The sequence below is a fragment of the Equus caballus genome, chromosome 22 (assembly GCF_041296265.1).
Source record: "Equus caballus isolate H_3958 breed thoroughbred chromosome 22, TB-T2T, whole genome shotgun sequence".
In the NCBI taxonomy this organism is placed as follows: Eukaryota; Metazoa; Chordata; class Mammalia; order Perissodactyla; family Equidae; genus Equus; species Equus caballus.
Window position 1 is genome coordinate 23268274 of NC_091705.1, and position 72089 is coordinate 23340362.

Below are 72089 nucleotides of genomic sequence, written 5' to 3' on the forward strand. Positions count from 1 at the left end.
ACTTTCCTGTAGTCACACAGCTAGTGAGGAGTAGAGCCTGAATAGGAAATGTATCTGCCTGGCTGTTTATACATTTAAGAGATATTCTTTCTTTTTGTAAGTATAGGCATAAAATATATAGGTGAGTGGCTAGGGATGTAAATGGGGATGTGTATGCACTGTGAATTCCAGTCTGGAGATTTTAGATCTAATCCTATGGATGATGAAAATATTAGCATCTCTCTGAGATGGCCATGTTGGGTTTTTTTTTTTACTTAGAAAGACCACTTTAACAAATATATGCAAAATTGATTGATCAGGAAGAGACTAGAGATTGAGGGTAAAAAGAAAATACTTTGGGCCTGGTCATTACAAAGACCTGAATTATGGATGATAGATTGTTAACATAAATAAAAGGAAAGAGGGAATCCATAGGAAAAGTGTAGAGTAACAATGCTATCCATTATTGTGCACTTATAATCTACTGAGTTATATAATTAGTCATCTACATGTAATATCACATTTTACTCTGCTATGGATGTTTTATCCCCATTTTATTTTATTCTATCTTTTATTTTTAATTTCTACATGCAAAGGGTTGAATTAACCATGCTTCACATGTCATAGAATATTATTTTAACTAGTCCAGCTAACTTCTTCTCTTATAATAATTACTTCTTTATTCTCACTTTACCTCTACTACACTTCAATCTCTTTGCTCACTACAAAAAAAAAAAAAAATCTCTCTAACGCATTTAATGTGCAGATTTTTGTTTGTATGTGTTCTTGTGGAATAGCATTTTTAGTTTATATTCATGTATTTTTTTCTTTTCAAAAGACATTTGGTATATAGGAGGGATGACATCAGGAAGATGGAAGAATAGGGAGCGAGCACTGGACCCTCCTTCCCCCTAAAGATACATCAATTTCAACAACAAAACACAGACCAATTCCCTTTGTGAGAAATCCATAAACTAGTTTAGAAACTCCTGCATCCCACGAAAGCATGAAACCAGTCACATTGAAGCTGGTAGGAAAATTCAAGATACCCTCTCACCAAAAGTCTTACCACTGGCACAGTACCACACAATCAAGAGGAAACCCCCAATTCCCAGATTTTCTCTGGGGAGGGAAGGAAAGGACTGGACCATGCGTCCAATGTTCTGATTTTTGGGGGGACTACCCAAGGCACTGGCTTCTGTCTTATGTGTTTTGGAGCACTGACAGGCTCCAGAATACTCTAGACACCTGGAGGCCATTGAGAACAAAGACATGATTTGAACTAGCAAGCTAGCACTAGCCACAGCACCACAGCCGGCTCATCACAGAGTGAGCAAGCCAGAAACACCAGCTCTCAGCTTCTCCCTTGGAAAGGAAAGAGTTGGATCACATGTAGAATGTTCCAAAATTTTCGGGGGCTACCCAAGGGCCTGGCTTCTGTCTTCCCTGCCTTGGAGTACTGATGGGACCCAGTATAATCCAGACAACTGGGGACCATAAAGAACATAGATGGTAGCTTTGTAGCACAAAAGTTTGAGGGGTACACAGAATCTCTGGGCAGGCTGAGAAGGGTTCTTTGTAAGAAGCTAGTTCACGAAGACCAGGAGAGATGGCTGTTTTGTTAATGCACAGATACCAAAACAAAGAGTCAAAGAAAGTGAAGAAACAAGGAAATATTTTCCAAACAAAGAAACAAGAAAAATATTCAGAAATTGACTTCAATTAACTGGAAATACATGATTTGTCTCAGAGACAATTCAAAATAACCATCATGAAGATGCTCAGTGAGGTTAGGGAAAAAATGCAAAGTGAGAATTTCAACAAAGGAATAGATAATATTAAAGCACCAAAAAAAAAAAAAAAAAAAAAGAATCATGGAGCTAAGGAATACAAGAGCTGAACTGAAAAATTTACTAGGGGGGTTCAAGATCAAACTATATCAAACAGAAGAAAGGAGCAGTTAACTCTAAGACAGGTCATTGGAAATTATGCCATCAAAGGAGCAAAAAAGAAGAAAGAATTAAAAAGAATGAAGAAAAGCCTATGGGGCACCATCCACAGAACTACTTTATGTATTACGGGAGTCCCAGAAAGAGAAGAGTGAGAGAAAGGGACAAAAGCTTATTCAAGAGAATAATTGCTGAAAGACTCTCAAACTCTGAGAAAGGAAATGGGCATCCATGTCCAGAAAGCCAAACGGAGCCCAAATAAGATAAACTCAAAGAAAACGAGGCTGAGACACATACCCAAATTGTCAAAAATCAAAGACAAAGAAAAATTTTAAAGCAGCAAGCGAAAAGTGACTCATCACGTACAAGGGAACACCTATAAGACCTATAAGCCCATCATTGGATTTCTCAACAGAAAGATTATAGGTCAGAAGGGAGTGGGATAATATATTCAATGTACTGAAAGAAAAAAACTGCCAACCAAGCATACTTTCCCTAGAAAAATTGTCCTTCAAAAATGAAGGAAAAATAAAAAACTTTTCCAGCCAGACAAAAGTTGAGGGAGTTCGTTGCCCTTAGATCTATCTTACAAGAAATACAAAACAGAGTTTGTCAAGTTGAAATAAAAGGATGCTAAACAGGAAAACAAAAGCATATGAAAGTTAAAAGGCACCTCCACCAGAGGCATAGACAGGATTCTGCCAAACTTAAAATTATGGTTGTCCTCTTGTCATGCTGGGATCCTCATGCCAGAAGAGTAGCCAGTAAAGAAAGATATTTCTATAGTGATACAGGTAAGTGACTATTATAATCTTGAGGAGTGGCATTGCTGCTACGTAAAAGGATGGAGGTATGGGTCTGGAATTTAAAGAATTCCAGGAGAGATGCTTCCTACTCCCATAACTGGTGATAATAATAAACAAACAATTTCAACAATATCCTGACAAAAGCAAGGAAACCAAGGGCTCAGACTCTTCAAGGATCATGGTCTGGAACCTAGGTCAGCAGAAGTGTTGGTGAGAATAACTAGAAAGGATGTGAGAGGAAATAGATGATAAGTATCAGTTATGACCTTGGGACCAGCTGCCACAGAGCGGACTACTGCTTGTTCTCATAACCATATATTTTACTTCATTTCAGAGACTGTGACCTGCCACAAACTTGAAGCATCAGTAACAAGGTAGACTTAAACTAGGCCAGGAGTGAACTTGGACAGTGCAAGGGGTGGACTATTGCTTATGCCCAGCAGGTGTTTTGTATGCCCTGTCCCATTCCCCATAAACCTATGGGAGTTTGTCTGCAGACTGTTCTCAGTAGGCAGATGCCTCTCCACCTCAAGCACTTGTCTGTCTCTGTTGTACTCTGCTTAGTGACCTTCTCTGGAATCATGAGAGTTTGATGACCTGTGTGTAGCTATTACCTGGAAATGTGGGGTATTAACCCTAAGGACAATAAAGGGACATTTAACCTTTATTTATTTATTTATTTAACCTCTAACCCTAGGGACAATTAACCCTCAGACAATAAAGAATGTGAATGAATAAATGCCTCAAACTACTCCTCTCCCATTATGACAATTTTGAGTCATTTCCTTGTGGTTTCTCAGAGGGTCCTCTGTGGGATTAAGCCCCACGTGTCCTCAATGACTCTGAATCATGAGTTTATTTTCATGTATGAAGACAACTGAGCCTCAAATTTTGTAATACTAAAGAAGGAGGTAATATATAGTATTATGGATATGTAGTATTATGTGCTTTTGCAAGTTATCAAAAATTATCTATGTGTAATATGTTGTTTCTTCTTATCCTCAGAAAATCTATTATAAAACTTACTTGCGTCTTATAACTAAGGGCGCTTGAGAATTGAGGAAATACAGTAATAGGTATTCAATACATGCTGATTTCAGATCAATTTCCACATTAGTTCTCCTCCTACTGATCTGATCATTTCCTTCTTGTTCTATCTCTAAGTTTTTCTGCCTTTTTTCTACTTTGTAACTTAAGGCCTTCATGCTTCCTCTCATACTCTCCATGGGGATAATTCCAAATCACGGTATCTCAAAATGTTTTGAAATCTCAGAATCATGCAGAATGTTTCCTTCCTTTATTCCTCTATAATTCAAGAGTTAATTTGCCCCATTAATTGCTTTTGCAGCTGTCTCTCATATATGTCCCTCTCTTGTCTACTCTGTCAAAGCTTAGGTAAGGCCCAGACAAGCCCATGAGTACAAACTGGAATGTTCATATTTATATCTGGAATTAAAATTGGGATTTAAAAAAACCACAGGAGGAAGGTGAATTCTGTCAGTAATAAATCAAAAGGCATGGAGAAAAGGAAGATATGAAAAGAAACAGTTGTGCATTTATGTATTTACTATTTTATCTAGCAATTGGAATTCTAGGAAACATTCCTACAAGGAAATTTGTCCCAACATACAAAGATACATGTATAGGAATGTTCTTTGCTGAGTTTAGGTGATACTGAAAATTTGAAAATGAATCAAATAGCTGGTAACTTGGGCTATGAAATAGCAGTTTTGGTTTATTCCTACAATGGTATAATATCCAGCCGTTATAAATAATAAAGAAAATACACATATTTCTCAGGGAAGGATATCTTCCATACATTAAATTAAAAATTCAACTTGATGAGCAACATTTGTGGTATATTTCACCTTTTTTTGTAAAAAATATAGTCTAAACACAGTTGATTCTCATTTGTGGTAGTTATGTTCTAAAAGTCACCACAAACACTGAATTAGCAAATACTGAAGCAGCTCCTAGGGGAAATATAGGATTAGGTTACTTCAAGCTTCTGATCACCACATTTTTGTCAACTGATCAATACATAACTTTGTTTTGTTATGCTTCTGTTAAGAACACCTTGTTTGATATACATTGTTGATTCATTAATATTGAAGTCATAGCCAACAGCATTATATCTCATGTCTGAACAAAATTTATCCAACATTTATTTTACCTGTAAGGCACATCACAGCCTTCTTGCACTTAGGAATACTAGAAAGAACTTCAGTACTATGTTTGTGAACCATTTAGAATAATAATCACCAATAAAAAGCACAAAAATGTGAAAAGTGTGGCAGTAATTATGCTGTGAAAAGGGCAATTTACAGTATGAGGACTGAAACAAGAAGTTAGAGTGTTGTCTTGTTTAACCTCAACTTGGAACATGTGCGTCCAGTGACTCAAATTCTTCACTGTTCTGTACACGTCCAAGAATGACCATGAAAGTGCCATGAGTACTGGTTTTGAGATCACAAGTAAATTTAGCAAGGAGGTGAATTCCCAAATACAGAATCCACAAATAATGAAGATCAACTACATACTACTTATAGGAGTTAATGTGAGGAGAATATATTCTGGAAAGAATCACTGACTGGGAAAAGAGGATGGCACATTTCTGGAAGACTGCTCAGGCTCTAATAATCAGTAATTTAAGAATTCTGAGCATGACTTTGCGCAGGTTCTTGTTTAAAAAAATTATCAGAAAAATCTAAGACTGTCATGGCTGGAAGGGTACAGAAAAGTGTGTTCTCTCCCCCACATGAGAGTTCTGTAGATATTTTCTAATTTGTTTACCACATCCTAGTAGATAAGAAAAACAGGCCTCATCTGAAGGTATAACAGGACTTAGCATTCAGGAAATTCTGGAGGTCAGGCTACAGCATTCTTTACTCAAGTGCTGGCACAGACTGGAAAGAAGTGAAGCATGGCAGGCTTTGGACAGATAACTGCCAGAGCTTCCATGGATGGGATCTCATTCAAGTTTCCCTTTTTCTGTCCTGTGAGTTCTGACTAGATGGGCTTACCTGGAGCAGAACTACATGGAGCATGACCAAGAGCTGGAATTCTGTCGTCCCTAAGAAGGAGAGGGCAGTGGATCCAGGAGGCAATAACACTATGTCTGGTATTGGTCTGGCGTGGAGACAGGAAGATGCATTGTCATCAATGTACCAGAGAGTTATAAATTCTATCCATTCATAACACCAGTCTATTTGCCAGTGACATTGAGTATACAGTGTTACAAACCCCAATACAGGAACTGCAAGGGAATGCAAAAAAAGAGAAGAGAAGGCACAAACATCATCAAAGTATGATGTTATGGAAAGGACCCACACTCCTGGAAGCCTTCCCTGGCTTTCTCTCAATTTGTTACTTTCAGTTTACCAGGCATCTCACCCAGTAGACTGAGTTCCTCAAGGAGAAGGACAACCTCTTTTTCCTTGTTACATGTTATATATAAAAAATATAATGTATAAATATAAATGTGATATTGTGATATATCTGTGACCCAGATATATGTGTGAGATATATCCCATAACTTATAATGAGTGTACCACAAAGGATTTTTTAAATGCTAAATGACTAAACTAATGGTCAGTACAATGTCTAATATAAAAAGAATTGTTAAAATCAAAATCTTTTTTCCCCTAGTCTTATTGAGATATTAATGACATATAACACGTGTAAGTTTAAGGTACACAACGTGACGATTTGATACATGTACACATTATGAAAAGATTTTGTCCCTCTTCTCACGTAATTACTTTTTTTGTGTGATGATAACATTTAAGAACTACTTTATTAACACCTTTCAAGTATATAATACAGTATTGTTAATTATAGTCACCATGTTGTACATTAGTCTCCCAGAACTTATTTATTCATCTTAGAGCTGGAAGTTTATATCCTTTGATCGACATCTTCCCATTTCTCCCACCTCCAACTCCCTGGCAACCACCATTCTACTCTCTCTTTCTTTGAGTTCAATGATTTTAGATTTCACATATAAGTGAGAACATATAGTATTTGTCTTGCTCTGTCTGAATTGTTTCCCTTAGTATAAAGCCCTCAAGGTCCGTCTATGTTGTCACAAAAGGCAGGATTTCCTTCTTTTTTATGGCTGAAAAATAGTCCATTGCATGTATATACCACATCTACTTTATCCATTCATCCCCTGATGGACACTTAGGTTGTTTCTGTATCTTGGCTATTGTGAATAATGCTGCAATGAACATGGGGGTGCAGACATCTCTTTGATAATTTATTTTCATTTTCTTCAGAGGTATACCCAGAAGCGGAATTGTTGGATCATATGGTAGCTCTATTTTTAACTTTTTGAGGAACTGCCATACTGTTTTCCATAAGGGCTGGACCAGTTCACATTCCCGCCAACAGTGCGCAGAGTTCCCTTTTCTCCACGTCTTCACACTTGTTAGGTCTTGTCCTCTTGATGATAACCATTTGAAAAGGTGTGAGGTGACATCTCATTGTGGTTTTGATTTGAATTTCTCTGATGATTAATGTTGTCAAGCATCTTTTCATTTTAAAATCTTCTTTGGGAAAGTGTCTAATTTATTCTTCTATTTTTTAATTAGATCAATTTTCTTGCCATTGAGTTGCATGTGTTCTTTATATATTTTGGATATTAACTCTTTATCTGATATATGGTTTGCAAAAATTCTCTCCCATTCTGTAGGCTGTCTTTTCATTTTGTCGATTGTTTCTTTTGCTGTGTAGAAGCTTTTAAGTTTGATGTAGTCCCACTTGTTAATTTTTGCTTTTGTTTGTGCTTTTGGTGTTATATCCAAAAATCATTGCCATGACTAATTCGAGGAGGTTCTTCTCTATGTTTTCTTCTAGGAGTTTCATGGCATTAGGTCTTATGTTTAGGTCTTTGATCCATTTTGAGTTAATTTTTGTGAGTGGTGTAAGATAGGGGTGGAATTTCATTCTTCTGCATGTGTTTATCCAGCTTTCCCAACACCATTTGTTGAGAGACTATCCTTTCCCCAATGGGTGTTCTTGGCTCCCTTGTCAAATATTAGTTGACTGTATATGCAGAGTTTTAATTCTGGGCTCTTGATTCTGTTCCATTGGTCTATGTGTCTACTTTTATGCCAGTACCATACTATTTTGATTGCTATAGCTTTGCAGTATAGTTGGAAATCAGGATGTGTGATGCCTCTGGACTGTTCTTCCTTCTCAGAATTGCTTTGGCTATTTGGGATCTTTCGTGGTGCGATACAAATTTTAGGATTGTTTTTTCTATTTCTGTGAAGAATGCCACTGGCATTTTGATAGGGATTGCATTGAATCTATAGATGGTTTTGGGTAGTATGGACATTTTAGCGATATTAATTCTTCCAATCCATGAGCACGGGATATCTTTCCATTTGTTTATATCTTCTTTGATTTCTTTCATCAAAGACTTGTAGTTTTCATTGTACAGATATTTTACTTCTTTGGTTAAATTTATTCCTAGATATTTTATTGTTTTGGTGCTATTGTGAATAAGATAATTTTCTTTATTTCTTTTTCAGATGTTTCACTATTAGTGTATAGAAATGCAACTGATTTCTGTATGTTGATTTTTATATCCTGGAACTTTACCTTATTTTTTTATTAATTCCAACCTTTTTTGGCTGAATCTTTGGAAATTTCTATATACAAACTAATATCATCTGCAAATAACAACAATTTTACTTCTTCCTTTCTGATTTGGATGATTTTTATTCCTTGTCTTATCTAATTTCTCTGGCTAGAACTTCCAGTTCTATACTAAATAAGAGTTGTGAGAGTGGGCATCCCTTTTTTGTTCCTGATCTTGGAAGGAAAGCCTTCAGTTTTTCACCATCGAATATGTTCTCCCTGGGTTTGTTGTATATGGCATTTATTATGTTGAGATATGGTTTTTTTAATAACCAGTCTGTTGAGAGTTTTTTCTCATGAAAGGATGTTGTATTTTGTCAAATGCTTTTTCTGCATCTATTGCAATGATTATGTGATTTTTATCTTTCATTCTATTAATGTGATGTATTACATTTATTGATTTGCATATATTGAACCACCCTTGAATCCCAGAGATAAATCCCACTTGATTATGGTGAATGATTCTTTTAATGTGCTGCTGAATTCAGTTTGCTAGTATTTTGTTGAGAAGTTTTGCCTCTATATTCATCAGAGATATTGGTCTATAGTTTTCCTTTCTTGTGGTGTCCTTACCTGGTTTTGCTATCAGGGTAATGCTGGCCTTGTAAAATGAGTTTGGAAGTGTTGTCTCCTCTTCAATTTTTTAGAAGCTTGAGAATGATTGGCATTAATTCTTCTTTAAGTGTTTGGTAGAATTTGCCAGTATGGCTGTCTGTTTTTTTCTGTTGGGAGGTTTCTGATTATTGAGTCAACCTCTTTATTCATTATTTCTCTATGCAGATTTTCTGTTTCTTCCTGATTCAGTCTTGGTAGGTTGTGTGTTTGTAGGAATTTATCCATTTCTTCTAGGTTATCTAATTTGTTGGCATATAATTGTTCATAGTTGTCTTTTATGATCCTATGTATTTCTGTAGTATCACTTGTAATATCTCTGCTTTCATTTATAGTTTTATTTATTTGAGTCTTCGCTCTTTTTTTTCTTTGTTAGTCTAGCTAAAAATTTTTCTTTTTTGTTTTTGTTTTTGGAAAAACCAGCTCTTGGTTTCGTTAATCCTGTCTGTTGTTTCTGTGGCCTCTATTTCATTTATCTCTGCTCTGATGTTTAATATTTTCTTCCTTTTACTAACTTTATGCTTAGTTTGTTCTTGTTTTTCTGGTTCCTTGAAGTGTAAAGTTAGGTTGTTCATTTGAGATCTTTCTCACTTCTTAATGTATGCATTTATTACTATAAACTTTCCTTCCAGAACCGTTTTTCCAGCATTCCATAGGATTTGTGTTTCCATTTCATTTGTTTCAAGACTTTTAAAAATTTCTCTTGTGATTTCTTCTTTGATCCTTTGGTTGTTCAGACGTGTGTTGTTTAGTTTCCACATGTTTGTAGTTTTTCCAGATTTATTCTTGTTTTTGATTTCTGGTTTCATACCATTATGGTCAGAAAAGACAGTTGGTATGGTTTCAATCTTCTTGAAATTGCTAACACTTGTTTTATGTCCTATTATATGATCTCTCCTGGAGAATGTTCCACGTGCACTTACAAAGAATGTGCATTCTGCTGTTGTTGGATGCAAAGTTCTACGTATGTTTGTTGAATCCATTTGGTCTAAAGTATGCTTCAAGTCCAATATTTCCTTGTTGATTTTCTGTCTGGATGATCTGTCCCTTGCTGATAGTAGGGTATTGAAGTCCCTTACTATTATATTGTCTATTTTTCTCTTCAGATCTGTTAGAATTTGCTTAATATATTTAGGTGCTCCAATGTTGGGTGCATATATATTTACAATAGTTCTATCTTCTTGATGTATTGACCCCTTTATCATTACATAATGATCTTTTTGTCTCTTGATACTATTTTTGGCTTAAAGTCTTATTTTGTCCGATATAAATATAGCTATTTTCACTTTCTTTTGATTTCTACCTGCATGGCATATCTTCTTCCATCTGTTCACTTTGAGTCTTTAGAGCTGAAGTGAGTCTCTTGTAGGCAACATATAGTTGGGTCTTGTTTTCTCATCCATTTAACCACTATGTACCTTTTGATTGGTGAACTTACATTTAGAGTCATTATTGATATGCAAGGACTTACTACTGCCGTCTATTGATTGCTTTCTGGTTTTTGGGTTTTTTTGTTTTGTTTTGTATTTCCATTGTTTCTTTTCCTCTCTACTTCTGCCTACTTTGAAAACTGGTTGTTTTCCGTGGTGGTATGCTCTGTCCCCTCCCTCTCTTTTTTATGTTTCAAGAAGCTACTCTAGATTTTTGCTTTGTGGTTACCATGACGCTTACACAAAACATCTCATAGATAAAACTGTCCATTTTATGCTGATAGCAACTTATCTTTGTTTGCCTATAAAGACTCCACTCTTTTACTTCTCCTTTTATATTTTTTAAAAGATTTTATTTTTCTTATTATTTTTCCTTCTTCTCCCCAAAGCCCCCCAATACATAGTTGTATATTCTAGTTGTGGATCCTTCTAGTTGTGGCATGTGGGACGCCACCTCAGCATGGCTTGATGAGTGGTGCCATGTCCTTGCCCAGGATCCGAACCAGTGAAACCCTGGATTGCCAAAGTGGAGTGCACAAACTTAACCAATCAGCCACAGGGCCGGCCCCCCTTTTATATTGTTGATGTCACAATTTCCCTCTTTTTGTGTTGTGTATTCATTAACAAATTATAGTAACTATAGTTATTTTAATACGCTTTTCCCTTAACCTTTATATTATAGTTAAGTAGTTAATACACCATTTTAATACAGAGTTACAGTTTTCTAATTTTGAGTGTCTATTCTTCACTTTTCCAGCATGTGTGTACTTTTAGATGTCTTGATGTCCATTATTCATGTCTTTTCAGTTCAGCTTGAAGAACTCCTTTCAGCATTTGTTGCAAGGCAAGTCTAGTGGTGGTGAACTCCCTCAGCTTTTGTTTGTGTGGGAAAGCTTTTATTTCTCCTTCACTTTCAACAATTCCAATAGCTCTTGTAGGCTTTTCAACTTTTAAAAATCTTAGTTCCCAATCCTCTCTTAACTGTATTATTTGCATATTCTTATCCTCCAAGTCATTTTTTCTTTGTTCCATATTGTCTGCCCTAATGCCCATGCTCTCTATTGCATTCTCTGTCTCATTCATTGAATTTTTCAGCTCCAGAACTTTTGTCTGGGTCTCTTTTATAATTTCAATCTCTTTGGTAGAGGACTTCTTCTGTTTAGTATTTTTTTTATTTTATTGAGGTCATGATAGTTTATAACATTGTGAAATTTCAGTTGTACGTTATTATTTGTCAGTCACTATATATATGTGCCCCTTTACCCCTTGTGCCTACCCCTAAACCCTCTTCCCCTCTGGTAACCACTAATCTGTTCTCTTTGTCCATGTGTTTGTTTATCTTCCATATATAAGTGAAATCATGCAGTATTTGTCTTTCTCTGTCTGGTTTACTCTGCTTAACGTCATACCCTCAAGGTCCATCCACGGTGTTGCAAATGGGTAGATTTCACCTTTTTTATGACGCAATAGAATTCCATTGTATATATATACCACATCTTCTTTATCCAATCATCCATTGATGGGCACTTGGGTTGTTTCCACTTCTTGGCTACTGTGAATAATGCTGCAATAAACGTAGGGATGCATAAGCCTCTTCGGATCATTGATTTTAAGTTGTTTGGATAAGTACCCAGTAGTGGGATGGCTGACTCATATGGTATTTCTATTTTTAATTTTTTGAGAAATATCCATGCTGTTTTCCATAGTGGCTGCACTGGTTTGGGTTCCCTCCAGCAGTGTATGAGGGTTCTCCTTTCTTCACATCCTCTCCAAGATTTGTTGTTTTTTACCTTGGTGATTATAGTCATTCTAACAAGTGTGAGGTGATATCTCATTGTAGTCTTGATTTGCATTTCCCTGATGATTAGTGATGATGAGCATTTTTTCATGTGCCTGTTGGCCATCTGAATATTTTCTTTGGAAAAACATCTGTTCATTTCCTTTGCCTGTTTTTTGATCAGGTTGTTTTTTTTGTTGTTGAGTTTTATGAGTTCTTTACATATTTTGGAAATTAACCCCTTGTCAGATATATGATTTGCAAATATTTTCTCCCAATTGGTGGGTTATCTTTTCATTTTGCTCATCATTTCCATTGCCTTGCAGAAGCACTTTAGTCTGATGAAGTCCCATTTGTTTATTTTTTCTTTTGTTTCCTTTGCCTGAGTAGAAATGGTATTGGAAAAGATCTTTCTAAGACTGATGTCAAAGAGTATACTGCCTATATTTTCTTCTAGAAGTTTTATGGTTTCACGTCTTACCTTCAAGTCTTTAATCCATTTTGAGTTAATTTTTTGTGTGTAGTGAAAGGTAATGGTCTACTTTCATTCTTTTGCATGCGGCTGTTCAGTTTTCCCAACACCATTTATTGAACAGATTTTCCTTTCTCAATTGTATGGCCTTGGCTCCTTTGTCGAGGATTAGCTATCTGCAGATATGTGGTTTTATTTCTGGGCTTTTGATTCTGCAAGTACACATTGATCTGTGTGACTGGTTTTGTGCCAGTACTGTGCTGTTCTTATTACCCTAGCTTTGTAGTATATTTTGAAGTCAGAGACTGTGATACCTCCAGCTTTCTTCTTTTTTCTCTGGATTGCTTTGGCTATTCGGGGTCTTTTGTTGTTCCATATAAATATTAGGATTCTTTGTTCTATTTCTGTGAAGAATGTCATTGGGATTATGATTGGAATTGCAATGAATCTGTAGATTGCTTTAGGTAGTGTGGACATTTTAACTATGTTTGTTCTTCTGACCCATAAGCATAGAATATCTAGTTGATTATTTCTAATAGTTTTCTGATGGACTCTTTAGGGTTTCCTGTATATAGAATCATGTCATCTGCAAACAGTGAGAGTTTCACTTCTTCCTTTCCAATTTGGATTCCTTTTATTTCTTTTTCTTGCCCAATTGCTCTGGCCAAAATTTCCAGTACTACGTTGAATAAGAGTGGCAAGAATGGGCACCCTTGTCTTGTTCCTATTCTCACAGGGATGGCTTTCAGTTTTTCATCATTAAGTATGATGTTGGCTGTAGGTTTGTCATATATGACCTTTATTATTTTGAGGTACTTTCCTTCTATATCCGTTTTATTGAGAGCTTTTATCATAAATGGATGTTGGATCTTGTCAAATGTTTATTCAGCATCTATTGAGATGATCATGTGATTCTTATTCCTCATTTTGTTAATCTGTTGTATCACATTGATTGATTTGTGGGTGTTGAACCACCCCTGCATCCCTGGAATAAATCCTACTTGATCATGGGGTATGATCCTTTTAATGCATTGTTGTATTCAGTTTACCAATATTTTGTTGAAGATTTTTGCAACTATGTTCATCAACAATATTGGCCTGTAATTTTCCTTCTTTGTGTTGTCCTTGCTGGTTTTGGTATCAGGTAATGTTGTCCTGATAGAATGAGTTAGGGAGCATCCTATCTTCTTCAATTTTTCAGAATAGTTTGAGAAGGATAGGTATTAAATCTTCTTTGAATGTTTGCTAGAATTCTCCAGAGACGCCATCTGGTCCTGGACTTTTGGTTTTGGAGAGGTTTTTAATTACTGTTTCAATCTCCTTACTTGCGATTGGTCTACTCAGATTCTCTATTTCTTCTTGATTCAATTTTGGGAGGTTGTATGAGTCTAAGAATTTATCCATTTCTTGTAGGTTATCCAATTTGTGGGCATATAGTTTTTCATAGTATTCTCTTACAGTACTTTGTATTTCTGATATCTGTTGTAATTTCTCCTTTTTCATTTCTAATTTTATTTATTTGAAACTTCTTTTTTTCTAGGCTAGTCTGGCTAAGAGTTTGTCAATTTTGTTTGTCTTCTCAAAGAATCAGCTCTTAGTTTCATTAGTCCTTTCTACTTTTTTAAAGTCTCTATTTCATTTATTTCTGTTCTGATTTTTATTATTTCCCTCATTCTGCTGACTTTGTTGCCCCTTTATTCTTACCTTTCCCTTCCAGAAGATATCACACTAATGTGTTACATTGATGTAACATGATTGGCACAATCATACATGATTGTATAATACGTAATTGATACAATCATGCTGATTGGACTTGCTGAGCAAGAAGTAGCAACTGCTCTAGACTTATTGGTAAGACATTTGTGTGTCAGAGAGTGGGAAATAAATCCAAGCACAATTCAAAGCTCTTCTACCTCAGTGAAATTTCTAGGGGCCCAATGGTGTGGGGCATACCCAAAAGTCCCTTCTAAGGTGAAGGATAAGTTGTTGCCTCTTGTCTCTCCTGCAACCAAGAAAGAAGCACAATGCCTAGTGTGTCTCTGTGGATTTTGGAGGCAAGAAATTCCTTATTTTGGTGTGTTGCTTTGGCTCATTTACTGAAGACTCACAAAGAGGCTTAGTTTTGAGGGGAGCCCAGAATAGGATAATGCTCTGTAACGTGTCTAGGCTATTGTGCAAGCTGCTCTGCCATGTGGGCCATCTGATCCATCAGATACAATGGTGCTTGAAGTATCAGTGGCAGATGGGAATACTTTTGGAGGCTTTGATGGGCCCCAATAGGTTAATCACCATGCAACCTTTTAGGATTCTGGACAAAAGCCCTGCCATCATCTGCTTCTACTGACTAGAATACATAGTTTAGAGGAACCTGGGGCTTTAGAATTCTCAGACTCTTCCCTCCAAGTGTCCCATCCCAGATCAGAGGGTCCAGCATTTTCCCTATCAAGGTCTTGGCTTTGACATAAGATGCCCATGGAGCCTGTACATTTAGTCTCCTTTCCACCCTTCCAGCTTTATAATTAGATCCTAAACCTTAATCTCAGCACAATGTCTGTAGCTGCAGAAGGGTCTCCCTTACATCTGCCAGAGAAGTCTTCTGGCTTTCAGAACATGTCTTAGCTTGGTCATTAGTTGCCTTGAGCCTATCATTTTCTCTTTTCAAAACTATCATTTCTATTAGCAACTCCACACCACAATCCTTTTAATTATCATTGCCTCATGCTAGGCTGGAGTAGCAGCCACTTTATCTTGTAATGCATTATTGTTATTATTATTTTTAAAGATTGGCCCTGAGTTAACATCTGATGCAAATCTATTTTTCTTCTTCTTCTTCTCCACAAAGCCCCCCAGTACATAGTTGTGTATTCTAGTTGTAGATCCCTGTAGTTCTGCTTGTGGGATACTGCCTCAGCGTGGCTTGATGAGTGGTGCTAGGTCCACACCAAGGATCCAAACTGGCGAAACCATGGGCCACTGAAGCAGAGCATGCAAACTTAACCGCTGGGCCATGGGGCCAGCTCCTTGCAATGCATTATTGTCCACCCACTTTTCATCCCATTTAAACAGGGGGAAGTTTTAGTAATAGTGATGCCGCTACCCACCAGGGGTTATTTCCCACCCTGTTTATCACTAACAACAGGATCCTTATTCCTTTCAGACAGGTGGAACATCCAACTTCAAATACAATCCAAAACTGTTTTCCAGGACCACTACTGATATTAATCGTCTTACCCTGGATTCCCATGAACACTGGTTCTTAAAATTTGACTGGTGAACCAGTAGCATCAGCATTACCTAGGAACTTGTTAGCGATACCAATTCTTGGGCTCTATCCCAGACCTACTGAACCAGAAATTCTGCAAATGGGCCCAGCAATCTGGGCTCTAACAAATTTGAAAACCACTGCCCCAGAAAGCAGAGTCTAAGGCAAAGCTCGTGTGCTAACGCTTCATTTGGGATGATAAACCCAGGGCAGAGATGGACACTAGGAAAGATGCATTACCAAGCTTTCCATAGCTTCAGGAGAAAACATAATCGGTTGCTTCACCAATCAGAACAGTTTATCAGGGAGATAAGGAGAGAAGAACATAACTGCTGGCTTCTTCTCTCCTTGGGCAAAATTTGCCTCAAGGGCATTAACTCCTCTACTCTTCCAAGTTTTATCAAACAGCCCCTCTCCAGAAATGGTGGCACTTCTCCAGAAATGGTGAAAGCAGTCAGAGGCCCGATGGATTTGCTCAGATCAGGCTTATGTACTGAAGCTGCTGCAGTTCCCACCACGCTGGCATGATGCAGGCATCATGCAGGAGCCCAATCCTTATTCCAGCTGGTGAATGTAGTTGAGGTCACGGCAGTGGTGATCTGGGCTGTCCTGTGAGCAAATGGCCAAAGGCCTGAGAAGTAGCTGAGGTCAAGGGGATCTAGAGAGGCATATAAAAATAGATCCATTTAACTTGGCTCAGTTACATGCCAAAAATAATGTAGCGAAATGTAATATACTCAGGAATGTGACTTACAGCTTAATTTTTACTCAGTTATCCATCAGCTTAACTATGATGCCTTGTATTTTCTGTGTGCCTGCAAAAAATTATATCTTTTGGAACAATCTCATTCTTGGATATCCTTTTATCATTTAAAAAGTATATAAGACATCATTAAAAGATTAAAGTAGAAAGTTTTATTTCCTGGCAATTATGTATAGGATCATATTCCCAAACTGCTATTTAGAACCTCTATAGGTGACCTTGACCACTTTAACAATTTCAAGATTCACAATACAATTTCAAGGCTTATTAAAATACCGTAGTGTTGGTTATATTTTTTAACTTCATTAAGCATGTAACTTACAACTTGTTCCAATGTGAGGTAATAAACAAGGTCCTATTAAAATTGATGGTAGAGTGGGAATGCAAACTGTTGCAGCCACTATGGAAAACAGTATGCAGATTTCTCAAAAAATTAAAACCAGAAATACCTTATGACTCAGCCATCCCACTACTGGGTATCTATGCAACGAATTTGAAATCAGCAATTCAAAGAGACCCATGCACCCCTATGTTCATCGCAGCATTATTTACAATAGCCAAGACATGGAAGCAACCTAAGTGCCTATCAACTGATGATTAGATAAAGAAGATATGGTATATATATATATATATATATACAATGGAATACTACTCAACCATAAAAAAGGATAAAATCATCCCATTGACAACAACATGGATGGACCTTGAGTGTATTATGGTAAGTGAAATAAGCCAGATAGAGAAAGATGAACTCTGTATGACTCCGCTCATAGGTGGAAGTTAACATATAGACAAAGAGAACTGATTGGTGGTTACCAGGGGAAAGGTGGGGTGGGGGGAGGGCTCAAAGGGAGAAGTGGTGCACCTGCAACATGACTAACAATAATGTACAACTGAAATTTCACAAGGTTGTAAACTATCATAATCTTAATAAAAAGTTAAAAAAAATTGATGGTAGAATACATGCAAATTTCACAAGTATTAAAATGTGCAAGAAAATATGTGTCCGAGATACAAGGAAATAGGTATATACCAAGCCTTGTACTAGATGTCTTACATACATAATCATATTTACTGCCCAGAGTTGTTAGTAAGTTTACAGTTCCTTTTTCACATTTATTATTAAATTTATTAGGATGATTGAATCATTGATAACTTGAAATCACTGTGGTTTTCCTTTCACTTTTCAGGCTGTAGAGACAGAAAACCAGCTAAAACAGTTATGAAAGCTGCAGAAAATACTGAAAATTTGGTTAATAAAAGAAAATAACATGTGAAAAAGGGAAAATTTTCTAGCAAGGGAGGTCATAGTTTGCTCTAAACAACCCTATTATCTCCCAGGAAAATCCACCAGCCAGCCTCTGTGCATCCTCTCATCCAACAGATAACTCCTACAAGAAATTGTAAATTAAAGTGATCTAACACATTCATGTGAACATTCTTATAAATGGAAATGGAACACCAGGAATCTAGAGTCAACCAGGTGATAAGATAGGATTTCTGTGTCCTTCACTGGGATGCCTAGAATCTCCTCCAAGGGTCATTTAAAGTACATGGATTAGGATAACTAATACTAGTTGCCACAAAAAAAAACAAAAAACAAAAAAACTCCAAAATCTCATTGGTTCAAGAAAATAAAAGTTCTTTTCTTGCTCACATCATACTCCATTGCTGGTCAGCTGACTTTCCTGGAAGACTCAGGATGGTGATTCCAGGTGGTGACTCAGGTGTCTTGATCCTTCCCATTTTGTGGCTGTGCCATCCTTAAGTACTTTACTTCCAGTTGCACAATAATGGCTTTGGGAAAGCTAATGAGTCACAAGAGCTTTCAGGAGGAAGGTCTTAAAGTGGCATATCTTATTTTCGTCCATATTCCATTGGAAGAACTAGTGACGTGGCCCCTAGCTAACTAACCGTAAGGAACGCTGGAACGTGTATTCTTCCTAGGAACCCAGGAAGGAAAAATGGAATTTAAGTTTATCTAGCCATTTTTGCCTCAGTCTACAAAATTTGCATTTCACTCTTCCTCCCATGTGTGGAAAATTGCCCCTCCCCAGGTGGGACAAGCCAGTCTTCTCCAGTCACCACCTCCAGCTCAAAAATCCAGGATCTCGAGGCAATCAGTCTTCACAATTACTTTTTCTTAGTCCATCTCCTCACAATGACTTCCTCTTACTCCAGTGACCTATAAACCAAAAGACAAGATCTCTGTTCCTTCCACTGATACACACACTCTATTTAAAATGATGACAAGACAACTACAACAAAGACTACAAAAAAAGAGAAGACTAGAAGACACACAGAATTCAGTGGTCCATGGCATACCAAATTCTGAATCTAAGTAGCTCAGGCATGGCAGATGCCACGACCGTGAGAATGGGGAAATTTTATTTAAGAGGTGCAGGTTCTCTGGGAAAAAATCTTTGTTGTCATTGTTCTCTATGGACCCTGGTTCCACATTTTGGAAGGCTTCACCTCATCCAGTGTTCTTCCTGGCCAAATCTAAAGCTAGGGAGCATACCTCCCTTTGAGGTGGCACTGCCTTTAAAGCCTGCCTCCTGCTCCAGGTGGGTTGACTCTAAGTTGTTCTAATTCTCAGAAAGTCAAAGAATTTTCAGTAAAGTCTTGTGGTTTCTTGGCAGTGCAAGTCTAATCACTGGTATGAGGAGAGAAACGACTTAAGTCACTTATATTAGTATTTATAGTCATTTATGTTAGTGTAACTCACTTCCAGCCTTGGCAATTAAAGGCCTTACATGCTCTTCTCTTTATTAAACTCGGAAAACCTAGAAGCCAAATCTTGAGATGGGATTCCACTGGGAGTCATTAAAAGATCCTAAATAAATGGATAAATAGTCCACGATCAAGAATATTAGGGCATAATTTTGTAAAGATATTACTTCTTCCCAAATTGGTCTGCTAATTTGATGTAACATCAATCAAAATCCCAACAGAGTCAATGTAATGCCAACCAAAAGCCCAGTATATTTTTATAAAATTTTTAAAAAGTGAATAAAAACTATATAGAGGATAAAAAGTCAAGAATTGCCAGGAAACTTCTGAAGAGAAATAATCAGGATGGTGACTTAACCCACCATGTATTATAACTATTTATATGACTGTGGCCGTTAAGATAGAGAAACATTGATGCAGGGATCAACATAATGGAGCAATGGAGCAAAATAGGGACCCCAGAAATAGACCATGTGTATAAGGAATATTGATATATGAAGGACATAGGTGAGAAATCAGTGGGAAAAAGAGAGACTAGTCAATTAGTGGAGCTGTAAAGCTCGGTCAAACCTATCAGGAAAATGCAATTACATTCCTGCCTCATGATATGCCCCAGATAAAAAATTTAGTAAGAAAAGTAAATTTTTTAAGAATTGTAGGTGATGAGGGCCTGGCCCCATGGTGGGGTGGTTGAAGTTCCACATGCTCTGCCTCGGCAGCCAGGGTTTGCAGGCTTGAATCTCCACTCCACTCCACACGCACCTACTCCACTGACCGGCTGTGCTGTGGTGGTGTCCCACACACACAAAAATAGTGGAAACTTGGCGTGGATGTTAGCTCAGCAACATCTTCCTCAGCAAAGAAAAGAAATTGTAGGTGATGAAAGCAAAGCTGAAAATTGTTAATTTCTTTCATTTATCCACAAATATTTACTGAATACCATCTGCGTTACAGACCCTCTGGGAACATCTGGAGCTACAAAGACAAACAAGCAAACTAAAATATTTTTAAAACTTAGATTAATATCATTCTGACCTTGTTGTAGGAAAGAATTTCTTTTGAAAAACACATAAAATGCCACCATTAAATAGAAGACTGGTAAACTTGACTACATTAACAACAGAGTGGTCCCATTCAGTGGGGAGACGCTTATCTGAGGCCCAAATACCGTGTCAATTATTGATCTGTAGCTTGGTTATATCAGGCCAAAATTAAATTTTTCTTTATGATTTTACAACTCTACTAGAAAAAATGTATTATTAGTCTAAAAACAGTTTACTTTATACAATTTTGTGTCATACTAAGACATTTGCTATTACTCTGTGTTTCTTGCAAAAAAACTCCAAACCACAAACAAAAATTCCACACATTTCATACTTTCATCATACGTGCCTTTATTATGAGAAAGTATAAAGCATAATATAAACTTGTAAAGTTAAAAACATGATACATGCAAATATAAAATGAGCAAATGTCAATGATTTCATTCAACTCATAAAAATGAAGAAACCAGTTAGATGTTAAGATTAGTTCACAGGAATAACGATGAATATAATCAGTCAAAAGAACTCTGAAATAAATTTGCAAATAGATCTAAACCTATCTAATATCCTAAAGGGCAAGAAACTGTAACATTTCCCACCAAACAGAAAATCAAGTGCATCCAGTTGCGTCAACTGCATCTTGTCCCTTTGATTGTTATGTATGGGAACGGTTCACATGACTCTCAAAAAAACAATTTTTGCAATGACATCAGTTTTCTGTAAGTTAACCTCTACCGGTACAAAGTTTTAAAATAGCCTAGTCAATGGGAAGTTGTTCAAAAATACACACCCCTAATGGAATTATAATCCCAGGAGGATCTGTTAGGTTATTTCCAGCACTTTTTCACTTATTTCCAAATATTGAATAATTTTTCTTAACAATTTTTTGATAGAATATCTTCTGAACATAATTTTATTTCAAAAAACTTATAACACATGTGTAATGCTCCAAAATGCTTTTGTTTGGGGTGACGTTTCGTTTTGTCTTTGAACGAAATAAACCCTTTTCTCTATGAAATAGAGATTACTTTGGATGTTGACACGGAATTGCTCGTTACACGTATTTAGTACTAGCATCTATTCGATGCCTCCTTCTAGATTCAGTTTTGACGTTAATATATGATCAATTCCTTTCCTCCTTCACCCTTTATAATCCTAAACAAACTCTGAGCAGAGAGTTCTCTCTCTTGATCTATTATGTTTTGGACAGCAGGAGAGTTAATTTCCATAAACTACAGTAAACCTAGTGAAAGGTCTTTGGTGTATTTAATCTAAAGGAACAACATCTACTTACCATTATTTCTAGGGTATATTCCTTTAAAGAACTAAGAAGTTATAAGAATGCTTTGGGGGCTTAATCTTATATCGAGGCAATTTAATAGAGTTTCTGGAATCTTGTTGCAGAAAATCTGGAGCCACGTAGAAACTCTGGTAATAGGTTGGTTTTTAAGTCTGAAAACAAGTACAAATGTTTTGGGGACTTGGGTGGTTTTTTTTGTTGTTGTTGTTTGTGTGTATCTGAAAAGGCTATTAAGGGTCTTTTTTTTCCCGCTTTGAGGTTCATTAATGATGTTTTTCAACCTCTCATATACATATCTGTAAAGGAAAGGACTTAGAGTATTTTTCCCCGTGGGAAAAATTCACCCTGAGCTAACATCTGTTGCCAATCTTCCTCTTTTTATTTTTTCCTTCCCAAAGCCCCAGAGTATGGATGTATATTCTAGTTGTAAGTCCTTCTGTTTCTTCTCCAAGAGCTGCCATCACAGACGGCATGGCTACTGACAGATGAGTGGTGTGATTCTGAGACCCGGAACCGAACCCTGGCCACCGAAGTGACGAGAGCACCGAACTTTAACCTCTAGGTCATCAGGGCTGTCTCGAGAATTTAGAATTTTGATCTCTTTTAGTAAGCCTCTTTTTTCCACGAATATCATGACTACTTTCTGACCAAAATTGGAGATTTCCAAATCTCTCTCTTAGATATTTTGGAACATCCTGCACTCAGAATAAAGCAGAAAAAAACCCACTAGTTTGGAGGTAATCTCTGGTCACCAATTCCGATTATACTAAGTGATACTATTGTCATTTAAAATTAGCTAAACAAGACGGGAATTTCTCCTTGATCATTTGACTGAGGACCTCACAGAATGGAGTCTAAACAACAACAGACTTGATTTTTCTCAGGTATAGGCAGTGAGGGTTAACAGACTGGCAAAAACTACAGTCAAACACAGTTTATAGTCCCTACCTGAAAGACAAAGCATTTCTGAGCTCAAGGATGGAGTCGTGGACTCTCCAGGCCACAGAAGGGAATATGAAGGAGGATCTGAAAGTCAGGCCATGTGTGAATTGAGTCCACATCCTGTACGCCACCTCCACTCTTCTTAGGATCTTACACACTATGCCAAATTGTTGCACAAGCATGACCAGACTCAACTATTTAAAATAAGTGTATACCATTTATTAGAACTGTTTTTCAGGAAGGAAGGAAGAGAATGTCCATCAGCCAGGAACGGGGAATCGCTTCATCCTTGCTGCTTAACACATCAAAATTACAGGCTTTCTTTTATAACTTAATTTACCTAAAAATCCCTATAAGATTTGTGTTGATGAGCAGTGGAGAAAGTGAAACTCAAGAAGGAAAAATGAGAGAAACTGATGCTATGCTGTGGAGAATGAAGTGGGTCTAATAAAATAGCAAATTTTGATGACATTACTTGATGGGAGTACTATTAACAATCAAAATAAAGATAGACAAATGCACATTGGAAAAAAAAAAAATCACATTAGTTGTTGAGAGGAGCAAAGGGGACTATGACATAGAAGGTCCCTCTAAAGGAGTCAAAATGTACATTCAAGCGAATAAAACATTAATGGTTTCTTAAGTAGTTAAGATTTTTCACTTTAAGAACAGTGAATCCTCTACTTTTGATTATGTAAAGGCTAATTTCATCATTAAATTGAGATCATTTTGAGAGTTGGATGTAAAACACATTTTATTGGTTTGGACGTGGTGACTCAAGATGAATTGGGGAGGTCAAGAATGACTCCCAAGTTTCTGAACTGGGCAACAGAACAAATTGTAGATGTCAGTGACTGAAAAGGGAAGACAAAGGAAAAGCCAGGCAAACAGATTTGGGATTCAGTTTAGGATATTTTGAGTCCTAGATGGCTGAGAAATCCAAGAAGACATAAATACGTAACTCAATATGTGAGTCTGGAACTGAGATGTTGTCTGGGTTGAATATATAAATACAGAACTTTCCCAAGATCACATAGCTTCTGAGCAGTAATGGGGAACAGAGAACAAATCCTCCTGACTCCATATTCATGTTTCCTTCTCTAAGACATGGAGAAACCAGAGAAATGGAAATCTGTGCTTTAAATCCAGAATTCTACAGCCATACAACCATTTTCCATCTACAAGTACTGCTGAAGTAAAAAGTCTAGAAATATTATATTCCAATTACAATGCTGAACCCAGGACCAACAATTTCTTTCAGATACTAAAATTTGTGTCTGACCATGCTACTTATGCCACAAAGTTTCTGCGCCCTTCCTTTAAACCTGGCTTCTTCCAAGCCCCTATCTATCCCCTGTCTGACAAACATATCTGAATGTCAGTGAGTCTCAAAGATACAAACATCGTTAAATTTTCCCGTCAGATTTCTGAGTCCCATAAAAATTAAAATCTAGCTGCATAAATTGGTCATTTAGTGCATGGCCTTTCATCCATTGGTTTGGGCTGGGATTTCATTTGTCTAATAACGAAAAATGCAGGTAATGTGTCTCTAGTGAAAAAGAGAGAAAGACAAAATAGGGAAGGTGACAAAGAAACACCTTGGGGCAGATGGCAGAAGAAGAAACACCCAAAATGACCAAGAAGATCCAGAGACCAGAAGCCAAGGCAAACAAGGGTTTCAAGGAAAGACTGAGAGCAGCGCAGTGAAATGGTAGCTAGAAGGAAAGTAAATGGTAAAACTCAAAGAATGCTCAAGTTTTTCAACAAGGAAGGCATTTGTGAGCAAATCCAGGACCATTTCACTGAAATGATAAGCACAAAAGCCATATTTCTCTTAGGTGAGATGAAATTAGGAATCTGGAACTTAGAGAACTTAGTTGGGAACACTAGTTCTAGAATTTGGGATCCAAAGAGGAGGAGCGATGAGACATTAGCCAAAGAAGAGGAGTATACGTAACACAACAAAAATTCCATTGTATGTCAAATATTAGTTGGAGCTAAGTTTGGAGTGAGAAAGCAATATTCCTCAATACTCAGGAAGGAAAGGATGTTAAAGGTTATCAAGTACAATGTCCAACTTCTGTTCCAAATCCCTCTCTAACACCATAACCACCATCACCTCTGTCCTGCATCCAGAAATGGTCCTCCAGCCTCAAAACTGGAAGAATGCCCAGGGACAAGCCCGTATATTCCACTTTCCAAAAGCTCTACTGCTTAGAAAATTTTGTCCTAATTTATCCAAAAATTCCTACACTCAATTCCATCCATCCATCTGTCTGGTTCTGGTTCTTTCTGAGGACACCACATCGTACAAACAGACCAGCATAGTTCTCTGGACATCAAAGGCAACCCTATTGTCTCTGTCCCGATCCTACAATGTTTACTCGGAGGACTCAGTGATCTCCTCTACATGTTGCCTGGATCATCCAGACTCAATCCAGTTGTCACCTTCCCTCTGCGGCCTCCAGAATGTATCACAACCCTCTTTGTGGTACCAAAGCTGAGCAGAAATGTGATCTCCTCCCTTCCTTGGTACCCTCAACATCTACTGAGCTGCCCTTGCACCCTTATTTGCTTTTTTGGTGAGTGTCCTTTCCTATACTCTGTGGCTCCCCAGCTCCCAGCCTAACCTTCCCCTGTCCGGTGATGACTGGTCATAGATGAAAGACACACACATGAGAGGGAATGTATTTTTATGGAGAAGGTGTTCCAGAATGGGGAGGAATTACTCCAGGAGAGAGTAAGGTTGGTGATATTCAAGTTTCAGGGTAGCTTGAAGTGTTTGTAACTGACTAGTTGGAGGCAGAGTTGTAATCCTCCTTCGCGTGGTTAGAACTGGCTGTTTTTGCAGGAAATTTCAGGCAGCACTTTTGTTCATTTAGGCAGGTAAAGTATTGAATTTCCTGTTTTCTGCAGGTGTTTCTGCACATGCCTTGGTAAAGCTGGCATGGATTCCAAGGCTCTTGGCTCTTGCCATAGTTGGATTTGAACAGGCCACCTGGGAAAAACATAGCCATGTTTAGTTTCTATGCAGCAGTGATAATACAAGTGGGGTGGGGGGGGCATGATTTAAAGATAACAGGACCTAAGAATATTCAAAGCACGGGATCTGGAGTCAAAACCACTTCAGTTCAAATCTGGGCTCTGCCATTATAGCTCTTCATCCTTAAGTAAGTTACTTCAGTCCTCTAGCCTTCCACTGTGTTGTCGTCACAATGGGCATAACAATATAGCCAACTTCTTAGTGTTTTTGTGATGACTAAATTCACACATACAGAATGCTCAGAAAAGTATCTGCCACATACTAAGAAGTAATTAAAGATTAGGCAGTGTTGTTGCTACGAAAGTCTTTTCCTGAGGGTCCAGGACTTCAAGGGCACCCCTGTGAGCATCTACTGGACATGTTCCCAAATGCCCACAGATGCCTGCTCCTCACACACGGCTCTCATTAGAGACAGCCAGGATCTCCTCTGAAGCAGGACACACGTATTTGCGGCCCTGTATGCCTACATATTTTGAAACATTTAAGCAAACATGTACCACATATGCCTCTCTCTGTACTTCGGCCCCACAGGAACAGATACTGTATACACATGGGCAGCACAAGTACATACATGGGCATACATGGGCATACGTGAGTATGTATGTACACACATGGGCAGCACACTGGCGCACACACAGAGGCCCACACGCACAAGGGATTTTATTCACAGATCCACAGTCACACATAAATTGAGCGTATACACATGTGCTCACTGTACAAATCTGTACCACACCTTCCACATATGGCTAAATCCTATTTGTGAATATTGATAGCTATGTATCAGTCATCCAGATATGGGCATGTGTATACAGCCTTTTCAGCTGAAAATATCCCAGTGAAAAAGTTCCTGACACTTAGTCAGCATTCTATAAATATTAGTCATCAATAGTATTAGTTACCTATTGGAACTCTTAGAGACAAAGGAGCCATTAGAAAGAAAATAATACTAACAATCACTACCATATGTCCAGCGTCTATCATATACATAAAAGCCTGCTGTTATCTCCACTTTTTAGATGAAGACACTGAGGCTCAAAGAGAGACCTTGCTCTGTTCACATTCCATAGCTTGTCCTTGACCAAGGACAGGATTCAAGAATAGGATTCAATTTCTGATCTACATAATATTAAGTCCATGCTCTTTCCTCTCTGTGTCACACTGCCTCTCTATATGATAGGATTTCTAGGAGAGGCTGGCATCTTCCTGCATGATATCTGCAGGCATAGGGCCTTCTACATCTTTCAATAGATAGTCCAAAATCCATGGCTTAGCATTCAAGGACCTTTCCAACCATCCACCTATCCCCTCATTCTACATCCATTTAGGAGCACTCATTCTGTGCCAGGCCATGTACTCAGTGCTAAGCATGCTGGGGTCTCTAATGCCCACTCACATTAATAAAAATTGGACAAAGCAAGCTTGATGTTATTTCCTGCATGGAAAAAAAGAACCTTTGCTAAATTTTTCACAAGAGAAAGCAAAATTTTCCAAGTTTAGGTGAAGTCAGAGAAGGTAACTGGAAAGAAAGGAGAAAAGAAAATGCCTCAGTGGCAGATATCCCATAGCTTTTCGGTGTCGGTGTACATACGAACTGCCCTGGAAATTGGCACTCCAGTACAGAGAAGGTAGTCAATTGCTGCCACATCAGCCAGACTGCTGATGAACCAGAGGAAGGAGGTTAAAAATGGCACCCTTCGTCCATGCTTCTCTATCATGATAATGTGTTTACTACATTAATCCTCATCCTCATCCTGAAACTTGTCTCTCTTTTGGCACCATCCTACTTATAAGAGGAGGAGTCCTACAGAGGGGTTCCCCAGAGTGACACCCACATTCTTCTGGCTAACATCTGAGCTGGAGGGCTTTCCTTTTCTCCCAAACACACTGGATAGAAACTGGGGCACCCAAGGTCTCTTCTTTGTAGTCACCAGAGGGTGGATAAGAACATAGATACCAAGAATGAGGATCAGGCAAGCTGGTTTTTCCTTACTCTCTCTACATGGAAAGCAGGTCAAGAATCCTGAAGGATTCTGCTAACAGTGGTGAAATAAACAAACAAACAGAAGGCTTGTCAAAGACATTTGTAGAGTTTCTCAGTCCTGCTGCTGTTCTAACGCTATGTTTCCCCCTGTCATGACAAACTGTGCCACCCACATTCAAGTTAACGTCACCTTTGATGATCCCTCCACCCTCAAATTGAAGTCAGAGGAGTCCAGCTTTTGAATCGCAGAGTAGCCTCTGACCCTCTGGACCTAGTCTCCCCATGTGAGAAATGGGAATGGAACAGTGCACCAGATCAGGAAATCTCAACTGTGTTTGTGAAGGAGCAGGTTAATATGGTGTGTCATAGTTTATAATGACCCAGGGAATTTTTAAGTATACTCACATCAAGTCTCTAGAGAGTCTGATCCCATAGGTCTTGGGAGAGGCTAGAGCAAGGGTGCTTTGCAAGAGTTTCCCAGAAAATACTGATGGGCTCCTGCTTGAAGTGAGAGCCACAACCCGGCCTGACCTTCTCACAATCACCCATAGACATTGCCCAGCTCATTTTCCCACACATGACTTGTTTTAAGAGTAAATTAAAATATCATAATTAAAAAAAACCATACTCTCTAGATTCTTTCTAACAGCTCCATCCAGAGCAAAAACCAGTGATACATGAGTTCTCTGCCACCTGTGCACCCCAAACATGATTCTTCCCCATCCAACTTCTAAGGTTGTCCCTATCTGTATATATTTACTAGGCATAAGTCATTTACATACTCATTCACTCAATAAATATTTACTAAAACCTACTCTGTGCAAAGCACTCAGCTCAAGACCAGGAATACATAGATTTAAAAAACAGTCTTGGCTTTCAAGCAGTTTCATTTCATATACATATATATATTTGGGGTGATAAAAGGAAAAAATGACTTTGTCCCAGAAAAGGTTGTCCAGAACAGTTCCTGCCCATAAATTTTGCCAGGTGAAAGTATTAAATGATTATGAAGGAAGGAACACCAGGTACAACTTTTGAAGCATAGAGTGCCGTCTTCCTTTTTTGTTGTTCTTTTTGCAAACCCACTTGTGGTTTTGACCACTACTCCAACGTGGCAACTGTGCTTTAGTGAACATGAGAAAAGTGTCTCTCAAGTAAAGAGGATGGCAAAGGATGAGAAATAGGGGGTAAGAGAATGCGAAGTAGGAAGAAGCTGGGGAAGGGAAGGAGAAGGGGGAGGAGAAAAGGGAGAGGAGGAGAAAGGGGAGGAGGAGAAAACACTAGACACGGTGACTGAACTCAGTCCCACGAAAGGAGAAACAACCTTGGTTTTCTACAGATCTGAGTTGAAACGACTCCCATGTTTCTCCTGCCAAGGTTTGACAGGAAACACTTAAGGACATTCAAGCTTCCTGATTTCATTTATCCTCACTGCCTACAATTATGGTAATTGTTCTTCAGTGTCCCTGTAAATCACACTCAAGAAAGTTTTTTAAGAATTTGAAAACACTACTGGATATCTTTCATCCAGCATTCATTCTCCCCATTTCAACATCCACAGCTCTGCTCTGATGAATTTGACTGTCTTATCCAAGCTCAATCACCCCTAAACCCAGGCTAAGCCAACCCCTGCCCAGATAAACCGCACATATGCCCTGCTTGAATAAGACACTTAACCTAGCTTGAACCAAACACCTAACTCCATGTCCCAGCTCTATGCTTTCTGGTAACCACCTAAGGCTCAATTATAAAACTTAACACAAACTTAACACTAGCCAAGCCACCCAACCCCAATTCACATCAATCCAAAACAAAGCACAACTACTTCACTCTACTCTAACTCCCAGTTCTACCCAACTCCACCCCCAGCCCCACTCAACAAAGAATACCATTCCCTCTCCAGACTACACCAAAACAATAGTCCAGCCTAAGTCTACAGATAGAATTGCTCAACCCCTCCTCATCCCAGCTCATTTTTCCAATATTACTCTGTCTCTAAGGTCATATATCATCCCCAACACAACTCGCTCTCCAAACTCCAAACTGCCCTTTATCCCTCCTAAAGGAGGACCCAATCTCTCACAGTTAACCCATAAATCGAGCTGCCATCCCAATGACAGCAGTATCTAAAACACTTCATGCTTCAACACTCCACTCTGCAGGGGCAACAACCTCTTAAATTTGTCTTGGCAGAGCAGAACCAAGGGAGATCTTGACATGAGATGGACCTTTGGAGTAACATTCACAACCTATCTGAGATGAGAAAAAGGGTTTAGGTAGTGCCTACTATATGTGAGTAGGAGTCATCTCAGAGATCACCAAGATACCAATACCACATGCAAGACCCCAGAACCTTTGAGAGAGGCCTGAATTACCTGGAGTCTTATGAACCAGCATCAGAAGGATGGAAATGGTCATTAAATAGGACTTCATGACTGACATTTCCCGAGAGAATGGAGGGTTGTGTTGCAGGGGACTGAACAAAGATCACTGAGGCAGAGCAGTGCCCTGCCTTTATTAGTTTTGGAAATGGGCCAGGGTTGTGTGCAGTGAACTAAAAGGGATGAGACATACCTGAGGTCAGCCAGGCAGAAGGCTAACATGTATCACGTATCTCAGTTGGGCACTCTGTGTAAGTGTCAGAGATTTGCCAACAGCACCCATGTCAAGGCAGGCCTTCCTTCCCAGTGAGAAGCAAAGGCAAATTAGAGCCAGTTGGCCTTTTTTGCAAAACAAATTTGAATGAATGAATGACTCAAGCAAGCAAGGAAGCAATGAGAAAACTAATACATAATTACAAGAAATAAAGAATACTTTTTTAAACATTTGTCTTTATCCTCCTGACAGTAGAATGTCCCCCTCTGTCAGTATTACTTACTGTATGTCCAATCCTGTACTAGGCATCATGGACTAAGAAAAAAGAAGATGATGACAACAAAAGAAAAGATGAGGAAGAAAAATGAAGGGAAAGTATAAACGGAGGAAGGGAGGAAAAGAAATGAGACAAAAATAATGGCGGTTCATACTTACCAGCAATCTACCATGTGTCAGTTTCTGTACTAAGTACTACGGTATAGATATTAGCACTTGCAACTCTGTGAAGTTACATAGTATCTTCCACTTCACAGATGAGGATAAGAAAGTTTGAAGAGATGATGTGACTTCCTATGCTACACATCACTGTTCAAGAGAGACTTATGACGGACACTTATCACTGTTCCAGACAATAAATCCAGTCTGAGAAATTCAGTGCTTATCCCTTGAGAAATGGAATGAGAGAATTTTTAGAGGAGGCCACACTGACTTTTTACTCCAGTGAATCACGTGGAAGATGGATGGGTAAGGTCCAGTCTCTTGAGTGGAAGTCTAGAAATGTGCGAAAAGGCTCTTTTCAAAAGTCTAGGATAGGATTTCCACATCTTGCCATGACAAGGCAAATGGAACTGGACTAGCCCTCCCGAAGGCAGATGGAATTGTACAAGCCTTCCTATTACAAGCAAATACAGTAGTCCCCTCTTATCCACAGTTTCACTTTCCATGGTTTCAGCTACCTGAAGTCAAACATCAAATGGAAAATTCCAGAAAAAAAAATTCATGAGTTTTAAATATGTTCCAAAAGTAAAAGTGAAATAAAACATTTCCAAGAATACAAAAAATTGAGAAAATTCATTGCTAGTAGATTAATGCTGAAAGAAGCCCAGACTGAAGAGAAATAGCATCAGATGATAATTTGGATAAACTGGAATGAAAAATGAACACAAAGAATGGTAAAAATGTGGGTAAATACAAAAGATATATACACATTCTTATATACAATAAACAAATGTATGTTACAATAAGCTGAAATATATGAACATAAAACAATGAAAGCACAAAGAAGTGGGGAAAATGACACCATAATGGTGCAAAATTTCCATATTTTATAGGAAGCAAGGCAGTATTAACCTGAAGTAGATTGTGATAAGTTAAAGATACATATTGTTACCCCTAGAACAACTACCCCAAAGGAGTCAAAGAAATAAAGTTTAGAAAGTCAATAGATAAACTACAATAGTATACAAAAAAAGTACTTGGTTAACATGAAAGAAGACAGCAAAGAAGGACCAGAGGAATAAAAAAGAAATGGAACAAGTAGAAAACAAAATAGCAAAATGGCTAACCTAAAGCCAACAACATGATTAAAAACATTAAATGTAAATAAATTAAATACATCAGTCAAAAAGCAGAGATCATCATATTAGATTTAAAATACAAAATCCAGAGCCAACCCTGATGGCCTAGTTGGAGTCTGGCATGCTCCACTTCAGTGGCCCAGGTTCAGTTCCCAGGCACAGAACTAGACCACTCGTCTATCAGTAGCCATGCTGTGGTGGCAGCTCACATAAAAGAACCAGAAGAACTCACAACCATACACAACTATGTGCTGGAGCTTTGGGGTGAGGGGAGGAATAAAAAAGGAGGAAGACTGGCAGTAGATGTTAGCTTAGGGTGAATCTTCCCCTGCAAAACAAAAACAAAGCAAAATCCAACTACAGGTTGCCTACAAGAGATACATTTGTTTTTAACTGGGATATAATTGACATACAACATTGTATTAGTATTAGGTGTACAAAATAATGATTTGATGTGTATATACTGTGAAAGGATTACCACAATAAATTTCGTTAACTTCTATCACCACACATAATTATTTTCTTGTGATGAGAATTTTTAAGATCTACCCTCTTAGCAAGTTTCAAATATACACACTTTTTAATGAGGCATTTTTTAAATTCAAAGACAAGTAGACTGAAAGGAAATAGATAGAAAAGATAGACTCTGCAAACAGTAACATGAAAGAATTAGAGTGGTTGTGTCAGTAAGACAAAATAGACTCTAAGACGAGGAATATTATTACAGACAAAGAGTGACATTTTATAGTGATAAAAGACTCAGAATAGTAATAAATAATGATCATAATGTATATTAAACTAATGGCGGGAATCCAAAACAGATAAAGCCTAAACAAGACTGAAAGGACCAACAACCAAATTAACTTTTAGACTGGAGATTTCAAGACTCCTTTCTCAGTAATGGATAGAACAAGTAGACAGATAGATAACCAGTAAGGATATAAAACCCTTGAACAAAACAATCAACCAAACTGACTTTTACAGAAAATTCTACCCAACAGCAGCAGAATACATATTCCTTGCAAACACACATGGAGCATTCACCAGGATAGACCATATGCTGGGTCTTAAAACAAGTCTCAATAAACATAAAAGGATCTAAATCATTAGACCACAACAGAATGAGATTGTAAATCAATAAAGAAAGAAATCAAGGAAAGCACCAACTAAGTGGAAATTTTAAAATATACAACTGATAACACTTCTGCTTCCACCAACATGGAGCCCCATTTTTCTCTGGTTCTCCCTACAATTAAAAATCCCTGCATATAACAGCAAACACGTGTATAAAGATTCTATAAGGTGGAAAAAGAAAGAACGCCTAGAGACCAAAGGACTTGAGGAACAAAACAGCTGTGAGTTCCTCAGCCTTCCTTATTGCCTCCTGTGTATTCCAGACAGGGTGCTACAGAATTTTCCAACCCAGAACCTCCTGCAGGCACAGACCAAAAAACATCCAAGAAAAGCCTGTACTTGGCCAAAGGACTGCGAACAGGGTGACCTAACAACAGAAAACCATTTGGCAATACCTACTCAATTCCAACCTAACACCAATGGAAAAACCTGCTGTATCTGATATTTCTATTCACGATGCTGACAATATAGTTCACCAGTGGATCAGGTATGAGAAACGCACAGAGAAAGATAAAAGCATATTATGCAACAGTCAGTCCTCATGAGATTTTAGAGGCTTATGGTCTCATAAACATAAAAACAGCCAAGCAGCGACACTCATAGCTATTACGAGAGCTTTTAAATTAGCCGCCAGTCTTAAAGTGAATATCTATACTGACAGTAAATATGTTTGTGGGGCCTGCATGCTACAGACCAAATTTGGAAGAATAGAGGCTTTCTAACATCAGGGAGAACTAAAATATCACGTATAAACTAACTGTCGATTTATTGGAGTCATTGCAATTTCCCAAACAGATTTATGTAATTCATTATAGAACTCACACCGGACAACAAGATAAAATGCCTAAAGGAAATGAGTTTGCACAAAAATGTCTACCAAGACTTGAACTGTGGAAATTGAAGTTCTATTGCTTCTATCCAGGGATGCCTATTACAGTTTCAGAAATACGCATCTGCCCCAAAATTGGAAAGTTGGAAATCAAGGGGAGCTGAGAAGAACACCATAGGAATATGGGGTTTACCCAATGGTATTATTTCTGTACCCCAATTGTATACCCACATGCCTTTGAATGCCTTATAACCAGCAATATCATTCAAACAAAATGAATTACTGAAAATCTTGGAATTATACCACTGCCGTATAAAGACCAAATAATTCAGTAAATAATACACACATGTGCTGTTTCTCAGAAAATTTCTTTACAGGGAACACCTAAGTTACGTCAAGGAAGCCCCCTGAAGCCCAGATTACCTAGGATGTGGTGGCAAATGAACAGTGAAGAGCTTCTGCCATCAGAGGGTAAGAAATACTATTTAGTAATGGTATGCATGTTGTCTGGATGTCCAGTAGTGTTCCCATCGCTACAGCAGGTGCTCAAATGGTGATCAAAGTCTTACTGAACTATATCATCCCAATCTTTGGAATTCCTAAACATCTAGAATCCAATAGAGGGAGTCACTTTGTTTCTATGGTAAATCAGGGGATCTATAAAACCTTACAAATACCAATAATTTATCATACTCTTTATTATCCCCAGTTTTCTGGACAAGTGGAATGAATGAACCCTACTCTAAAGATTCTTTGGCTAAATTATATCAAGCCACTGGCTTACAACAGCTTTACCTTGGTTCTATGAAAATTAAGGTTAACACCTTTTAGCAAGCATATTTCTCCCTTTGAGTTAATGTTTGGAAGCTCTGGGAATTTAGGGGTTAAGCCTAGTTCATTACTTAATACAATGGAAAACACTCAAGATCAGATAGAAAGGGTTTGCTTGTTTCCTTAGGCTCATGACACCATCGTGTGGCCAGATGATGGAAGAATCCCCCTGAGAAAGTGTGTCATCAATACAGATAAGGAGACAACGTCTTTATCAAAGTGTTCTAATGGCAGGGTGGATTGTCATCATGCTGAGGAGGACCCTACAGGTGTTGTTGATAACTCACACTACCACCAAAGTGAACAGGCAACACAGCTGGATACACGCTTCACATGTGAGACCAGCATCTATGCCCGAACGGGTTGTCACTCCCATTAAGGACCTTAATGTTATATTCTCCAGACTCTAACTTACAATAATATGCACAATGAAGAAAAAAAGAATCTCTAATGGACTAAGGGCAAAAGAGACAGGCTCTTGTTACTTTCATTTTAGTTATCCTGACCATTATGATTTTTTTTAATTGAGGTGACATTGGTTTTTAACATTGTGTAAGTTTCACCTGTACAACTTTATAGTTCGACATCTGTATACTCTACAATGTGATCACCAACAAAAGTCTAGTTTCCATCCTTCACCATATGATTGACTTCCTTTATCCATTTCACCCACCCCCTAGTCCCCTTCCCCTCTGGTAACCACCAACTTGTTCTCTATAGTATCTATGAATTTGTTTCTGTTTTGTTTTCTCATTTGTTTTGGGTTTTTTTAATATTTCACATACGAATGAAATTGCATGATATTTGTTTTTCTCCATCTGAATTATTTTGCTTATCATAATATCCTCAAGGTCATCCATGTTGTTGCAAACAGCAGGATTTCATTCTTTTTTATGGCTGAGTAGTATTTCATTGTGTATATACACCACATCTCCTTTATTCATTCATCTGTCGATGGACACTTAGGGTGTTTGCATATCTTGGCTATTGTAAATAGTGCTGCAGTGAACATAGGGGTGCATATATCTTTTTGAATTAGTGTTTTCATTTTCTTTGGATTAATACCTAGAAGTGGAATAGCTGGATCATATGGAAGTTGTATTCTTAACTTTTTGAGGAATCTCCATACTGTGGCTGCACCAATTTACATTCCCACCAGCAGTATATGAGAGTTCCTTTTTCTCCACATCCTGTCCAACACTTGTTATTTCTTGTATTTTTGATAATAGCCTTTCTAACAGATGTGAGATGATATCTCACTGTGGTTTTGATGCATTTCCCTAATAATTATGAAGGCTGAACATCTTTTCATGTTCCTGCTGTCCATCTGTATGTCCTCTTTGGAGAAATGTCTATTCAGATCCTCTGCCTATTTTTTAATCAGATTGCTCATTTTTTTGTTTTGAATTGTATGAGTTCTTTATATATTTTGGATATTAACTCCTTATTGAATGTATGATATGCAAATATCTTTTCCCATTCAATAGGTTGACTTTTCGTTTTCATGATGGTTTTCTTCACTGTGTATAAGCTTTTTTGATGGGGGAGGAGGGAGATTAGCCCTGAGCTAACATCTGCTGCCAATCCTCTTTTTTTGCTGAGGAAGACTGGCCCTGAGCTAACATCCATGCCCATCTCCTCTACATTATATGTGGGATGCCTGCCACAGCATGGCTTGACAAGCGGTGTATAGGTCCACACTTGAGATCCAAACCAGCGGACCCCAGGCTGCCAAAGTGGAACGTGGGAACTTAACTGCCGCACCACACGGCTGGCCCCAGTAGAAGCTTTTTAGTTTGACGTAGTACCATTTGTTTATTTTTGCTTTTGTTTCCCTTGCCTTTGGAGTCAAATCCATAAAAACATTGCTAAGACCAATGCCAAGGAGCTTACCACCTGTTTTATTCTATGTGTTTTATGGTTTCAGGTCTTACACTCAAGTTTTTAATCCATTTTGAGTTAATTTTTGTGTATGGTGTAAGACAGTGCTCTTTTGCACATGGCTGTTCAGTTTTCCCAATACCGTTTATTGAAGAGACTTTTCTTTCTCAATTGTATGTTCTCTGACCATTATAATTTTAATATTTTATTTCGCACCAATTAAACATGTAGCTTACAGTTTTATTCCTCCTTATTTTAAAAATAAGTATCTCAATATCATGGAATTTTGTCCTGAATGTGGGGTAAAGGCTTAAGAAATCCTTTTATTTGTCCACAACACTTCAGACCCACTGATTGGATGGTTTAAATGAAAGGAAATGGAAAATTTCAAATCTTCCCACAGACTGAAGTCAGTATTACCCAAATATTAAACAACACAATCTTATATCACCTCCCATTGTGTTACTGAATATACCAACTGGAAAGAATTGTTAATTCGAAGGAATTGTTAATTCATCAAGCTGAATACAATTATACTCAAATTATATTCCACGAGATTCTAACTGCTCATTATCTTTTATAGCCATTGAGATCTAGTTTAACAAAACTAAAGATGGATACACAGATAAGGAAAAAATATGTGAGCCCAAGTGATGGGAGTGGTTTCTCCAAAATGTCCAAAATATACCTTCCCATAAAAATGAGTTTACTTTGTTTATAATTTAACAATCTTCAGTTTCCATATTTAAGGCCTCTAGGAGAATTCAATGAACTGTATCTCTTAATACTACTGCTTCTAATATGAGTCAATTTTACTTGTATACAATAGACTTTACCATTTTGGAAAATATTTACAAAGGGATCAAGGGCCATGATCGAACTGAAAGAAACATTTTATTGAGTTTGGAAAAATCAGGACCAGCACCAGAATTTCAAACTCTTATGATACAGAAATTCTGACAAAAAACTTAATACCTTGCAACAAATGCAGAAACCTGTAATTAAGAGACAAACAGGATGGAATAATAGTCTAATACAGGATTTAGCAGTAAGAGCAAAGTTGGAGTGAAATTGAGGAAGAATTTGGAATTGGACGGCTTGAAATGAAATCCTGTTGCAACAAAATAAAGCTAAAGAATTGTCACAGGTCCTCAGCTGTATAACTGAACAATGAGCTATTCAACAATTACAGGCTTTACTTACTAGAACTGAATTACAGAATTGTACCTACTTATAAGAACAATTAGGTATTGAGTGTGGTACTATTTATGGAGAGATTAAAAGATAGTGTAAAAAGGTTGAGCATTTCATAGATATGAAAGCTGAAAATTGGTATTTGCGGATTGAAACTACTGAAAAAGGAACCAATATAACTAATTTGACTAAGGATGTAAGTTTTCTTCTATGCTAATATGGAACAAATGTGTTAGATGAGAGCCTGTCATTCAAGGACGCAGGCATACAGACAGACAGGTACTATAACTCAAATGTTACTAGCGATATTGACAGATGTCAGAAAGGGCAGATTGGATATATTTGTCCCCAAGATTTGGAACAAACTGAGCCTACTTCCTTACAATTTAATAGTTCTGTATGTACCCTCCAACGAGCACCTCATAATTGAACTTTAATAATCAGTAATCAATAATCAATGAGTCTTATATTGGAAACATTACTTGGGAAGATATGACTACAGTCATGCATCACTTAACAACAGGGATATGTTCTGAGAAATGCATCGTTAGGCAATTTTGTCACTGTACAAACATCATGGAGTGCACTTACACAAACCTAGATCGTATAGCCTACTACACGTCTAGGCTATCTAGTACTAATCTTATGGGACCACCATCATATACGCGATCCATCATTGACTGAAATGTTGTTATGCGGCACATGACTAGGCAGTGGTTTAACTTGTAAGAATAATGTAACTTGCATAATTGATGGATATTCACAAGATATACCTTGGTCTGTGCAAGTGACATCTCTACACAAAGCTTTAAACTACCAAGCCCCATATGTTGATTATGCATTAGGTATCAGTTGGGTTAAGCTAAAAGGAGAGCTGATGAATAACTCTAGAATTGTAAAGCATTTAGAAAGACAAGCTACTAAAACTAATCAACAATTTGTAAAGCTGTTATATGATAAAGGAGAACTCATGCATAACTAATCAATCTAATCTGCTTTAATTATACATCACTAATATGATATTTTCAAAGCCTATTCACCTAAAACCATATTCTTTCAACCTTTTTAAATCATCTTAATATTAATCACAGCTTTATTATGCCTACTTCTTTGGGCTTGTTGGATATATAGCATATTAGTAACAGCTCACAGGGAAATCAATACCACAACGCGAGTTGTATGGAGAATCTGCTACTACAAAACAGTATCAAAAGGGGGAATGACTGTGGGAAACTGAACATAATCTAAACTTACTGGGACATGCTGAAGGATGTGACTCATCTTATGTGCTACATACACCGTCAGGGGCACCCATAGGGGGTACTGACAGAGAACTATAAAGAATAGAACACCAAAGCAAACTTGATAAGAAATTATGAAAAACAGAATGTGAGAGTAAATTCAGTGTAACTACTGGTGCAAGTTGGATATCTGCTGTTTACTAAAAGTCAACCACATTTTAGCTTAAGTATTTTTATTATTCCATTTACCCATCTTTTAGACTGTCAATAAAAAGTCGTTCATTATTTTCTTAGTTGTATCATTAGAATTTAAAATATAAAGCTTTAATTTATTCAAGTATTATATAAATTAGTAAGTTTACTACTTCTTGGACAAACTAAGAGCTTTAAAACAATTTAACCCATAAATTCCTTTCCCAAATTATATCTTGCTTTTGTCACATATTTATGGCTTGAGACCATATGATATTAATATTACTGTTTTATGTACCTAACATTCATTCATATTTGCTCACAAGTTTTTCAATAACCTATCTTATCAAAGTATATAAACTACATTCAGTAAGTGGGCAAATCAAAAGTGTACAGCACAGGAATTATCCCAAGGTGAACCCACCTGTATAACCATCACTTAGGTCAAGAAATAGGATATTTTTTGCAACTTAGAAGCCCTGATTTTCTTCCTACCCCATCAATATCCACATACCCCTCACCAAAGTTAATCATGCTCCTAAATTTAATTCTATCACAGAAAAGTTATCCTAATTGGTTCTAACCATTTTTGAACTTTACATAAACAGAATCATGCGTAAGTATGGTTTTGTGTTTGGCTCTTTCACTCACCATTATGTTTGTAAGGTTCGTCTTGTGGTAGGCATCAGATATTTTCTCATTACGAATGCTACTACTATGAATATTCTTGTTCATGTCTTTTTGCACACACGTAGGCATTTCTGTTGGAGAAATTGGTAGGTCACAGATGTGCATGTGATGCCCTTTTGCACCTATAGTCAAATAGTTTCCAAAGTGGTTATACCATTTTAGTGCATCCCCACCGATATTTGATATTGTCAGTCTTTATTAATTTTAGCCATTCCAATGTGTATGTGTAATGGTAGCTCATTGTGGCTTAATTTGCATTTCCTTAATAACCAGTGCAATTGGGAGCTTTTTCTTATGATTATTGGTCATTTGGCTATTCTATTTTGTGATATATCTGTTTAAGACTTTGGCTTTCTTTTCTCTTGTGGTGTGTGTCTGAATTTTTCTTAATGATTTGTAAGAATTCTTTATATAGTCTAGATACAATACCTCTGTTGGTTATATCTTTTAAAAACAGCTTCTACAATTCTATGACTTTTCTTTTCTTTATCGTAATGCTATCTTTTGTTCAACACATGTTCCTAGTTTTAATGAGGCCCAGTTTATCTCTTTTCCGTTATAGTTAGCATATTCTGTGTCCTATTTAAGAAATCTTTACTTTTGCTAAGGTCTTAAACATATTCTCCTATGTTCCTTCCAGAAACTCTACTGTTCTATCATCTTATTAAGATCTACAATCCACATAGAATTGACTTTAGTGGGCGGTGTGAGGGATCGGCCAAGTTTCTTTTTTTTTCTATATGGATATCCAATTAATAAAGCACCTTTTATTGAAAATACTATCCTTTCTCCTTTACTCTGCTGTGCCACTTTTCTCATAAATCAAACAACCATTTCTGACTAGGTCTATTTCTGGACTTTCCATTTTGTTGCCTTAGTTTACTTATCTTTCCCTCAATATCACACTTTTCTAATTACTATGGCTTTGTGATAAATTTTAATATACAGGAATTTAGATCCTACAACTTTGTTCTTCAAGATTATCTTGACTGTTCTTTGCCCATTTATGTCTATAAATTTTTGAATAAGCTTGTCAATTTTTACAAAAAAAAAAGCACGTGGGATTTTGATTGTGATAACACTGAATCCACAGATCAATTTGGAGTACTGACATCATGTAGAAGATATAGGCCTCCATTTGTTTAGCTCTTCTTTAATTCACCTCCATAATATTCTTTATTAGTTTTAAACATAGAAATCTTGTCTTTCTTTGGATTTATTCCTAGCTATTAGATGTTTTTGATTCTACTGTAAATGTGTCTTTTCTTTTACCTTCATTTTCTTTTTTCTTTTGCAGAATTTTACATGTTTGAGCATCTATTTAAATCATTTTTCTAAAAAAGGAAGAAAATATCCTAAGTAGTCCTAATGACCTTTTTCTGGCTTTATTGAGATATAATTGATGTGTAGCACTGTATAAGTTTGAGACGTACAATGTGCTGATTTGATGCACTTACATGTCGTGAAATGATCACACTGCAGTGTTAGCTAATGCTTCCATCATGCCACACGGTTACCATTTCTTTCTTGTGGTGATAACATCAAAGATCTACTCTCTTAGCAATTTTCAAGTATACGATACAGTATTGCAATAATCACCAAGCTGTACACTAGATCCCCAGAACTTATTTATCTTATAACTGGGAGTTTGTACCCTTTGACAGTCATCTGTCCAACCCTCCTCTCCCCACGCATACCGTAGCCTCAGCCCCTGGCAACCACCACTCTACTCTGTTTCTACTGTATGATCTGACCTGACCTGTTTTTCTGTCTATTTGCTCCTGCAAGCCCTTAGACAACCTGTGGGAAGAACACCATGCCAGCAAGCTCCTGTTTGCCTGGATGCAGCTTCTTAAGGAAAAGATCCTAGCATTCTTGCATATTGTCTCTCCTTTTGAGCTCAAGACGGGCTCTTAGGAAAAAAGGAGAGGACAGTTCAAGCCTCTCCCAACACAGAGCTAGATTTTGGAGGAGCCGCTAGATCTGGTGCAGGCCAAGAGGAGGTTGAGGATGAAAGAGCCATGCCAGATGTGGCATCATTGCTGAGTCTGAGCCAGGAAACCTTAGACTTTGATCAAACTCAGCAGATAAAACGCTTTAATAGTAAATTGTTCCTATGCAATATCTGTTTCTGTGAGAAGCTGGATAGTGAACGCATGTACTTCTTGGAGCGCAAGCATGTGTACTACAAAGCCTGTCTGAAGGACTACTTTGAAATCCAGACCAGAGATGGCCAGGTTCAACGCCTCAACTGCCCAGAACCCAAGTGCCCCTCGGTGGTCGCTCCTGGTCAGGTCAAAGACCTAGTGGAAGCAGAGTTACTTGCCTGTGATGACCACCTTCCTCTCCAGTCCACCTTGGACCTGATGGCAGATGCCCCCACACCCATGCTGCCAACTGCCTGTGATATGGGAGGCTGACCGCAGCGTGGGCATCTACTCCAGCTGCAATTTTGCCTTCTATACATTGCGCAGATTTACCTACCATGAGCAGTCTCCATTTAAGGTAACTGCAGAGAAATTTATTAATTTCTCTTATGAAACGAGTTATGAAATGAGTTCCTACAAGTAGATGAGGCCAATAAAAGACTTTGGGCACAGAGGTATGGTAAGAGGGTATTAATTTCTCTCATGAAATGACTGATGAAATGAGCTCCTACAAGCAGAGGTGGCCAATAAAGACTCTGGGTACAGAGGTATAGTAAGAGGGTAATTCAGAATGCACTTGAAGAGATGGAAAGTAAGGAGTGGCTATAAAAGAACTCAAAGAGCTGCCCATGTTGTGGGACTCCCATAGAGAAGTTAGATGTAACAAGATGGCATGTACTGACTGTATACAATATTTCTGCTAGATTGGGGTCTCTCTCTAGAGCAAACGCTTATAAGCATTTCACTGATCCTGCTTCCCTGTGTTTTACCCGGTTGTTCCATGCTGTGGATATTCACGGAGATATCTGGGAAGATGAGATTGAAGACTAACTCCTACTGCTCAAGATATGGAAGTGGAATGGTTTGCCCTAATCTTTTGTCGAGTACACAAAGTAACTTTGCAGGATATTTTGGATACCATTCATTCACTCTCCCTATGTAGAAGATACGAAAGAACAAGATTTATATTTTCATGTGGTACTATTGATTAAGGCACATTCACACATTTTTCAATGTAACATAATTGAGAAAATTATAAGCCAAAGGCTCAGAATATGAAAAATAGAGAATATTAAATATTACAATGAGCCCAAAGCTCTGAATAATTAAAACTTAATTATTTTTCTTCCTCAAGCTTTAGGAAAGGAAAGGGGTCAAGAGTTAAACTTATAGACCCTTTTATCTCTGATAAGCATCCCTCTGAGACATTCTGTGGGACGCCCCTCAGTACTACTTCTTACAACTTGGGTAGGTAGAAGCCTTATTAAAATTGTACGAAGAACCTGATCTCATTTACTCCATGTCACATTCCTTCCAACCCAAATTTCTGCTAAGTTAGTTCTCTTTAAGGAACCCTCCACTCTATAACCGGATGGCCCAATGTCATTTTGATCTACTGCTTATCAGAAGAGAAATTTATAGATAATTTTTTAAGCGTTTTTAATACCACAAGCACTGTGGGTCACTTAATATTTATAAGTGGGGCATAGTTCACTGGTTTTGAGCCAAGTCTAGAGTTTAATGATACTGGCTCAGAAGAATTTCAGCCGTAATCAACTTTCCTGGGCAGTAGAGCTAGATTCAAAATGACTTGCTTTTGCAATGCTTTGCTCTACGTTCTGTCCCTTTACCCTCGCCCTACTTTCTGTTGGTGAGGACAATTTTAATGTTAACTCTAGCAGCTCATATTTTTATTTCCTCTGCTGGAATAAGAGAAAGTCTAACACATTCCCAAGCTGAACAAGTTGAACTTTCTTTAATTATCTGCTTTTTGAACCTGTCCACACCACTGTAGTTCCAGTCCTGGCTTTCTGAATTCTTTTTAAGGGTCTTCTCTAATGAGCTATGGGGATTTGGCTTCCCCTCCTTTTTTATAACAGTACTGTTTGAGGGGATAATTTTGGCTTGATACCTAGATCCTGTTTCTGGGTTTTGTTGGCTTTTTGAAAAATTGTCTTTCCTTATGGTTTGATGAGTGGCTTGGTAGCAAAATAAGATTTTTTGAAAAAGAGGACAGAGGAATTCAGCTGCAGCTTGAACATGTTCTTTTCTCCTACCTTGTCACTGAAAATTGAGGAATCATATTTAACCACCGTGTGTGTGTGTGTGTGTGTGTGTGTGTGTGCAAAGAGTTGGCAAGGACTCTTTCTGGGTTATCAATGAGGATACTTAATCTTACAAATAAAAGTAATTTTTAAAAATTGTCTTATTAAAAAAAAAGACAATAGATGTAGGTTTCACTCTATGGGGAACCACCTGGCATCTCTCTTTTCTCCCCCTGCTAGCTGAGAGGAGCTGCAGAGGGAGCAGGACACTGATAGCAGATTTCAGACCTCTCCCTGGTTGAGGCTAGGTGGAGGACACAGTGAGACTGTGACACCAGAGCAGAGAAGTATGGCCAACGTTTGCGACTCATTCCTGGGGTTGACCAGCAGGCCAGCTGCTAAGGAAGGTGCAGGTCAGGGATACTTTGGAGACCTGTCCAACAGTAAATAGAAGTACAGGATCCCTGGCACTGAGGCATTTACTATCCATCCTTGTGTAAAGACAAAGGGAAACATTATTCTCTCCCTTTCTGGTACCTCACTTTTGCTGAAGCAAGCTCACTTTCCCCATTAAAGGAGAACTGCAGAAACTGCAATGAAGAGGTGATACTGCATGTTCACTTTGCATTTGACCCATTTCCTAGTTTGGGCGCTTGACATCTCTGTGCCCCCAGCAGCAGATATAAGGCCAGATATAACCCGAGCGCTAATATAGGTTAGTAAGTAGTTGGAAGTATGGATTGAGGACTTTGCAAGTAGTTGGAAGGAGGACTTTGAACACCAGATTAATGAATTTGGATTTTCAGCATTGCCCATACCAAGTCCCAACACCAGGGGAAGAAGAGCACAGGCTTTGGGAGCATCGGAGTGGAACGTGTACCTTGGTCCTGCTGTTTAACGGTTGCGGGACTTTGGCCACACAGCTGCTTCTCTCAGAGATGCGGTTTCATATGAGATGAGTGAATAATGACATCTACTTTTAAAGGTTTGATGATCAACGATGCAATATTAGTAAAGTTCCTAACACATAAAGATGGTGCAGCAAACAATAATGATAGTTTTTGTTTTCTTACTTTTCTGAAAACCCAACCCGAGGAAAATAATAATACCAATGACCAAGAGTAATTGAGTGCTACCTTTGCAAGAGGAGCTGTGTCTTGAGATATCCTCAAGGGAAAGAGTCTACGTAGACATGCAGATCCATGGGTAACTGGTATAAGTAGTCCTTGCATGTGTATGAATGAAACACATTTGTGCTTCTTCTCTATGTATAATGTGTGCGATACCGGTGAAATGCACATTGCAGTATCTGGGTTACTGTGGATCTGTGGACATATGGGGGCTATGCATGAGTGCCTGTGCAGGTGCCAGCATTGGTACAAGGAGGGCTGGTAGTCAGCTGGCACACGTCAATTTGGCCACATCAGTTGTTAAAATATGAAGATATTTCAGTACAAATTGATGAAAAGAAATTCTCTAACTATTGAGATATCATGTTACAATATGGCTTCACACAGTGGAATCAGCAGAAATTAGTAACAGAGAAGGCACAGATATGGAAGTCGGAGGGCATCCAGCAGTTACTGGGAGTACTGGAGTGGTGAACACAGCAGTATGGGCATGAGTAGCTTTCCCAGCTGCTCCAAGAAGATTCTAGTTTCTGGGAGCAATAGAGGAGAGTGCTGATCGTGCAATATGGGCAATGATGGTATTGTCAGGGGTCTTGTACAGGCTCTGAAGTCCGTGCCCTGTAGCAAGTGAGTGTATCTAGAGACCAGCAGTGCACACACTCAGCTACCAACAGACTACAAGAAAGCACCAAGCTCATTTTAAAAGGGGCCTTTCGAGAAGAGTTGGAGACACTTTCTTATTCTAAACCATGGCTCATTAATTTTGGTAAAAATTAACTTTTCCCAAATTGATGTGTGCCAGCTGACTACCAGCCTTCCCTGTACCAATGCTGGCGCCTGCACAGGCACTCATGCACAGCCCCCATATATCCACAGATCCACAGACTGCAAGAAAGCACCAAGCATCATTTTAAAAGGGGCCTTTTGGGAAGAGTTGGACGCACTTTCTTATTCTAAGCCATGGCTCAAACCAAAGTAACATTTATCCACATGAGCTAGAAGCCACATGAGATAGAAGAGAACATCAACAAGTTATAAAAATTAACAAATGATTTGCAAATTATTAGAATGATTAGATGAGAAGATTGGGCTTCCTATTATGTTACATAGTAACTTGCTGAATATTATATAGTTTATTTAGAGAATAAAAGGGAACATATTTAAAATATTTGATCTATATATTGATTCACATATTAATTCATATTACTGTAATTATTGTTAAATATTTGTAGTATCACACACTTTGGTACAGATCTTGATAATACTTGTGAAACAAAGCAAAGAGGAGAATATACATATATATATATATATACACATATGTATAAATACATGTATATGTATAAAATGTGTGTGTTTGTGGGACAATATTCATAAGGCGAGACTCTATCTTTCCTCTTCTTTCTCAAATTTGACTTAGCCAATCATGAATCTTTACTTTTCCATACAAATCTTAGGGAAAATTTACTGAGTTTGCCCAGAAAAACTAACTGGAATTTGTATTAGGAATGTACTGAATTCACACATTATTTGGGGAGGTGAACGTTTTGTATCATCTTATCCAGGAGCACAAATGTCTTATCTTTTCTGTCCTTTATTAGCCTTTAAAGTTTTCTCCAGAGAAGTCATATATATATATGATCAAAACAAAGTCTAGAGACATTACAGATTTTGCTGCTAATGAAAATTACATCTTATTTTACATTGTCTTTTCCACTTGATCACGGTAGCAGGGAGAAATGCTATTGATCTTATATCCAGCAAACCTATTGGACTCTCTTTTGAATTCTATTAGTTTACCCTTTGATTGATTCTATCAGTTTTTCCAGGTAAATGAATGTATCATCTGCAAGTAATGACAATGATATCTCCACCTTTTCAGTCCTTGCTCTCATTTCTTATTTTTCCTAATAGCGTGGGCCAGGCCCTCCACTGTTACAATAAAGATTTGCAATATTGGTGGGAATCCTTGTTTTCCTTCCAATTTTAAAGGGAATGTAGCTAAAATTCCTTGAATAAATAAACATTGGCCCTAAGAGTTTGGCATTTAATCCTTAGCACATTTAGTAAGTTCTCTTCCTAATTTCTTAAGATATTCTGCCATAATTGGTTTTTGAAGTTCATAAAATACTTTCTCTGGTTCATGTAAGGTAATTCTATAATCCTCTTTTTATCTATTAAGGTACAGAATTACATCATTAGATTTTCTGATATTATATCATCCACATATTTTTAGATCTATCCTAATTGATCATAGTATATTTTTAATACTTTATTAAATTCAGTTATCTACCATTTTATTTGGAATTTTGGCCCATACATATAGAGGAGATATTGTCCTATTGTTTTCTGTTGTTTATTGTTCTTATCTGTTTTTGAAATCAGTTAATACTAACCTCCCAAAATCATCTGGGCAGCTTTCACATTTCCTCTACTTTCTGGAACAACTTGTCTAAGACAGGAATTAACTGTTCCCTCAAAGTTTGAAAGACCTGAGGTGACCATATAATTCATCCATAATTAATGCAAACAGGACACATTCGAGAATAAAGGAGAGCATTATTCATAATTATGCTGGGGCAAAAGAGCACGAACAAGGCCTTTTCTGAGGAAAACAAACGAGAACTCAATGCTAAGACTTTACGAGCATGGGACGTGGTGGGAGGAGAGGCCTCTCAGCACCATGTCAACGTCTTCATGCTTGGTCAGTCCACTTGACTTTGCATTTCTTCCAGCGCTACTCTTGACGGATTGTTTTCCTTTGAAGTATTGTCCAAATTTACTGTGAATATTTGCTCATCACAGAGCAAAATGTTCTGTAAAGCTGGCATGCCCACACCACTGTATGAGATTTTTATATTCCTTTAATCTCTTTCCATCTAGCACCGTCCCCATTTTGTCACACAATGACTTATTGAAGACATTGGGCCAGTTGCTCTTACGGTCTCTCACCTTCTGCTTGTCTGCTTTTTATAGCTTGCACACCAACATATCAGGTAAATAGGAGATTAGTTCTAATGGTTTTATTGATACAAGTTAATATTTTTGGCCAAAATGCATCAGAGGTGAAGCTGTGTTCTTTATATTGCAACGCATCAGGAGTCACTTACTATCTGGATGTCACTTAATGTTCAGATTCGCAATGGAATTAAAGTGGTGATTGTCTGATCTTTTTATGGAACAGTGCTAGCTTTCCCCTTTTATATTCAAAGTTATCTATGTGGTGCCACTTTCGCCCATACAAATGTCTGGTTCCATGTCAAAAATACACTTGATGGTTTAACACAAATTATAGTCCTTGCCTGAGTTCATAAACTTTTTAGGAGGTGCAACATACAACTCAGTAAAATAGAACTTTCCCTCATCAATTAGAGTTTTGGTTACTAGCAATACAGCTCCTGCTGGAGAGGCAGGGTAAATATTTAATTCATTCAAATTAGTTACCAGTTTTCAAAGTAAGAAGCTTGCTTAGTGACTGTCTCAAATGGTGACATGTGAGTTTTTCTGGTTTTCCCATCTGTGGACATCATTAGGCAATCATGTATTTTCATTGGTTCAGTGTATTTCAGTCCATTATGTTTGGCTTTGTTTTTGATGCTCAAATTATCATAACTTGAGCAAGTAGAAATTTCGTCCAGCTGGATCCAGTGTCTTTTTACACAACCCCATTACTTTTTTTTATATGGAAATAAAACTATAAATATTTATTAGTGTCTCAAATAAATTCAAGCAGCAAGTTTGATAATTAGTATAATTTCAGAATAGTGGTGAGCATAAATGATACCTCAAGATATATGCAACATCTTTAACATGATATAAAAATACTTTTATTTCTATTGGTGATAAATTTAGAGGAATAGTTAATACTAATGAATTTGTTGTCCACATTCATAAGTCAGGAAAATGCTTAAATTTCAATTAGAGATTAGTGATAGTAAAGACATTATTTCTCTATTCACGCACATAGCCCTCAACTTTTGAACACGTACTAGTGGGAAAAGTTTTGGTCGCAGGGTGAAAAAAAACCTGGTTTGGCAATCTAGAGCTATGCATTTTCCCGTCCCCCCCCCCAGTTTTATTGAGATATAATTGACATATAACAGTGTATTAGTTTAAGGTGTACAACATAACGATTTGATATATATTTACTCCAAAATGATTACCACAGTAAATTTAGCTAACATCCATCATCTCACATAGTTACAATTTTTTTTCTTGTGATGAGAACTTTTAAGATGTATTCTCTTAATGACTTTCAACTATACTACACAGTATCGTTAACTAGAGTCACCATGATATGTTGTATATTATATTCCCAGAACTTATTTATCTTTTAACTGGACGTTTGTACATTTTGACCACCTTCCCCAACCCCCGACTCCCTGCCTCTGGCAACCACCAGTCTGCTCTCTGTTTCTGAGATGGCCTTTTTAGACTCCATATGTAAGCGAGATTATACAGTACTTGTCTTTCTCTGTCTGACTTATCTCACTTAGCATAATGCCTTCAAGGTGCATCCATGTTGTTGCAAATGGCAGGACTTACTTCTTTTTTATAGCTTAATAATATTCCATTGTATCTATATACCACATTTTCTTTATCCATTCATCCACTGATGGACACTTAGGTTGTTTTCATGTCTCGGCTATTGCAAATAATGCCACAATGACCCCTTACTTTTTTAAAGTTTCCATGATTTCTGCACAAGAAAAATGTTCTATGCTCACCTTGTAGGTTCCCACCACCAGACCAAGATTCAGCCATTTCTCTAAAAAGTCCAGATTCCTTTTAATGAGAAGTTGACTTGGAGACCAAAATCTAGGCATTTGGGCTTATTGCTAACAGGGTGCTATTGCTGCCAGTAATTTCAGTTCGTAAAACTAAAAGATTTATATTTCAAAGGTTTGTGAGGTTTCTAGATTTTTCTTAGCCCCCTAAATTTGGATCTCCAGAGTCCTCCAAATAGTTGTATAGATCAATAAGCAAATAAAATTACCCCTAACTCATGCCTACAACATAATCAGAAGACGGAGACTCGTATGGTATTAATCCCTTGAAATGTGTTGAGACTTTCCATATCACTAAGGATGTGGTGATATTTTATAAATCTTCTGTCTATATCTGAAGGTAATTAGTATTATTTGGATGCAGGATTCTATATTAATTAGTGCTTACTAATTTCATTGTTTATAATATCTATCAGTTACTGAGAGGGTGTTTTTAAATCTCCCACCTCAATTGTAGATTCATCTTTTTCTCTTTTTATTTCTATTATATTCATATTATCCCATATAGCAAGCCTGCCCAGCCACAGAGCCCAGCCCGTGGAATCCCACACCGTCCCCATCACAGCACCCAACTGGAGATCCTGCTAGGAAGCCCCACCTGCCCGGGGACACCACCAGCTGACATATCTGGTACCACAAGCTGAGCTGACTGGTAAATGTCTTTCCCCGCAGAAAACCTGGATGACCTGGAAGAGTAGACAACATCCTCAAATGCACAGAAACCAATGCAAGGAAAGAAAGATCATGAAGAATCAGGTAAACAGGACACCACCAAAGGAAACTAAGAAAGCTCCAACAAGAAAATATGGACAAAAATGTTGACACAGAGACTGAGTTTCTTGCCCCTAACCCTTCACTTAATTGCATAGTGTATCAATCAGAGTCCTACCAGTTACTTTAACAGAGGGAATTTAATACTTAAAAGTAATATTAGTGTTAATATTAACTAATTTATTAATTATTAATTAATAGTTAATTATTTACATTAATTATATAGTACATATAAATATAATACATAATAATTAATTGACTATTAATTAATAATATTAAATTTAATATAAAGAATTGCTAACTAGGCGTTTAAGAATTGAAAAAATTAAAAGAGAACACAAAATTATCCCAGAGATAACAACTGCAGGAATCTGCTTCCACTCCTAGGGCCAGGGTAACAAGAGACGAGGTTGGAATTATTAAAACAGAGAAACTTGGAGGAAGGGACCTGAACAGCTGAAACTCAGACCTCTGAGGAAAGAGCTCTACTCAGCTACAGCTGGTATCTCCATCAGGCACAATGTTGGAAATGTTGAAAAATTGCTAACTGGGTGCTGCCACTGCTAAAAGAAGGCCCTGCCAATGTTGGGGTGAAGAAGCAAGGCCAAGGTAATGCTGATGGTGACAGGAAACAGACAGGAAGCCTTTAGGACACAAATAGATGGAGCCAGTCTTTCTTCCTCCTCCAGACCTGCAGTGTCCCTCGAGTATCCCCTGTGGGCAGAGCTTAATGAAGCGACAGGCAAAGGAGAACTGGTTTGCAGAGTGTTAGCTTCCGCATTACAAACCAAGTATAGAAGGTTGGCTTTGAAGCTGAGAGACAAGAGGCAATAGCATAATAAGTGACATACATATCAGTGTATGTGTATCACATGCCCAAACCTTCTACCATTCCACCACTGCAGCAACACAATCTCTTAAATCTATCTTGGCAAGAAAGAGACAGGAAGAGATGCTAACATGGGGGCAAATTCACCAAGATATCTGAAATCAGGCTTCAGTTGCTGGCCATCCTAACACAAGACTAGTATCCTAAAACGAGACCAGGACCGCAGTAGCAGTGAGAGAGGTCTATACTATTTGAGTTCCATGGAACTTTTCCATGACCAAGATCAGGATATGAAACCCCATGACTGCAGGGTCCCAGGAGAAGTACGTGGCTGATTCACGAAGGGTGGAAAATCGTTTTTGCAGCAGGGCTGAACTCTGACAATATCAGCTTCTGAAGCAGGCTAGTTTTCAGTCAGTGAAGCACAGAAAGGGAATTTATCTGAAGCTGACAAACAGACAGACAACATTTAACATCTATTCTAGCTTGACATCGTCGGAGAGAGTAGGATATTGGTCAGCACCCATAACTAAACTGGGCTCTCCCTCCTAGTAAGGCAAACAGGCAAATTAAAACCATTCATCCTTTTGTGTGAGACACAAATAATAATAAAAATATTGTTTTAAGAAAAGAACAATTTTAAATAATAAACTGGCTTTGCCCTTCTGTCAGGAAAGAGTTATGGAGCACTTCTCATGCCTTCAGGCTTGTGCTGGGCACTGTAGGAACAAAGAAGGCAGAGAGGTGGGAATGAAACCTGAAGAAAGAGGAAAAGAGGGAAAGAGGAAGGTGAGAAAGTAATAAATATTTTTCAAGCAACTATTTTGTGTCAGGCTCTGCTGGAAACAACCACATGTGCAGTCGTTACAAATACAGATAAGAAAATGGAAGTTCAAAGAGGGATGTTAACTTTCCCAAGGTGGTCAGCTTCCGAGAACTAGAATGAGAATGCAGATTGAACTACAATCCTAAATAAAGTACATTTTCTTCACAGAGACAGGGTATAGTGGAGGCCAATAGAAGAGAGATTTATAAAATGATACTGTTGAATCAATATTTTCTGAACAGCCATTTCTAATTTAAATATATACAACTTTTGGTTTAGATTAAAAAAACCTGTGGGTCATTTAACTTGTTTGTTTCATTTTAGAGAGGAGTTGGAAGATCCAGTGACCTCCTTCTGACTCTTTATCTTTAAGGAAAGATAAGATATAATAAATATGACAAGCAATTGGAATTACAGGCTTCATGGAGGTCGAGGTTAATTTCACAGAACATGGCAACAAACTTTCAAGTGCGGGGCGGGGCGGGGCGGGGGCGGGGTCGTTACAAAACTCCTTTGTTAGCATTCATCTTCAGAAGAATAGTTTTATCAAATTGAAATTATCTGCTTTCCCAGCAGACTGCATGGGAGGAGGGAACATTTTCTTCTTGTTGAAACTTGTTTCACGACAGTGAGTAGAGTTTACACTTTTGAGGACGAGTGGCGGAATCTTGATGATTACTAAGAGGGGGAGCGAGAAGCCAGTTTAAAACTTACAGACAGACAAAAGAGTTGTTCACAAATAGAATGTGGAGCGTTTAATGGCTTACATCCACAAGTCCCTCTCTGTTGCCATTAAGCAACACCTTACCTTAGACTTGAATTTGCAGAAGAAGCCTTAGCTCCTTTTTTTCCAGATTTCTTTTTCTAGATGGCACCATTCTTTAATATCCATGTGAGAACACTTGTTATTTATTAGTTAAGGCTGCAAATTATGCAACCTTCCATAAGTATCACTGCTAAATATAAACCGTTCCTTCCAGCACCATTATTATCATGTACATTTTAAAGTCAAGAAAACGCAAGCTGAGTAAGCGTTGGGGTTTTTTTTACTTTCTTTTTCTTATGTCTCCAAATACTCAGAAACCTTGTATATATGCTTTCCTTTTACCAGATCTTCTGCCTCAGGGACCTACACATGTCTCTTTTCCTCTTCCGCTTTTCCTTTTACACACTCCAACTTTTCTGAAAACTTCTTAACTGTCTCTTAATCAGATGATAAGGGTCTCTGCTTATCTCTCATTTACAGGTAAATTTGTACAAGAGATGAATAAATGTCAAGCCTCAGCCATCCTTCAGGACATCCATTTTGGGTGAGGATTTGTAAACTGGGGCTTCAAAGCCACCTCATCAGCAAGACTGACACCTCCTCAGTCCAGCCAACCATGATGACTCAATAAATCACTGCATGCATTTAAAGAGAAAATGGAGTCTAATCTTTGAGAATCAACATCTGCCCTTAGTCTTCTTCCAGTCTCTGGGCAGCACAAGTCTTGACCACTCTGGTTACCCACAGTTTTTTCAGAACGTCCACTAGATTTAACTGCTCAACATCAAGAGGTGTCCAAAAAGGTCTAAAATGATACATCTCATAGTGTGCACCACCTAGAATTCCCATCAGGACGGAAGCCGTCATTCTCCTAGCTGCCAGGAGTGCTGGTTGCTGACAGCTCACAAATGAGGCTCTCTAAGACTTGCCCCCTATGGAAGGAAGCTGCTCAACCCAAGGTGATGTTACATGTCAATTACGCCGCAAATAAATAAATAAATAAATAGGGGGAAAAAAGAATGCTGTTCTAATAAAGAGACTTTGGTCCAATAAAATATGTTTATATTTATCTGGACCGCACAGCACGTGTATGAAAATCTATCTGAATATTTAAAATAAGCCTTTAAATGTAAGTATGAGCTGCTTTCTTTACCTGAACACCGTGAAAATAAGCCACTTTCCTAATACTGTTGAGCAATTCTGAAAGAATCTAAAGCATACTAATCAAGGCTACTTAGTGCTAAAATGTTCTTTCTTTCTCTGTATGTACCATGCTACGGATTAAATAAGTAAAGAGAGAGTAAATCTTTGGTGCGAACAAGCAGTTACCTGTGAACACCAAAGCTGATCTGCATACAAAAATGCCTATCAGTCTCTGAGGGTCTAAATGTGAGTCCCGATCTTGGGCAAGGGCGATATCTGCGAGCCGTGTTATAGGAGGTTTGTCAGTTGAACATGAAAGCATAGGTGCACGAGATCAGGAGAAGGCCGCAGTCTCGCCTGTGTGAATAACTGCAGCCACGATATTTTATAATCACTGCTGTAGATGTTAAGAGAAGGATCACTGGAAATTTTAGCAACTCTAGAAGTGAGAGAAACCTTCTTATTTTTACAACTAAGTCATAAAAAAATCCTAAATGTATAATGAGAGTCAATGCTATTTTAAGATACAAGGAAGCACACAATGAAAGGAGAAAGAACTGCCACCTGTACAAAATACACAAAAAGCAAAGAAATGTTTGCTAACTCATAATTGTAACCATGGGCCCACCAGGACCAGTTTGAACAGACCCTATCTCTTATCAACAGAGTGACTAAGAATTGTTTTTCAGAAAATTTGCAAAGTCACATAGCCAGAGCACGCACAGAAGAGGAAATCTCAACCTGAATGATCACAGAACCAGACATTCTCCTCCCCAGGGAATCGAAGGACCGGGACACGGCCAAAACTTGAAAGTCCCACTCTCATCAGAGGTGAGGGGTTTGTCGTCCAGGAAGATCTGGTGTTAAACCCCCTTCTTTACCTTACCATAAATGATGAAAACTCTACCATGAATGTTTAAAACCTTGCCATGAATGTCTGAAACCTTACCATAAATACTTAACGCCCTCTAAACAAAACCTGCCCCACCAGCTTTTCCACGTGCCAGCCGGTTTTCCAGCCTGTTTTCCCTAACCTCTTAAATTTCACCCCAAGTCCTGAATCAGGGAGACAGATCTGAGACATAGGCCTTCTGTCTCCTTGCAGATCGATCTCACAGATAAAGCTATTTTTCCTTTCCCAAAGGCTGATGCTGTAATAATTGGCTCTTTCTGCACATGGGATGGTGAGCCCTTGCTCGGTAATAATGACAACAGACTACGTATTTTGAATTCAACTTTCTTTTCTCTGATCGACTAGTTCTTTCTCCTCTATCTAATCAATTATTTTTCCATTAGTTTTACTATATCTCAATATGTAGTTATGTGTATACATATAGTATATACTTAAGCAATGATTAAATGACACTGTAAGCTTCAATGTTTAGAACATAAAATGTCTTATCTATCATATTTTAAGACAGTGTATATAATACTTTGATTGGTCTGACTACTTGAACTTGAGTGGTTGGAGGAACAAATTAATTTATACCAATAAGAACACATAAGTTTTAAAAGTGAGAACTATGTGGTAACTACAGACTTTATTTTCTCCGTCTCTCCAAATTTTAATTCTTTTAAAGCATCCACATAAACAAAGATTTCTACCCAATTGCCATAATATTGAATGGTTCCAAAGATCTTTCCTAATTCAATGACAGAATTCAGAAAATATATTTCCTTTAACTTTAAAGGGCAATGAAATCACGATTTCTAAAAACAATCTGACAAAGAAACAAGGACAACTTAAAACTGTACCCAGACGTAAAGCAGTGAAACTATTGTCACCCAGAGACGCCCCTAAAACATTTTCCACGTCTAACGCTTTAAGTCGTGCACGCTTATAGAAACCAAAGCAGAACGTTTCCAGATGACCAAACTCCAGAACCAGCGCAAACCACAAAGGTCCAAGATGGTGACGGGGTGCCACGAGCAAAAGGAAACGTGTGCAAAAGGCGCCACGTGCAAGAAGGGAAGATCTGCGCATGCCCCAAATTCCCCCCGCCCTGAGCAATGATGCCGAGAGCCCTCCCGCTTTGCGTCCCATAAGAACCCTGCTCACCTTTCCTTCCAAGAGGTGTTTTAGAGCATGAGCTCTGCTTCCTCCATTCGTTAATCAAGGAATAAAATTTCTGCTCTGCTATTCCGAACCTGCTCTCATTCTATTGGCGCAAGCGGCTCCGGGCCAAAGGACCCACTTTCAGGTCACCAGTGCCTTAGGGCTGGGTAACGCTATCAATCCCCAAAGGTGGAATATTATCTGAAGTTTACAAGAACTCAATTTATAAACACTATAAGTTTAAGTTATGGCTTATTTAATTGAAGACCTAGGTTGACATTTCATACCTTTAAAAATTATTATAATTAATAAAAATGTATCTGATCTATAAAGTACAAGGAATTTAGGCATTTATATATAACCATTTTGTAAAATAAACAAATAAATGTCTTGGATAAACGGAAAATACCATGTTTGTATTTTTATTTCCCACTGAGGCAAAGTCAGGGAGAATAAATAAAATAAATAAATAAATAAATAAAACTTCATCCGAAAATAAAAATGTTTCCCTTGCTTGGGCGTACGGATGGGAACTGGATGTAACTGTGCAATCTCTGTTTCAACCATGTGATGTTAAAAACTTTACAGAAGGTTTATAATGTCTTTTGGTGGTTACTCATTATTAGCCTAAAGTCAATTTGCATATCTTTTGTTCCTCATATTGTACTCACTGGGAACACTGAGATCTTTAACTAAAATTAGATTTTCCCCTTTCTCATCCAAAAATATTATTAAGGGAAAACATTTACATTGGAACACAGGAACACTGCTTAGATAATTTTTAAGAACTTCGTAATTTCTCAAGGATCTTTATACATTTTTATTTATATATTTTTTTATTTTACTCCTGAAGTAGTATAATATTCTTTTTCACTAAAAGATGGTAAACAATTAGTGCTTTAATTTCTTCACTTGCAAAGAACCTTTTCAAGTAGAAAACCATTATAAGATTCAGTCCTCTGAAAACAAATTTCTTTAACTCATTTAATGTATTTACATGTTACAACGTTTAATTGATGGCTCAATTCCTCAAATTTATACTCTTTCCAATATCCTCCTTAGATGGCCTCACTTATCTAACGTGGAGATACCTTTTAAAGGAAACTCCTTTCTTTTCTCAGTCTTATCACATCTATGTCAACATTCAAGGGCATGTGGCTTCTGCAACTGTACTGTGCTTACGTAGCGTCAGAAAGCATCAGTGAGACAGACTCTAGGATTACAGAATCCTCTTGGATTCTCCACATCCAGGTCCCTCAACTCACATGGTCTCACACATGGGAAAAAATCTCACAAACAAAAGAAGAAACTATAAATTCTTAGGCAAGCTGGAGATTGTATAGCAATCCCTTACTTGTCAAGGAAAAAGAAGAAAAAGGAACATATATTCAGAAAAGAAAACACTTATGAAGCTGCTTTAAGCTTCCTGTGAATCAAAACTTGACCTCGGGGGGGCAGCAGTTCCCTGATACTGAGGACAGACAATATTTCAAGTTAGGGGTTTTGTTTCTGGGATCTTCTGTATTCCAATCCTTGTTCCCGAACAGTAGAGGCACATTCTCACAAAATAAGAAAACTTATTTGCCCGGAAGCAGATAAATTTCTACACTAATCAACACTCCAGCCTACAAACATTCATTACAGGAGGGCAGAGACAGGGCTCCCTCCTCTGAGACGGTGGTGATAGCTTCTCAAATAAAACTCTACCTATATTCCATGAACATATGTGGGGCAAAAGCCATAAATCCACAGTCAGCAAGAACCACAACTATTTTTTTAAATTTCCCGATGACTTTATAGATTCTTAAAGAACTGATTCTTTAGAAGTGTTTTTAAAATCCAGATGGAAATAAATCTTACTTCTCTTTTGACAGCTTATAATTCTCAGCTCCAAATTCTCCACAAGGTTTAGCCAATCTATTGCATGGAATAATTTATTAAAGTGATTAAAGTCTCTTAAAACTTTGTTGAAATAAGAAACAGCAAAATCATTTTATTTGTTTCCTCCATTCTTGAGGAAAATAGGGAAATGCCAATAATTTTTTTCCTGTATAAAAAAGAAAACTCATAGTATTTATATCATTAATAAAACAGAGTTGTCCTTTTAGATATTACAATGGAAGCCTTCAAAATTTAATGGGATCCAAACAAAAGGACACAGGAATCAGATTGAAAGGCACCCACTGGCCAAAGTGACAACAATTTGAACATCAAACAAGGTTATAGAGGCTTCAGGTACTAATCAAGCTGAAGTAAGTCCACTACAGCCTGTCTCTTCCCTCAATTAAAACTTATAACACTGTGCTAAATACAACAAGCAAATACCTGAGAAAAGTGAAGAGTTAAAAATAGTAGGTGGATTGGGGATGGGAACCAAAATCTAAGGAATAACTCACAATGGAGTGATTTTCTCAAGGATTTTTCCCCCTTTTATCTCCCAGCTTTGACCTAAAGGCAGCCTCAGTGTAGAATTGGACAGCAGGTGCAGGCAGCAAAATCTTTGGGAGAAGCTCCCTTTCTGACCAGAGGACCAGAAAAACGGGTCCCTGTGAGCCAGAGAATGTGTGTATGTGGATCAGGAATCTCTACTTTTTTTGTCTTTTTCTGTTCCTGCCCATCCCTGAGGACAAGCCCAGTTGTGAATCTGAAGTGCAGCCATAGCAACAAAGTGCATGCATCTAAAAATCTGATTTTAAAAACTCACTTTTAGGGGCTGGCCCAGTGGCACAGCGGTTAACTTCGAACATTCCACTTCTTGGCAGCCCGGGGTTCGCCAGTCTGGATCCCGGGTGAGGACATGGCACTGCTTGGCACGCCATGCTGTGGTAGGCGTCCCACATAGAAAGTAGAGGAAGATGGGCACAGATGTCAGCTCAGGGCCAGTCTTCCTCAGCAAAAAGAGGAAGACTGGCAGTAGTTAGCTCAGGGCTAATCTTCCTCACAAAAAAAAAAAAAAAAAAAAAAAAACCTCACCTTTCTGGACAAAAGACCATACAAAAGGGTATCCTGTGGTTCAATAATTGTGAAGGAAATCTCACTATTTTGCCCCAAAGGAGGCCTAAGTGGCACATAACTGTGTATTAGTATGGATAGCTAACACTCCAATAGAAACCTATCTCTCTAGCCAAAAAGACTGTCAGAAGGGACTCTTGGGATCCAGATAATGTAAGGGGAAATCTTGCAGAGGACAAAAGGATAAATAAATATTGCATATGAACTTGCACAAGTCCTAGGCTTACCTGCAGGATGAACATGTACAGAGGCCCAAAGCTGAATAACATGTGCTTTTAAATCAAATTATGGTATAAAACACTACCTATTTCCTAGACACGAAAGGCACATGTGCAGGACAGATGCAAAGCAGGACAGCAAAATCTTTGAAAACGGAATTGACATTGAAGCTGCCACCCACAGAAGGTAAGATAGAATGACCATTTTGAACCTAACCAAGTTGATTGCCTGTTAAAACAAAAGAAGATCAACATTCTCTGGGGAATTTTAATAGGACCCAGAGTCTCACAACATAATATTCAAATGCCTACAATATAACCCGAGATTACCAAACATACAAAGAACCAGGAAAATATGATTTATTCTCAAGGGGAAAAAAATCAGTAGATGCCAACCTTAGATTACCTAGATGTTGGAATTCTCAGGCAAATACTTTAAGGCAGATATTATAAACATGCTTCATGAATTAAAGGCAAACACTTTGGAAACGAATAGAAAGACAAAAGTTCTCAGCAGAGAAATAAAAACTGTTTTAAAAAATAGGAAGTTTGGAAATGGAAAAACACAGTATCTTAAATAAGAATTCACTAGTTAAGATCAATAGGAGAATGGAAAGGACAGAGGGAAGAAATAAATGAATTTAAAGGTATATCAATAGAAATTATCCAGTCTGAAAAAGAGAGAGAAGTAAGACTGGAAAACATGAACAGAGCCTCAGGAACCTGTAAGACAGTATGTAAAGGTGTAACATTCAATCATTTATGTCGTTGGAATCCAAGAAGGAGAAGAGAAAGATATTGGTGCAGAAAAAAATATTTGCAGAAATAATGGACAAATACATATTCAATTTAGGAATTTGCAAAGCTTAGATTCAAGAAATAAACCATCTCTATTTGCAGAGGAGACAACAGTCTACGTAGAAAAATCCCAATAAATCTACAAGAATAATATACAAAAGTCAATTTATTTCTATATACTAACAATGAAGAATTGAAATTCAATTTTTTAAAATGAGTACTGTTGACAATAACACCAAAAAAAGTGAAAACCCAAATAAATGAAGGGACATACTATGCACGTGGATTGGAAGACTCAATATTATAAAGATATCCATACAGTTTCAGCACAGTCTCAATCAAAACCTCAGGAAAAATTTTTTATAAGTATCAAAAAATTTATTCTAAAATTTATATGGAAGGGAAAAGAAAATAGAATAACCAAATTAATTTTGAAAAAGAAGAATGAAGTTGTAGGACTTGGACTACATAATTTCAAGGCTTAATGTAAAGCTACAGTAACAAAGACAGCGTGGTACTGGCGAAAGAAAACACATAGATATCAATAGAAGAAAATAGAGTCCAGAAATAGACCCATGGAAATGTGGATTATTCATTTTCGGAAAAGGTGCAAGGGCAATTCAATGAAGAAAGAATAGTCTTTTCAACAAATACTGCTGGAACACTTGGATGTCTACATGCAAAAACAAAAAGGAACCTTAATCCATACTTCATACCTCAATCAAAATGAACTCACGATGGACCATAGACATAAATATAAAACTATAGAACTCTGAGAGTGAACATAGAAGAAAAGTTTTGTGACTTTGAGTTAGGCAAAGATTTTTTAGATGCAACACAAAACCATAATCCATAGAGGAAAACTTTCACAAATTGTACTCAATCAAAATTAAAAACCTTAACCCTGCAAAGGAGAATAAAAATACAAGCCAGAGACTGAGAAATATTTGCAAACCATATATCTGACAAATGACTTGTATCCAGCATTCATAAAGAACTTTCAAAGCTCAACAATGAAAAGTTCAATTTTTAAAAATGAGTAAAAGATTCCAACAGATATTTCACCAAAGAAGTTATATGGGCAGTAAATAAGCATATAGAAAGATATTGAACATCATTAGTCATTAGGGAAATGAGAATTAATATCATAATGAAATACCTCTATATATATATGGTTGAATGGTTAAAATCCAAAAAATTGACAAAACCGAATGCTGATGAGGATGTGGAGCAACAGACACTCTTGTTGACTGCTGGTGGGAATACAGCCGCCTTAGAATAGTTTGACAATTACTTACAGAGATAAACATAGTCTTACTATACAATCCAGCAATTGCACTCTTAGGTATTTACCCAAGTGATTTGAAAATTATGTCCACACAAAAATGTGCATGTAAAATGTCTACAGCAGCTTTATTCATAATTGTCACACCTGGAAGCAACCAAAATCTCCTTCAATAAGTGAATAAATAGACAAATTGTGGTTGAGTAGTGAATGGAATATTATTTGGCAATTTAAAGAAATGATCTATCATCCATGAAAAGACATGGACGAACTTTAAATGCATACTACTAAGTGAAAGTCAGTGTGAAATGGCTACAGAGTGTATGACTCTAATTGTATGTCATTTTAGGAAAGGCAAAGGCTATAGACATGGTAAAAAGATCAATGGTTGCCAAGGATTTGGAGGAGGGGTGGGTGGGATAGGTGAAACACAGGGAATTTTTTAGGATGATGAGACTATTCTGTACAACACTATAAGAGGATACATGACAATATGCATTTGTCAAAACCCATAGAATTTTACAGGACAAGTATACAAATAAGTATATGCAAATTTTTAAAAATTGTTTAAAAGATTAAGGGATCCAAGAATGGAATGCAGACTATGAAAAAAGAAGCTAAGCTGTATTACAAATGTGTGAAAGAACATCACTAAAGGGCATGAAAAGATAAAGTCTTGCCTAAACAACTTGGAAATGAATGGATTCTCAAAGACTAAAGACAAAAGGAACTACATGTAAGCACAGTTATCTTGTTAATAAAGTTATTTCCCATAAGGATATGTGTGTACGGATGGGCTAATATACATACATATATTTTTTTGCTCTTTCAGCTGAGAAGGTCTAGGAGCAATGGCACACCTTTAGCAATGGGAACACCTAGGACCCAGACTTTGGTTTCTAATACCACTCCCCAACAGAAAGAACCAGGGCTCCTTGGAGAAATGGTTGATTCTAGGACTTGGGGAGGAAATATATAAGATGAGCTTGAAGCATCTTATAGTGCCAGAATGTAAGGAAATGCAAAAAACATAGTTACTTTGATGGGGGTATGTCAAAGGGACACAGAAGACAACCAAAAGAGCTTCTAATGTCCAAACCTAGAATAATTTACAAAAAAGTAAAGAAGTATTGAATTACAAAGAAAGTATGAAATAAATACCCATGAGTCTATACTTATATAAATAAATTAATAAATGGAGAATAAGAGAAAAATCTCTCATGCAGGAGAATTCCAAATAATTTATACAAATGCTCTGCCAAACACCCTACTCCTTAAGTGTAGACTGCACATAGTGGCTTCCTTCCAAAAAGTAGAGTATGGAAAAAGGAATAAAAGAGTAACTTTACAGAGGAGAAACGTAATGAAATTTACTTCAGCCAGGTTATCGAAGACAACATTAGCAAGGATAAGTCATGTCAATAGTATAAATTCTTAATATGATGTGATGAGAATGCCCCTTTGCCTTTGTGATCCTCCTCTCAAGTCCCATAAGCCCAGTCTAACCATGAGAAAAACACCAGGCAAATTCCATTGGAAGAGCATTCTATAAAACACTGGACCAGTACTTCTCAAACTGTCAAAGTCATCAAAACAAGGAAAGTCTGAGAAACTATCATGGCCAAAACTCACTGAGGCAGACATGACAACTAAATGGATTGTTGTATCTGGATGGGATTTTGGAACACAAAAAGGAGATTTGGTAAAAACTGAGGAAATATAAATAAAGCATGGACTTTTGTTAATGATAATGTATCAACATTGGTTAATTAACAATTGTAACAAATGCAACATATTAATGTAAGATCTTAGTAATAGAGAAAACCTGGGTGTAGGGTGTATGAGAAATCTGTACTATCTTCTCAATTTGTCTATAAATCTAAAACTTGATTAAATTAAAATTAAAGTTTAATTTAAAATTTTCATAGAACTGTATGCCAAAAGTGAATTATTCTAAGGTAAATTTTTAAATAAATATTTTAAAGGATATTGAATCAACTAAAATTCATGACTGCAGATTGATCATCAAAACAGAAAAATATTTGAATATTACATTACCATTCGAAATGAGTACTGACCAACTCCTTACTCTGAAAATTGGCAAATAGATAGAAGTAATTATACATTTTCCTCATTTTCAATTGTAATGGTATTTTAAGTTAACCAAATAGCCCAAGTTGATGAGGGAAAGTTTTACTATATAGAAAAATGATAACTGAAAAGAGTAGAAGATAAAGAGATTTAGAAAATCATCTAGATATATCAGCAAGATGCCAGAATAGGAGTTCTTAGCCCTCATTCTCCCACAGAAACACTGATTTTGACAACCACTCATGGATGACAGTGTCTTTGAGGGAGTCCAAGAGTCCAGGAGAGAGGTCCTTCACGCAATTGGAACAAAAAATAGGAGAATAAATACAGTGAAAAAGGCAAGAAAGTTTCAAATTACTGCATTACCCTGCCCCAAGACGGCATAGCTCTGTGCCAAGAGAGACCACCTTGGCCTGTGATTTCTCCACTGGGGAAATTGAGAGCACAATGAGCATCCAGCTTCCCCAGCTGTGCAAACACCATCCAAGAGGCCCACTTCTTTCCTGCTTTGCCCCGACCACTGAGGAGATCAGCACAACTCCCCAGTCTGGTGGCAGCTAAGAGCAAGGAAAATGGGTAGGAACTGACAGCAACTGGGGTACAGAACTCAACAAAGGGTTGTGGATTCTAACAACCTCACGGACTCCACCAAGAGGTCTTGCCCATGAAACCTATATGACACATCACCTGCAGACACACCCAACTAGCCATGCACCCCACCAGCACTCCACACACTCTCCTCTGCTGTAGCCAGCATCACATGTGTTCCCTTACAGATGACATGCGCAAGCCTCTGCAGATGATGCACGAGCACACTCAGCTGGCTCAACTCTGTTGGATTTGGTGAAGGCGCATGACCTAGAATACTTTACGGAACTGTACTAGGAAAGATAAACAGGAGACATTCAGCACTTGGCTGGGCACTGAGAGATCAAGAGAAGGCACACAGTCCTAAGACTTCCCCTTCAAGAGGGAACAAGGGAAGTAGAGTGGGTGCGTCCATACTAAAAGTCCCTAGCCAGACTGACTGGTGAATGTCTTTCTCTCCTGAAGCCAGTCAGTGAAGTCTGGAGGAAGTAACTCCTACTTCAAAAAACTTCAAGGAACATGAAAAATCAAGTAAACATGATATCACCAAAGGAAGACAATAATTTTCTTGCAGCCAACTCCAAAGAAATGGAGATCTGTGATTTGCCCAATAAAGAATTCAAGATAGTCATTTTAAGGAAAGCTGGTGAGCTACAAGAAGACACAGAAAGACAATTCAACAAAATCAAGAAAGCAATACATGAACAAATGAGAAGTTTAACAGAGAAATAGAAATAATTAAAAAAGAACCAAACAGAAATTCTGGAGATGAATACAATGAATGAAATGAAAAATGCAATAGAGGACATCAGCAGCAGACTTGATCAGAGGAAAAAAATCTGTGAAATATAAGACAAATCATTTGAAATTGTCTAGTCAGAGGAGAATGAAGAAAAAAACAATGGAAAAGAGTGAAGAAAGGCTACGTGAACCAAGACATACTCTTAAGAAAAACCATCTAACAGACTATTGGAGTTGAGGAGAAAAGAGTAGAAAGCTTATTTAAAGAAATGATGGCTGAGAACCTCCCAAATCTGAATGAGACAGGGACATTCAATTTCATAAAGATTGTAAGTCCCAAAAATTTTAAACTCAAAAAGATCTTCTCCCAAACACATTAAACTATCTAAAATCAAAGACAGAGAGAATTTTAAAAGCAGCAAGGAAAAGAAAATTCCTTACTCAAAAGGAAACCCCTATGAGGCTATCAACAGATTTCTCAGCAGAAACCTTGTAGGCCAGGAGAGGATGGAATGATTTATTTAACATACTGAAAGAAAAAAATGCCAGCCAAGAATACTTTACCCAGAAAAATTGTCCTTCAGAAATGAAGAAGAAATAAAGACTTTCCCAAACAAACAAAAGCTGAGATAGTTCGTCACCACTATACCTATCTTACAAGAAAAGCTGAAAGGAGTTCTTCAAACTAAAATAAAAGGACATGATGCATGATATTGAAATTTCCATGAGTTTCATGGATATTAGTCCTTGGGACACTTCTTTACACAAATAGTGATTTGCAATCACTACTAGGTAATGAAGATATAACATAAGTACAAATATAACTGAGTCATGCCCCTGAACTTCTGATATTTAAAATGCTTGTTGGAATGAAGGATGGGATTCATCTTTTGATTTTTCAGTTAGGTGGTGAGAGGGTCTCTATTTTACCTGAGAGGTGTCCAATATGGTGGCCACTAGCTACGTGTTGACTATTGAGCACCTGAGCTGGGCTCATCCACATTGAAATGTGTTGTGAGTATAAGATGCACACTCAATTCTGAAGCCATCATGAGAAAATGTGAATAAACTATTTCATTGGGAACTTTCAAAAATTGATTACATGTTGAATTGATCATATTTTGCCTTTAAAATTAGGATTGTTTGATTTTATTTTATATGGATACTAAAAAATAGATTTATAATTATGAAAAAATGAAAGGACATTAGTAACATAAAGACATGAAAATATACAACACACTGATAAAGATAAGTATATAGTCAAAGTAAGAATATTCTAATACTGTAATATGATGGTATATTAATCACCTAACTCTCATATAAAGGCTAAAGGACAAAAGGGTTAAAAATAGCTATAGCTACAATAATTTGTTAGTGGGTACAAAATATAAAAAGATGCAAATTGTGACCTCCATCAAAAACATAGCAAAAGGGTACAGTTTTTCTATGCTGTTGACATTAAGATATCAGCTTATACTAGACTATTTCTATAAGATATTTTATGTAAGCCTCATGGTAACCACAAAGCAAAAATCTACAGTAGATACGTGAAAGATAAAGAGTAAGAAATCAAAGCATACCACTAAAGAAAATCATCAATTCACAAAGGAAGACAGCAAAAGGAGAAAGGAACAAGGGAACTACAAAACAGCCAGAAAGTAATTAAGACTATTATTAAGTCCTTACCTATCAGTAATTATCTTAAATGTAAATGAATCAAATTCTCCAATCAAAAGTCATAGAGTAGCTGATTTAACTAAAGAGGTGAAAGATCTCTACTCTGAAAAATATAACAAATTGACGAAAGAAATTGAAGAAGACACAAATAGATGGAAAGATATCTTGTGTTCCTGGATTGGAATAATTAATATTGTTAAAATATGCATACTACCCAAAGCCATCTATAGAGTCAATGCAATTCTTATCAAGATTCCAATGGTGTTTTTTTTTTTTAGAAATAGGAAAACAATGCTGAAACTCATATGGAACCACAAAAGACCCTAAGTAGCCAAAGCAATTCTGAGAAAGAAGAACAAAGCTAGAGGCATCACACTTCCTGATTTCAAACTACGTTACGAAGCTAGAGTAATCAAAACAGTATGATACTGGCATCACCAATGGAACAGAATTGAGATCCCAGAAAGAAACCCATTATGACTCATGTGCCCTGACCAGCAGTTATGAGGTTATGGTCCTGTGATTAGCAGGTCTGCCAAGGGAGGCCGTTTCCCAAAGGCACATGGTGTGCAGACGAAAAGAGTTTACTCCTACTACATTCTCTTTGAAGTGAAACTAATAAAAGAATGAGATGAAAATTTAATTTTTTGACATAATGAAGACTTTCAAGGAAATAAAAATGGAGCACAAAAAATACCTTCTAGAACTCAAAGCAATATGATCAGTTTAAAATTCTATTAAAGGAAGTAAACAAAGGGTGGCCACAAGAAGAACTGAACTGATGGTGTATCTGATGAAATGGAAGAGATATTTCACAATGCAAAACAAAATACAATGACGTGAAAATTATTAGGTGGGGGAATGCTTCCTGAAATTTCCTCATGCTTTTATGATGCTTCTGCTACACACTGCAAGAGGGAAAAGTATGTTAAAGAATGCTTTCATGCTACCTCACAAAAAAATGAGCTCACGAATTAGATGGGGAACATGTAAAAGTTATAGATAGGGACATAATAGAAGGAAATTTCTCAAAACTGAAGAAAAATGTGAGTTTTTACATTGAAAGGATTCATCAAGTCCCAGGCATTTCCATGAGAGAAAGTATATATTCTAGACATAAACTGGTAAAACAACAAAAAAAAAATCTACATTGCCAGGATGGGAAGGCAATATCAGAAGCTCCCAGGCAAAAGAAGCAAGATACCCACAATGAAAAGAGAATCAATCTAACAGACTTCTCATCTGTAATTCTGGAAGTTTGACGTGCAGCACAGTAATTTTTATAGACTATTGAAAGAGCTGTAAATGCTGAATCAGATTCACATCCAGAGCACAATTTCTACATTAACACAAAAGTCAAAGTGAAATTCAAGGGCAAGACAAAGTAAAAGATTATATAAAAGTAAATGTCACAGTCTACAGAGAAGCTGTGACAGTCGTCAAAATTCATGCATCATACAATAAGGCAACAAAATTAATTTGCAATGTAAAATCTTATATGAGAATTGGATTAAATTGTTAACCACACTTGGGAAATTTAAATACAATTATCCAAGTATTTCATAGTTCATGTAAGTGTAAATTAAGTAAAATATTGGAATTTGATGAAGAGAGTGAAAAAGCTTAATTTAACAGGGGACATTATCCCAGATCATACCAAAGAACTTGGTTCACTGGCAGAAAGAAATCATTACTACCTTCCCAAAATTAAAGAATAGCAGGCCCTAGTTTCAGACCACAATCCATTAAGACAAGAAATAAATCACAAAAAAAAATGACCAAAAGAAATAAAGCACCTGGAAATATCCAGAACAAGAACATTAGGTGACTCCACTGAAGACTTATTAGTACTTCTGTGGCCAAGCAAGCATGTGGGCATAAGGTTATATGACTCATTCCTGCAAGGGCTAATATAGGGCAAAAATGAAGACTAAGAGAGACAAGACTGAGCTGGATCCGGTGTCAGCTAGGTTCAAAATCAGCTCTGTGTGTTGAGATCTTCACAGAAGTTAACTGTGCTCTTTCCCAGGATGCTCATGTCAGAAGCAGTATCCCCATTACACTTCACCTACCCTGGGAATAGGGCATTTCTGATTAGATCAGGCCCTGTTATAAGAGTTCCCAACTCTCCTGGGGCCAGCCCAGTGGCATAGTAGTTAAGTTACAGCACTCCACTTCAGTGGCCTGGGTTCATGGGTTCAGATCCCAGATGTGGACCTATGCACTGCCCATCAAGCCATGTTATGGTGGTGTCCTACATAAAAAATAGAGGAAGATTGGCACAGATGTTAGCTCAGGGCCAATCTTCCTTGCCAAAAATAAATATGTAAATAATAAATAAATAAATAAGGACATCTGACCTACTTGATTCCAAAGATCCTCATTGTAAGTCTCCAGAATGCTATGCATTGTATACAAATGTGTTTATTCACTTCATTAAACTGTTCTTTTCTGAGTCCCTCATAATTCAAGCCCCTGGCCCTGGAAACACAGTAAAAAGAAAGATGGTTTCTGACCACAAGGAGTTTTCAACTGGTCCCAATGCAGTGGGATGAGGGCTAGGATAGAGGAGGAGGGACTATGAGCAGAGAGATTGCAACACTCCCATGAGTGAGGTGAGATAAGGGGCAAGAAAGACTTCCTGGTGTGTGGATCCTCTTTTTATATACTTCCACAATATTGCTACCTTCTCTTCTATTCTTATGCATTCCCTCCAAGTATGTAGAACAGGGCTCTGAGTAGTGAATAATCAATTAATGCCACTGGCCAAAGGATCAATGTGCCTTTATACCTCTCTTTGTTTCATTGTCCATGACCCACCCCCTGAACCCTGCCCCATGGAGGCAAATAAAAAGCTGAGTCCAGAGCCCCATTACAGAATGTTCTGGACTCCTGGATCTGCCACATCCTTCTCAAAGACCATGAAATTCTTGCTCCTGACTCTTACTGTATTTTTGATCCTGTTCCAGATGTTGCCAGGTAACCAGAACCAAGAAAGAAGGAAAAGAGAGCTAGGGTGGGAACTGCCCATGGAAGGTTTCATATTTTTCTATCCATTCAGACAGGATTTTCAGGGGTGCCTGAAATCTTTCTTGACCTTATCAGAATGTGCTCCTCCCAAGAAAAATCTGAGGCCCCATATTGGGAATGTGTATCTGGCCAGGAACCCTAGAGCCGTGAAGTAGGGCAGGGTATCTTCCCAGAAGTCCTTCTTACACTCAAGTGTAACCTCAGCATTCAGAATTGCCTTTAATACTTTGTACCAATCAATGTCCCAGGACCCAACTGAGCAGCTGCCTGACTTCAGCCATGTTTCCGTTCTCTATCAGGTCATGAGTCCTAAAACCTTTCTTAAATATTAAGTTCTATTATCCCTTCATATGAAGTTCCTGTTCTCCTCATCTGGGATGAAAATATCTGCAAAGTAGTCATGTGAAAGAGAACACAGTCTTTCCTATTCCTTTCCAACTACAAAAGTCTGTGATTTTGTTAATGACTTATAATACAATTTCACAGACAAGTGGTCAGAGCTTTGAAACTACTGTTTATGAAGGCCTGAATAATTTTTAGACAAAGTATCACTCCCTTCACCTGTCTGATGTTTGAAACCTCTTTTCTATGGATAGACAAGTGCATATAAATATGTATGTGCCTATATAAATGCATACAATGCTCATAAATATGTATTAACCAAAGGAAAGTACCCTTATATTTCCTTAAAGTGTTTTTTAATTCAACAATATATGGTAGACATCTTCCTTGTCAGCATACAAAAGTTGGCCTCATTGCTTCTAGAAGTCACATACTATTCCATCATATGGATAGATCATAATTTGTAAATTTAATCATTGTTGAGGGTAAAAGGTGATCTTTACAGGTCTTTGATAAGACAAATAAAACTGCAACTGACTTTTTGCACATATATTTTTACTTACTTGGACAAAAATTTCAAAATAAGTTCCTAGTGGTCTACTTACTAGGTAGAACAAGTTTATGATTTTGTTTTTCATGAGCACTTTCTGTATGTCTCCTTTGGATCAGACATAGCCAGAAGAAATCACTTGCCTTGCAGGGCAAAAGAGCTTTAGGAAAACCAAATGAACATTCTTTACATAAACCAAGCGAAATCACGGCTGTGGCAACTTCTTAACTATAACATTGATGTGAAAGGAAAATAAATGCTTTAAATAGGGAAAGAAAAGAACTCTGAACTTAGAATCTTATATCCATTTACACTGCTATTTAAATACTCAAGCATAGAAAGCCTGAGAATGTTTGCCATACAAAGACTTTGAAAACACTGTTGGAGGAAGAACTCAGATAAAAAGAGAAACAAATCCAGAAGAATGTTGGAAGTGATATAAGAGGTAAGAATTATCAATTAATTTGCAATTTTTCAGTTGGTTTTAAAAACACTAGACTAGAGAGAGAGGGGGGATAGACAAAGAGAAAATTTAACCCATAATTCTCATAAATTTTAGATAAATAACATGATTATGGAGGAGATGGTCAAAGCTCAATGGAGAGAAAGCCAAGGAATATGAAGCACTGCTGAGATTCTTGCCTTGTTAAAGAGTAAGATATAATTATAGAAAAGCTTCAAAAATCAATAAAGGTACATTATCATGGACATGAGCTTTATGTCATTGCTAATAGCATAAGAATAAAAATAAAATGAATATATTTTAAACCAGCTGAAAAGACTTTGATTAATCTAATTGGAAATAGTAAATTAAAAATTAAATATACAATAAATGGAAAATATAAATAATATAGCAGAAATAATTCCAAGTGTAATTTTAATTACAATAAATGTAAAAGGATTAAACTCACTAAGTAAAGGCTTAGGCTATCAAATGAGAAAGAAAGATCAAACGACATGTTGTCTAAAAGACACAAACACGCTTGATGTAAAAAGATATGGAAATGTTAAAATAATGAAGTGCCATACTAGGCAAATATAAACTGAAAGAAAGTTGAAATAGCAATCTTAATATGTGACAAAGAACAATTCAAGGCAAAATGTATAATTGACCAAAATATGGACTATATATGGGTAAAAGAAATAATTGAGCAACAAGAACATACAAGAACCTACAACTTCAGCTTCCAAATTTGAAAAACAACAAATGACAATATTTCAGAGAAAAATGGTTAAGTCAACAATAGTATTTGGAGATTTTTAGCCCAATTTTAACACTTGACAACAACAACACACTGAAGATCTGACAATGTATTGAATAAGCAGGATATATACATTTGGATATATATATTTACATG

At 37.4% G+C, this 72089-nt stretch overlaps 1 protein-coding gene, 1 long non-coding RNA gene and 1 pseudogene across 3 annotated transcripts; 2 read left to right on the top strand and 1 right to left on the bottom strand.

Moving 5' to 3' along the window:
* Nucleotides 1-25390: 25390 nt before the first annotated feature.
* DEFB116 (defensin beta 116) lies at nucleotides 25391-30270 on the bottom strand. Its single transcript, XM_023627007.2, has 2 exons — nucleotides 30114-30270; nucleotides 25391-25712 (listed from the first exon to the last, which is right to left on the bottom strand). Exons 1-2 carry the CDS (start codon nucleotides 30178-30180, stop codon nucleotides 25507-25509), a joined length of 273 nt encoding a protein of 90 aa, XP_023482775.2. The 5' UTR covers nucleotides 30181-30270; the 3' UTR covers nucleotides 25391-25506.
* Nucleotides 30271-41623: 11353 nt separating this feature from the next.
* Nucleotides 41624-45402, top strand: LOC138920256 (E3 ubiquitin-protein ligase RNF14 pseudogene; annotated as a pseudogene).
* A 2105-nt stretch (nucleotides 45403-47507) lies between these two features.
* Nucleotides 47508-56884, top strand: LOC138920257 (uncharacterized). Of its 2 annotated transcripts, XR_011431121.1 has the most exons (4): nucleotides 47508-48217; nucleotides 50681-50764; nucleotides 53681-55542; nucleotides 56035-56884. It is a non-coding gene; the product is annotated as an uncharacterized lncRNA (long non-coding RNA). The 2 variants fall into 2 exon arrangements; XR_011431120.1 differs by lacking the exon at nucleotides 47508-48217 and having other exon boundaries at nucleotides 50424-50764.
* Nucleotides 56885-72089: the final 15205 nt, after the last annotated feature.

Coding starts and splice junctions, on each gene's coding strand:
- DEFB116 (XM_023627007.2), bottom strand. CDS start 30,180: ATGTCAGTCATGAAGTCCTATTTAATGACCATTTCCATCCTTCTGATG. Junction 25,713..30,113: donor GCTGGTTCATAAGACTCCAG/GTAATTCAGGCC, acceptor TGTTTTTCCCAG/GTGGCCTGTTCAAATCCAAC.